General features: G+C 40.8%; 9 protein-coding genes across 12 annotated transcripts; 8 read left to right on the top strand and 1 right to left on the bottom strand.

Annotated features, from left to right (window-relative positions):
* The first annotated feature begins 6,087 nt into the window (after positions 1 to 6,087).
* Positions 6,088 to 8,960, top strand: LOC115828919 (protocadherin gamma-C5-like). Its single transcript, XM_030793018.1, has 2 exons — positions 6,088 to 8,520; positions 8,946 to 8,960. Exons 1-2 carry the CDS (start codon positions 6,088 to 6,090, stop codon positions 8,958 to 8,960), a joined length of 2,448 nt encoding a protein of 815 aa, XP_030648878.1.
* Positions 8,961 to 9,987: 1,027 nt separating this feature from the next.
* LOC115828918 (protocadherin gamma-C5-like) lies at positions 9,988 to 12,556 on the top strand. The gene is made up of 2 exons (XM_030793017.1): positions 9,988 to 12,436; positions 12,537 to 12,556. Exons 1-2 carry the CDS (start codon positions 9,988 to 9,990, stop codon positions 12,554 to 12,556), a joined length of 2,469 nt encoding a protein of 822 aa, XP_030648877.1.
* A 999-nt stretch (positions 12,557 to 13,555) lies between these two features.
* On the top strand, positions 13,556 to 16,947 carry LOC115828917 (protocadherin gamma-C5-like). Its single transcript, XM_030793015.1, has 2 exons — positions 13,556 to 16,000; positions 16,885 to 16,947. Exons 1-2 carry the CDS (start codon positions 13,556 to 13,558, stop codon positions 16,945 to 16,947), a joined length of 2,508 nt encoding a protein of 835 aa, XP_030648875.1.
* Positions 16,948 to 17,122: 175 nt separating this feature from the next.
* On the top strand, positions 17,123 to 19,576 carry LOC115828916 (protocadherin gamma-C5-like). Its single transcript, XM_030793014.1, has one exon. It carries the CDS (start codon positions 17,123 to 17,125, stop codon positions 19,574 to 19,576), a length of 2,454 nt encoding a protein of 817 aa, XP_030648874.1.
* Positions 19,577 to 20,704: 1,128 nt separating this feature from the next.
* On the top strand, positions 20,705 to 26,737 carry LOC115828915 (uncharacterized). Its single transcript, XM_030793013.1, has 2 exons — positions 20,705 to 23,170; positions 24,266 to 26,737. The coding sequence occupies exons 1-2, from the start codon at positions 20,705 to 20,707 to the stop codon at positions 26,735 to 26,737; spliced, it is 4,938 nt and encodes a 1,645-aa protein (XP_030648873.1).
* Positions 26,738 to 27,734: 997 nt separating this feature from the next.
* Positions 27,735 to 34,334, top strand: LOC115828914 (uncharacterized). Its single transcript, XM_030793012.1, is given in 2 exon segments — positions 27,735 to 30,207; positions 31,846 to 34,334. Coding segments are annotated over 2 exon segments (4,962 nt in total).
* A 1,108-nt stretch (positions 34,335 to 35,442) lies between these two features.
* LOC115828912 (protocadherin gamma-C5-like) lies at positions 35,443 to 37,893 on the top strand. The gene has a single exon (XM_030793010.1). It carries the CDS (start codon positions 35,443 to 35,445, stop codon positions 37,891 to 37,893), a length of 2,451 nt encoding a protein of 816 aa, XP_030648870.1.
* A 983-nt stretch (positions 37,894 to 38,876) lies between these two features.
* LOC115828164 (protocadherin gamma-C5-like) lies at positions 38,877 to 51,092 on the top strand. 3 transcript variants are annotated; one of them, XM_030792094.1, is made up of 5 exons: positions 38,877 to 41,485; positions 46,008 to 46,066; positions 46,799 to 46,852; positions 48,103 to 48,209; positions 49,341 to 51,092. In XM_030792094.1, the coding sequence occupies exons 1-5, from the start codon at positions 39,041 to 39,043 to the stop codon at positions 49,568 to 49,570; spliced, it is 2,895 nt and encodes a 964-aa protein (XP_030647954.1). In that variant the 5' UTR covers positions 38,877 to 39,040; the 3' UTR covers positions 49,571 to 51,092. The 3 variants fall into 3 exon arrangements, with proteins under 3 accessions (XP_030647954.1, XP_030647956.1, XP_030647955.1); XM_030792096.1 differs by lacking the exon at positions 46,799 to 46,852; XM_030792095.1 differs by lacking the exon at positions 46,799 to 46,852 and having other exon boundaries at positions 49,338 to 51,092.
* A 6,680-nt stretch (positions 51,093 to 57,772) lies between these two features.
* cbln17 (cerebellin 17) lies at positions 57,773 to 59,486 on the bottom strand. 2 transcript variants are annotated; one of them, XM_030792131.1, is made up of 5 exons: positions 59,240 to 59,486; positions 59,078 to 59,149; positions 58,883 to 58,951; positions 58,553 to 58,687; positions 57,773 to 58,443 (listed from the first exon to the last, which is right to left on the bottom strand). In XM_030792131.1, the coding sequence occupies exons 1-5, from the start codon at positions 59,460 to 59,462 to the stop codon at positions 58,163 to 58,165; spliced, it is 780 nt and encodes a 259-aa protein (XP_030647991.1). In that variant the 5' UTR covers positions 59,463 to 59,486; the 3' UTR covers positions 57,773 to 58,162. The 2 variants fall into 2 exon arrangements, with proteins under 2 accessions (XP_030647991.1, XP_030647992.1); XM_030792132.1 differs by having other exon boundaries at positions 58,553 to 58,681.
* Positions 59,487 to 65,231: the final 5,745 nt, after the last annotated feature.

Below are 65,231 nucleotides of genomic sequence, written 5' to 3'. Positions count from 1 at the left end.
CTGAAGCATAGTTGTCTTTTTGTTGTTGTTGTTGTTTTTCTTTTGAATTTTAATAGCAAGAAATACATATACAACTGTATACAAACATAATGAAATCTGTGACACATGCAATTGTATGAATGAGTAGAGGACGAGCATATATCTTTACACACTAATCACCTCTCTCATTCTAATGTCGAATGAATCAACTACTGATTAGTCATGAGGGAGGAAATGCTGTATTACAGACACTCACATTTATCACTTGTTAGTCTGCCGAAAATGACCACATTCTTCAACCTAAGTCCGTTTTCACACTGTTGATTTATATTCAAACCAATACTCTGTGGTAACCAAAGATCCACTACACTTTACTCAGTGTTCAGTGTTAAACACTGCAGCTTGGTGTGCCATTTCTGAAATGACCTGACAACTTTCAGAAATCTGTGCATAATGGTATCTCATTTTCAGACCGCTAAATCAAGTTTCTGAACTCTACTGTGTCCTTAAACCACCAAATGACTTTATAAGAACATCACACAGCAATTGTCTTTTCCCCCTGAAAAACGATGGGGCATCACAGGATTTGGTTCTCTGGTTGTCTATGGAATCCTGATGTGTGTTGGCTTTTCAGTTCTCAAAGCAGCAGACACAGAGCTGCAAAAATGGCTAGCTACTGTGAACTCTTCTTTGTAACTGATTATGACAAGGGGTAATAATGTAGATTTGTGGTTTATGAGTTTTGCTGTGTGTCAAACTGTTTTAATTTGTTATAAACACCCGTAAGTTATATGCTGACAGTATGTCGATGCACAATGTGAAGCAAGAATTTAGCCATTTTCTGTTTGTACTGGATTTGCTTCATCCCATAGTATATTATGGACATTTTCAAAATACTTTGAGGTTTGACCTCAACTCTTTGTGTTTGTTATTTGTGTGTTTGTGTTTGTGTGTGTGTGTGTGAGTGTGTGTGTGTGTGTGTGAGTGAGAGAGAGAGCGAGAGAGAGAGTGGGTATGTATGGATACTACTGTAGCATGAAGACTACAGGTTGTGGGAGGTAGCACAGTGTTCTCACACTCACTATGTTGGTTGCTGTCCATGGTCCTGAAATCATTTAATAAGTCCATGGTGCTGAATCTTCACTCACAGTGCTGTGGCTGTGACTGCCCTGAGGAATTCTGTGCTTTGCAATTAGTTAAAAGCCAAGAGAGAATATTTACACAAGATTCTGTAAAAATATATAGAGGCAAAGGGGGCCAGTTCATACTGTTACTGCCTACATGTGTTACATTTCTTTTGTTATGGATGGGCCCTCACACCAGATATGGGTTATAGATCTTACAACTATTCACAGACTGTTCTACAGACTACTACAAAACTCAGCAAAGTTTGATGAATATTCTTGTTTAACTCTTACCATGATGCTTATGTTTTTCTTTACTTTATTTACTTCTTTACTTTATTTTAAATATATGCTCTTTGTCGTTTGTTTGTTTATTCATTGCCTAAACTTGGAGTTGATGGAGAAATATACTATGAGGCTAGAACACATAAGATCCTAACCAATGTCAGTTATTGTTGCCTGGCTGAAAGATAAATATGAATTATTAACATTGCAAGCCACAGATTTTTTTCTTGTTTTTTTGAGGGAGTGGGTAAGTTCCATGTTTGGAGTATTATTATTGAATATGTTTATTATGTTAATATATTAATCATGCTAATATGTTTATATTGTTATAAGATTTACAAGTTCAGTTGTAAGAAAACTATGTGTCTGTTTAAAAGGTTTCATCTACATGACGTTTGTGCTTCTTTCTGAGATGCACTTGCAGTAAATAGAACATTATGTCTCTTCTAAAGCTCAGCACTACATATAATATGGAATCTGTGCATGTGTGGACTTGTATATTGTCATGTCTCACACACTGACGTGCTGGAAACATTTCATCAGAGATGCTTTTCTGAGTGTGTCTGTCCCTCTCCTATGCAGTATCTCTCTCTTCTTCCCTCTCATACATGAAATCGAATATTAAATTCTCCAATATTCAGTGACCTAATCAGTAGCCCCTGCATCGACATGAATTCATCACGGTCTCATCGACAGGAAGAGTCAAATGTTAGAGATGGATGGGCGTGTTGGGGAAGGTGGTGGCTCTTTGTAAGCTGCAGTACACAGAGGGAGGGGCAAGCGCTCTCTGCAGTGGAAGCCTTTGTTTCTGATTCTTAATCAGAAAAGCTGTTTGTATCAGAGGCCGCATGTACATTAGAAAATGATGTATTATCAGTCGCTCTCTAGAGGCTTGATTATAAATATTTGAATTTGGTTGTGATCAGTTATGTGCATGCTTCTTCACACACACAAAAAGAATCTTTCTTCTAAACAGTCCATGCAGATTGCATCACATCTTCTCTTATATGTACTGTTCAATATCTGACAAGATCCATGAAAAAAACCTAGTTCATAAATGTTGTAGACATTACATGCCTAAAACAGGATGTGCTCAGTGATTTCTATTGAATAAGGTTTTATATTATTAGCACTATTATTATTATACTTCTCTATATTGGCAACACTGTGCGTGTGCTCTCCTTGTTTTGTTCTCAGCAAGGTTTTCAGGCAGCTTGGATACCACCCCCACCTCCCACTGACACATGAACACACACACACACACACACACACACACACTCCTAGGACAGTCAGTGGGTTGTGTTGCCATGACAACAGGCTGAGTCAGGATGCAGACTTTTCCATTCTGTGAAAAAAGAGGGGGGAGTCCATAATACAAGGAACACATCTAATGGACCAACTCTATGCTGTACAACACAAACAAATCCTTCTTTCTCTGTTTCTTATACTGATTGTAACTGATTTTTTTTCACTCTAGCGTGACCTCTATGCCCAGAGATCAAATATAAATCACTGCACCTTCTCTAATCAAAATCTTTTCTTCTTTTTCATGTTTCTCCTCCTGTTCTGATATTCCTGCACTTCACCAATCAAGGTAAGGACAAGTTTTTGTAATTAAAACACATCAGAAATTCATCCAAAAACCACAGCATGCTCCCTAAAAAGTAGTAATAGCATCTGGATGCACTGTGGTTGTAGTTAGATCTGAGTAAAATTCTTATCTAAATTACATGAATAGTATTCTCTGCCCAGAAACTAGTAAATGCTTCCCTTTATTTGAGTCTTTGCTCCTCTGACCGCTGGTTCAAACTGACCGGTGCTCAGAGGAGCAAAGACTCTAATAAACTGACAAATAATTTTGGACATTTGATACTTGAACTTTTATTTTATAGAAGCCCTGTTTCATCTGGGAATTGTTTACTATTTTCAGCCGGCTATAAACTATGTTCAGATAGCCAAACACATTTGATGTCTATTTCTGCTTCTGTTTGCTTTTGATAATGTTGTATTTATCCTTGTCAGAATCGTGATTTAACATCTATTTGAAAAACTAATCTTTAAACCATACCGCAAACAACTTCAGACTTTGCCAACAATCTCACTGCCACTTTATAACACAGCTGATAGGCCAGCCGCATTTCAGTTGTGATAATGTCAGTTACCATTTCTGTGGACTTCTACACCCTACTGTCTCAAAACTTTACAGGAAATGTAATCATTGTTATTAAGAGAAACAAAAGCTGCTACAATCACAGTTTGGTTCCTTTAGTTGACGCTCTCGTCCAGAGTAACCTATAATTACTCCTGCATGGGTTAGATGCCAAACACCTCTGATGAAACCTTGTGGTAAAGTGCCTTGCTGAAGAAGCCATTGCTTATGAGCTGTGATGCTCACAGTTTGAATGCACAGTCCCTTGGTTACCAGGCTTTTGCCAACTACTACATTATTTCCTCTGCAGTAATGCTCCCTTTGCTTATCCATTAATGCCCAGTCAGAAAGAAAAATAAGTCTACATGAATGAACATTGTAAAGAGAGCGGTTGAGCATGCCAGTGTAAAGCAGGCCTCATTGTCATCATCAGTATATATGTCTCATTACACCATAGACCATAGTCACATATATTTTGGAAGTAAAGTCTCTTTGCCACTTGCATTCAAAAAAAGAATAGGACTGAGCAGGTCTAAAACAGATTCATCAGCAGTGTCCAACAATATGATTATGATCATTTGGACAAGTTTAACCATACAAACACTTATAATTTGTATTTCACGCTTGTATTTCACCATTTGACAACATAGTGTAGAGTGTAACTTGCATGTAGTTGTTGATAAAGTTCAATGAAGTAGAGCTTAACGCAGCATACCGACAAGAAACATAATATTACTAGAGTCACATAAAACATTGCATAAAAAGATATCAGCCTATTCGATAGAGGCTATCAGATCGAATTACACACCGTCCAAAGAACACAGTCCAAAGCTCTTGAATTAGAGTGAATAACAGTTAGGGTTGTCAGCCCAGTTGCAATACCAGCCCCCTCTCTTTATACCCTCCCCTTTTTTTTCTCTTAGGAATATGACATCCTCTGGTTCAAAATGTCTCCTTAAACATGTTTCCTTCAAACATGTAAAAACATTAGCAGTCAGTGTAACATTCACACTTTTTTTTTTTTAAATTCAGCTCCATTTCATTAAAGGGGCATAGAAACTGCACTGTGTGGTGGTGGACGTGGTGATTCAACATTTTAACTAACGCCCTCTTGGTTTTCTCCTGCTCAAATGGCGCACTGTAAACAGCTTACATCCTGAATCCTGTACTGCTGCGCATGACTTTTTGTGTCACTCTGTTCGGCGTTTTATGTTATTGCTGAATCAAATATCGTTGACAACCTGGTGAAACGAGATCTGCTCTTGGTGTGACCGTAAATTAAATCTACAAAGAAAATTCACTGCATTCTAGGTCGCAGGCGTAAACTCGTTTGACATATTTGACGTGATGAGACCGAGCGCTTGCAGCATCCTCTGCTCACCGCCTGTGTGGCGCTGTTCACCAACGTGGTGCTGAAATCAGCTCCGTCGGCAAAGAGTCGTGCTTGCGCTGCGCTTTGTTATTTTTATCTCTCCTGGTTGGTTGGCTGTTGCTAGGGAGAACTTGTCTCCGAGGACGAGCATCGTACATCATGTGAATAATATGAGAACGATAATAGTTTTATTCGTCCCTTTCACTTTTACGGTGAAAGATAAGTACGATCACGAAATACACATTGCATATATATATTTCGTTGTATTCATTCTTCAGTTATGTATGTTTTATTACTTGTGGTTTATTTATTTATTTGTTTGTTTATTTATTTATTTAGAGGCACAAACATGCGTACACAAAGTGAATTTAGTTTAGGTATCGCAACCCATTCCTCTCTCTCTCTCTCTCTCTCTCTCTCTCTCTCTCTCTCTCTCTCTCTCTTTGTGTGTGTGTGTGTGTGTGTGTGTGTGTGTGTGTGTGTGTGTGTGCGTGTCTTTGCCTCTCGCCATCTCCCTCCCTCCTCCTCTCTCTTTCTCATATTCGAAGCAGAAATACCACATGCTTGCGCTTCCTTCTAATGGCCACAGGTTGGCAGATATAGAGCGGGGACAGTTAGAGTGAATGTATTCACCCTCTAAGATTTCTTCCTCTTCTTCTTCACATTATTATTATTATTGTTATTATTGTTATTATTATTATTCTTCTTATTATTATTGTTATTATTATTATTATTATTAACACTTTTGTTAAACAATTCAGATTTACAATTCAGATCATAAATCATGAGGGTCGGTGAAGTATATTTGAAACTTACAGTCACTTAAGACAATATTTTGATGTAAGCAATTACATGTATCTTTGCAGCAGAACATATGACAGCTGTATAAAGCAACTACGCAGGTATTAAAAGGCTACTGTGTGTCTTTAAAAGAGAGCAATATTTTGATTGGTTGCGCTCCTAGTGCTCAGTCCACCAATGGCTTGTGAAGCTGCACAGAGAGATCTACTCTTTGCAGCCTTACAGTGTTATTATACTGGAGAGATGGTGCTTTGTGATTTCTGCTTGGAAAGAAAGGACACATGTCTTCAAGATATCGCTTTGCATTTCTTGGAGTAGGATTTTTCTTTACACTACAGAAATTCGGATGAACGGTTGGTTTTGTGGATCAAATGACAATGGGGATTATTTACAGTCAAAGGAGGAGGTTGCTGTTTTACTGTTATTTTGTATTTCTTTGGAACACATTGGATGCACGCATTCGGTACACTATACCAGAGGAGTTAAAAGAGGGCTTTGTTGTTGGAAACATCGCCAAAGACCTTGGCTTGGAGATCTCTGACATAAAAGGTCGCAGATTACGAATAAATTCTGAGTCTGGTAAAACGTATTTTGGTGTGGATATGACAAAAGGTGAGATTATTGTAAATGAAAGAATCGACAGAGAGAATCTATGTGGGCAAAATGTTCCATGTTTATTACCACTGGAGCTTGTTTTAGAAAATCCTTTGCAGCTGCATCATATTGAGATTGAAATACAGGATATCAATGACAACACACCTCAGTTCCTCTCTAATGAAGGTGTTTTGAATATTCCGGAGTCTGTTAATCCCGGTGCTAAATTTCATCTTGAAAGTGCACGGGACCCTGACGTTGCATCAAATTCTTTACGATCGTATACTTTGAGCAATAACAACAATTTCGTATTAAATGTAAAAAATGAGGATGGAACGAAAATTCCAGAATTAGTGGTAGAAAAACCTCTTGACAGAGAAAAACAGGCCGTTTACAGACTTACTCTGACAGCTGTGGATGGTGGCAATCCTATGCGATCCGGAACGACTACAATTACGATTATAGTTTTGGATAATAACGATAACGCTCCTCAGTTTGAAAAATCGTCGTATGAAGCTAATATTTATGAAAACGCGCCAACTGGCACTGAAGTTTTGACTGTTCGAGCCACAGATTTAGACGAGGGACTAAATGGGGAGGTGGAGTATTTCCTCGGCGGCACAACTGAAAATAAAGATACTGCATTTGATATTGATCCTCAGACTGGTGTCATTAAAGTTAGCGGACAACTGGACCATGAACAGAGAAATTTACATAAACTGGAGGTAATAGCTAAAGACCGTGGGAATCCACAGTTAGAGGGACATTGTACTGTTAAAATAATAGTGACTGATGTAAATGATAATGCCCCAGATATAATTTTAACCTCATTGACGAGTCCAGTTCCGGAGAACGCCGCTCTTAATACTGTTGTTGCACTCATTAGTACAAAAGATGCTGATTCTAAAGATAACGGAAAAGTTAAACTAACTGTGGTACCTGGCTCGCCATTCCGACTCAATTCCTCTGTCTCCAACCATTACGCACTGGTTACGAATGGTGTACTAGATCGAGAGACGCACGCAGAATATAACATTGAATTAAAAGCAGTTGATTCAGGTTCGCCAGCGATGTCATCTAATAAAATCCTAAAAATCGGTATCTCAGACATCAATGACAATGCTCCAGTTTTCTCCCAGCCTTCGTATTCAGTTTATGTAAAGGAAAACGTTGCTCCAGGATCGCTCTTATGTTCTGTGGCTGCTTCTGACCCAGATGAAGGAGAAAATTCGAAAATCTCATATTCTATTCGTGTTACAAACATACAAGATGTACCTGTATCCTCGTATTTATACATAAATTCAGACAACGGAAGTATCTTTAGTATGCATTCCTTTGATTATGAAAAAATTAAAGTGTTTCAAATCCAGGTGCAGGCCAAAGACCGTGGTTCTCCATCACTTAGTAGCAACGTCACTGTTCAGATTTTTATTCTGGATCAAAATGACAATGCCCCTGCTGTCATTTACCCCTCTGGAGTCCTGGGCTCTGTTTCTCATCAGAGGATGCCCCGGTCTGCTAAAGCGGGACACCTCGTTACTAAGGTAACGGCAGTGGACGCTGACTCAGGTCACAACGCCTGGATGTTCTATAGACTTGTAGAGGCTACAGACATGTCCCTGTTCGGTGTAAATCTACATACAGGAGAGGTGAGGACTAAACGCTCAGTTTCTGAGCAGGATGACACCTCTCAGAGACTGATAATAGAGATAAAGGACAATGGAGAGCCAGTCCAGTCCAGCACAGTCACTGTGGATATACTGTTAGAAGAGAGGCTTCCTGAGCCAATCTCTAACATTCAGGAAAGAAATACAGACACCAACAGAAAAGGCACTAAAATCACATTCTACTTGATCATCGCTTTGGCATCTGTGTCTGTGCTGTCACTGATGACATTTATCATTTTGATTGTGAAATGTGCAAGACATAACAGGGGTAGCACAACGTGTTGCATCAGAAGGGGCGATTCTGATGGATACAAAAGCCCGAACAGAAATCTGCAGATCCAACTCAACACTGACGGGCCTATAAAATATGTGGAGGTCTTAGGAGGTGACATGCTGTCTCACAGTCAGTCCTTCGGGTCCTGTCTCTCTCCATTGTCAGAATTCAGTGATTTCACCCTCGTTAAACCCAGCAGCACCATTGACTTTAAGGAAATTAATGTGCTTGATGCATCTCTGCCCGACAGCGCCTGGACATTTGAGAGTCAACAGGTGAGATTAAACTTTTTTTGGAATCCAGTGTAATATAATATACTAAAGAACAGCAAATTTAGAGGAGGCTGTATTTCCCTTCCATTAGCCTGTCCTCGGTTTAGAATTGTGTAATTTGATCGTAGGAGTGATACACTGTGTGAGGGCAAATAGAAATCCTGTAGTTTTAAACACTTTGTAAGTTTGTACTATTTTGACTGGAAATACAATTTTCCTTCCCAAGTTATATTAGTGTCACTTCAGCTTATAAATCTAAAATCAGTATTCTTCTCATCATATCACCTTTTGGTGAATACTACTTTATTGTTGACATCAGCTGTTTTATGAGGGGAGGGGAGTTCCTGGCGTAAAAACAAAAACAACAACAACTACAAAAAAAATCAGCAAGTGTAACACAATTTTACTCAGCTGTTTATATCCTTAAGACCAATGTTCTATAAGGCACATTTTACTAAAACTTCACATCACTGTTAGTGTTTGCTATCATGAGTGTTTCAAAGTTAATACAGTTGACCAGAAAAGAAAACAAGATCTCAGGTTTGTAAGTATTGTAAGCAATTCTTGAATATGATTATTATGCAGTTCTAAAGAATTTCTCTTTAACTTAGAAAGTGACATTTATACTTAAATTGTGAAAAACATAGTGTGTTTGTGTGTGTGCGCGCGTGTGTGTGTGTGTGTGTGTGTGTGTGTTTGCGTGTGTGTGTGTGTTTGCGTGTGTGTGTGTGTGTTTGCGTGTGTGTGTGTGTGTTTGCGTGTGTGTGTGTGTGTGTGTGGAAAATTAGTTATCTTTACTGATTTGTGTAGGTTCTTTTTTTCATTTTCATATTATAATCGTATCAGTGATATTGCTGATCATGAATATCTGAATTCAGCATTGCAAACAAGATTTAAAAGCAGAAATCTAATAAACTGGCTACCTATGTGTGGCTTTGTCCGAGGCGATTGATTACAGAGCTGCAAGAAGGAACACTAATGCAAAGTTGTGATATTTTAGATCGATAGATAGATAGATAGATAGATAGATAGATAGATAGATAGATAGATAGATAGATATTACTCTTTCATAATTATAATAATACTTTTTAAAAATTTACTCTTTAAGAACCAACCCTGCCTTGTCACTTCAGCTGGACCTCATAGTACATGAAATGCTATTGATACCTGTGTATGCAACCCTGTCTCTTTAAGATACCAGACTCCCTCATAATCTATTGGAAGCCATTGCACCAATAGGGTGTCTAACTGTACAAAGAGATCTAGTCCTCCCCCCAGCCGCTGCTCCATTAACCGTGCAATGCGCACAGACGACGTATGGAGCTGCTCCCATAATGGACAAGAAAATGGAAGCGCCGTTTTGCAATGCGCCCTAAGAAACCTCGTGGATAGTAAAATGTTTCGTCCGATTAAAATGTGTCCCAAACTACTTCCATTTTCGATACCGAGCGTCTGGTTTTACTGGAAAAGATGACTCGAATAAAAAGGGAGATTCTCTTTTGGCAAGCGCAATGGTTGTTTTATCTCGTACTCTTTTGGTGTAGGACAGAGGCTCAGCTTCGTTACGCCATTCCAGAGGAGTTAAAAGAGGGTTCCGTTGTTGGAAATATAGCTGAAGATATTGGTTTGGGAATATCTGATATTTCTATTCGAAAATTGCGGATAGCATCTGAGTCCGGTAAGCAGTATTTCAGTCTACATCAGCGAAACGGTGAGCTTCTTGTTAGTGAAATAATAGACAGGGAGAGACTCTGCGGAAAAAGCACTAGTTGTGTTTTGCCATTACAAGTCATTATCGAAGACCCACTAGAGTTTTATCGTGTGGATGTCGATATCCAAGATATCAATGATAATTCTCCACATTTCCATTCGGACACAAATATCATAGAAGTACCAGAATCGACTGTTACGGGTGCTAAGTTTCGTTTAGAGACCGCTGAGGATCCAGATGTTGGACTGAATTCCTTACGCAATTATAGTCTGAGCAAAAGTGAATATTTTGTCTTGAACGTTAAAAGTAGCAAAGACGGAACCAAAGTCCCTGAACTTGTTATACAAAAGCCCGTAGACAGAGAAAAACAGTCAGTACACCATCTCATTTTAACGGCTATTGATGGTGGAAATCCAGTTAGATCAGGTACTACGCACATCAACGTGCGGATTTTGGACTCGAATGACAATGCACCTGCATTTGAGCGGGATTTACACGAGGTCCAAGTGATGGAGAATACAGCTCCAGGTACACTGGTACTGACTGTCAAAGCAAATGACGTTGATGATGGCGTTAACGGTGATATTGTGTATTCATTTGGGGCGCATACGCCAGAGGCTGTTCAAACTCTATTTACCATTAACTCAGAGACTGGCGATATTATTCTATCCGGGATTCTCGACTATGAGACAAGTACTTCATACAAATTCGACATACGGGCTCGCGATAAAGGAACACTAGCACTGGAGAGTCATTGTGAAATCCGGGTAGAGGTTTTGGACGTGAACGATAACGTACCTGAGATCACTATCGCCTCTTTACCACAACCGGTCAAAGAGGATGCGTCCGTCGGCACTACGGTAGCGTTGATAGCCCTTAAGGATTGGGATTCTGGCGATAACGGGAAAGTACAGCTACACATGTCGCCGGATTATCCGTTCAAATTAAAGCCATCGTTTTCGAATCATTTTGCTTTAGTCACAGATGGAATTCTGGATCGGGAAAAGTTTCCTGAATATCGTATTGAGCTCAAAGCGTCCGATTCTGGATCACCCGCTCTATCTTCTTTCAATACCATCACCGTAAAAGTACTAGATGTCAATGATAATGCACCCATTTTTTCTCACCCATTATACACCGTTTATGCAAGAGAAAACTGCCCTCCTGGTTCACTGCTGTCATCAGTGTCCGCCTCAGATATGGACATTGGAGAAAATGCTAAAATTTCCTACGCCATCATTGACTCTAAAACGCACACCGTATCCATACCTTCTTATTTTTACATAAATTCGGAGAACGGCACAATCTTTAGCATGCATTCCTTCGACTATGAGAAAATAAAAATGTTTCAAGTGCTAGTACAGGCGAAAGACCATGGGTCTCCATCGCTCAGTAGCAACGCAACTGTCCATGTTTTTATTCTGGATCAGAACGACAATGCCCCTGCTATCATTTACCCCTCTGCAATTATGGGCTCTGTCTCTCATCAGAGGATGTCCCGGACTGCTAAAGCAGGACACCTCGTTACTAAGGTAACGGCAGTGGACGCTGACTCGGGTCACAACGCCTGGATGTTCTATAGACTTGTGGAGGCTACGGACATGTCCCTGTTCAGTGTAAATCTACATACAGGAGAGGTGAGGACTAAACGCTCAGTTTCTGAGCAGGATGACACCTCTCAGAGACTGATAATAGAGATAAAGGACAATGGAGAGCCAGTCCAGTCCAGCACTGTCACTGTGGATATACTATTAGAGGAGGGGCTTCCCGAACCCGTTTCGGACATTCAGCAGAAAAATACAAATTATGGAAAAAACAACAAAATCACATTCTACTTGATCCTCGCTTTGGCCTCTGTGTCTGTATTATCATTGATGACATTTTTTGTCTTAGTTGTGAAATGTGCAAGACAAGGCAGGGGTGGCACAATGTGTTGCATCAGACGGTCCGATTCCGATGGATACAAAAATCCCAACAGAAACCTTCAGATTCAGCTCAACACTGACGGGCCTATAAAATATGTGGAGGTCTTAGGAGGGGATGTGTTGTCTCAAAGTCAGTCCTTTGGGTCCTGTCTCTCTCCACTGTCAGAATTCAGTGACTTCACTCTCGTTAAACCCAGCAGCACCATTGACTTCAAGGAAATCAATGTGCTTGATGCTTCTTTACCAGACACTGCGTGGACATTTGAGAGCCAGCAGGTGAGCAGTGAGCAAATTCTTCTTAACCAAAAAAAAAAAAGTACAAATCTGGGAAAACTGAGGAATATGAGCTGGTCGTGTTGTTTCTTTATGTTGTTACTGTGTAGATTTCCTCTTTTTCGATTAAGGTGCTATTTCTCCTTTGGCAAACATTTAACAAATAACAAATCTTTTGACTATCATGTAGAGTAGTCCCTAGGGATTATATAAATTATATCAGAAACAGTCAAATCTTATAATTTGATATATCATTTCATTTGCATTTCTTTTTTGCATTTCGGATTGTTTGTTTATGCTGGGATTTCTAATGTGTTTCTTGAAGACCAGGTGTTTGTTTAACATGCAATGCATATTTATTGGACCAGAAAATACCTTTTCTTAGTCACCTTTCTGAATTTTCTTCTTCTACTTCTTCAGTTCTAGATGACTTAATATGTGAAAAATATTTATCTATTAAAACGCTTTGAGGGAACAGCTTATCGAATTACAAGTACACCTCACACCAGTTTTATATTCCAGCGGCAAATATAGTGGGTCTTCACCAAGTTATCAACCATTAGACTCTAAAAGAAAAAATGAATACAAAAATAGTGCAATCCACATTTACTCTTGTTGTGTATAAATGCATAATTTACCGCTTATCATTCCCAGCCACCTCTAATCATTTCCAGTCACACTATGAGAATGCTCTAATGCAATTGTCATTCATACGTAAATTAGAAAAAACTAACATATATGATTGGTATTTTGACGCTCAATATGTGCATATGCATTAAACATTTTTTTTTAGATTGTCTGACTCTAGAAAATAGATTATATTCCTGCTCCAAGTAACGCACTGTTTCTTTAAGAAGCAGAGTATCTGCTTACCCGAAATCTATTGGAGCAACGTGTGCCAATAGCGTGCAGGACTGTACAGAGATCTACTCCCTCCCCCCATTTCACAGGGTTATTACACTCAGAACACGAAAGGAAAGGAAAAGCTACGGTCACATGCATTTACTGGATTGCGACTTACCCTCTACAGTCAAACAATCGCTTAGAAAAGGCATCGCGAAACGAAAATCTGGAAACCTTGCAATGAATTACAAGACAAAGATAAAACATCGAATGATTACTCCAGGAAATGGGGGCTGTGATTAGAATTTTGAGCTGGAAATGGTTGGTGATATGTCTCTTACATGTGCTTCTTTTGTGGAATACGATACTAGCGCAGATTCGCTACACTATTCCAGAGGAATTAAAAGAGGGCTCAGTTGTTGGAAATATCGCCAAAGACCTTGGTTTGGGAATTTCTGAAATAGCACGTCGTAAATTACGGATTGCTTCCGAGACTGGTAAGGAGTATTTTAGTGTGGATTTGGGAAAGGGCGAGTTACTCGTAAATGAGAGAATTGACAGAGAGATTTTGTGCGCACAAAGCGTCACTTGCATCCTTCCTTTGGAAGCAATTATAGAAAACCCGTTACAGTTGTATCGTGTTGAAATCCAAATACTTGACATAAATGACAATGCCCCAGTTTTCCAGAAAAATGAAAATATTTTGAATGTGGCTGAATCCACTGCTCCTGGTGCGAGATTTCGTCTGGAGTCTGCAAAGGATTCCGATGTTGGCTCAAATTCCCTGCGCACCTACATGCTAAGCAAGAATGAACATTTTGCATTAGACATAAAAACTGTTTCAGATGGCACTAAAGTTCCAGAATTGGTCCTAGAAAAATCATTTGACCGAGAGAAACAGCCAAATCACCGTCTCGTTCTGACAGCCATAGATGGAGGAAATCCTGCAAGATCTGGAACAGCAGAAATCGACGTCAGAGTGCTTGATATAAATGACAATGCACCGGTTTGTGAAAAGCCACTGTATACAGTAGAAATTGCAGAAAACACACCACCTGGCGCGGTAATTGTCACTGTAAAAGCTGCAGACCGAGATGCAGGAGCTAACAGTGAAATACGCTATTCTGTTGCGCCCCATACATCAGAGATACCACATGATCTTATTTCTGTTGATTCGGTCACAGGCGAGCTAAAGATAACAAAAGAAATAGATTATGAGGCTGCTAGTTCCATTAGATTTGATGTTGTTGCCACCGACACGGGTATACCACCAATGGAGGGAATATGCAGTATTCACTTAGATATTTTGGATATTAATGACAATAAACCGGAAATTATATTAAAATCGTTAAATAGTCCTGTGCTTGAAGACGCTCCTGTTGGAACTGTCGTGGCTTTAATAAGTGCCAAAGACTTAGACGCCGGAGACAATGGAAAAGTTGAGCTGGCCTTAAAATCAGATTTACCTTTTACTTTAAAGCCAGCAATTTCCAATCATTACGCTCTGGTCACAGACAAAACATTGGACAGAGAGCAACACTCCGTCTATACGATACAGATAGTGGCAGCTGACTCTGGTTCGCCACGTCTAACGTCTGAAAAGCAGATTACTGTAGATATTTTAGATGTCAATGACAACCCCCCTCGCTTCACTCAACAGTTTTATACAGTTTATGTGAAAGAAAACCGCGTCCCTGGATCCATACTCTGTTCAGTATCCGCCACTGATCTAGATACGGGAGAAAATGCAAAAATCTCCTATTCTATTATAGAGTCCAAATTTCAAGGCATATCGGTATCTTCTTATGTGTACATAAACTCGGACAATGGGAGCATATTCAGTATGCATTCGTTTGACTATGAAAAAAAGAAGATTTTTCAGTTCCAAGTGGAGGCAAAAGACCATGGTTCTCCATCTCTCAGCAACAATGCTACAGTTCATGTTTTTATTCTGGATCAGAACGACAATGCCCCTGCTATCATTTACCCATCTGCAGTCATGGGCTCTGTCTCTCATCAAAGGATGTCCCGGACTGCTAAAGCAGGACACCTCGTTACTAAGGTAACGGCAGTGGACGCTGACTCAGGTCACAACGCCTGGATGTTCTATAGGCTTGTGGAGGCTACGGACATGTCTCTGTTCAGTATAAATTTGCATACCGGAGAGGTGAGGACTAAAAGAGCTGTTTACGAGCAGGATGAGTCTTCTCAGAGACTAGTAGTAGAGATAAAAGACAATGGAGAGCCAGTCCAGTCCAGCACAGTCACTGTGGACATACTGCTAGAAGACGGGATTCAAGAGCCCGTTGCAGACATTCGACAGAAAAATTCAGATATCACAAAAGGCAGTAAAATCACATTCTATCTGATCATCTCCCTGGCCTCAGTATCTGTGTTATCTTTGTTGACATTTGTCATTTTACTAGTTAAATGTGCTAGAAATAGCAGGGGACGCACAAGTTGTTGTATAAAACGATCTGACTCCGATGATTACAAAAATCCCAACAGAAATCTTCAGATCCAGCTCAACACTGACGGGCCTATAAAATATGTGGAGGTCTTAGGAGGTGACATGTTGTCTCAAAGTCAGTCCTTCGGGTCCTGTCTCTCTCCATTGTCAGAATTCAGTGACTTCACCCTCGTTAAACCCAGCAGCACGATTGATTTTAAGGAGCTAAACGTGCTTGATGCTTCCTTACCAGACAGCGCATGGACGTTCGAAAGTCAACAGGTGAGCGCTCTGTAGTAAATGAGAAATAAGTAACAATCTGTGTGTGTGTGTGTGTGTGTGTGTGTGTGTGTGTGTGTGTGTGTGTGTGTGTGTGTGTGCGCGCCCGCGCGCGTATGTGTGTGCATGTGTGCGTGTGTGGGCGTGCACAAAATAGTGTATTCATTCGACATAACGTGCCATCATCACGTTCCATTAATATGGCATCTATTCATCAACATAAACTTTTTCGTTCAGAGTTAGTTTCTAGTGCAATGTGTTACTGTTGTAAATAGCCTATAATCGTTCTAAGGGCATCTGTAGTTATTTGAGTTCAGTACAGTAAATATGACTTTCTAAAGCATGGCGATGTTATCTGGCACCACTTATTAATGTTTTATCATTGGAAAAGTGTTGTAACTTCATTATGTGTGAAATCTATTGTTGATATCTATTGTTGATACAGAGCTTTCCGATCCCTTCCTTCGGGTTTAGTTGATGCCGATTTTAAACGCGATGCAATTGTATGACTTGATTTATCTGACCGTTAATTGTGCACCAAGCAATCGTTTCTTGTGTTGTGACTGGCTTCATTCTGAAGTTGCTCCACGTCTAATTTTGTTTTGAATTTGCGCATTAGCAAAACCTTATAATCAGCAATACTTCACATTTGCACTGGACTTGATTTTCCTAATGAATGTACCTTAACAATGGCATTCTTACAAATTTGTAAGGCTTAACTGAGTGGTATTTGACATATGTGATGTCACGTACTTGGTATTCAGGATATTGTAGCGATGTGTCTCAATGGAATCTAAAGCCAGCCGTCGGTTGCAGAATGCAAGTGTCTCTTTAAAAAGCAGTTCATCTGTGTCCTCGAATTCTATTGGCTCGCTGTTCACCAATAGCTTGTAGAACTGTACAAAGAGATCTACTCCCTCCCCCTCTCCATAGAGGCATTGCTCCGATAGCACTCAAGCACAGGAGAGGTTCCAGTCGCACACATTTACTGGACTACACTTCACCTCTCACGCAAACGGTCATCAGGAAGGCTAAAAAAACACCAAGCTGGAAACGTCTCCGTTATATACTGCCTGCAATGCATTACAAATCAAACTACAGAACATCAAATGACCGTTTTTGGAAATGGAAGCAGTCATAACAATAGGCCGTCGCAAACGGATAGTGTTGCTCTATCTACTGTTTTTATGGCATATAACCGAGGCGCAAATTCGCTACACCATTCCAGAGGAATTAAAAGAGGGCTCAGTTGTTGGAAATATCGCCAAAGACCTTGGTGTCGGAGTCTCTGAAATATCACATCGTAAATTGCGGATTGCCTCGGAGTCTGGTAAGGAGTATTTCAGTGTGGATTTGGGAAAAGGCGAGTTACTTGTAAACGAAAGAATAGACAGAGAGGTTTTGTGCGCACAAAGCGTTAGTTGCATTCTTCCATTAGAGGCAATTATAGAAAACCCGTTGCAGCTGTATCGTGTCGAAATTCAAGTACTGGACATAAATGACAATGCTCCAAATTTCCAGAACCATAAAAATATTTTGAATGTAGCTGAATCCACCGCGCTTGGCGCAAGGTTTCGTTTGGAATCTGCACAGGACTCTGATGTCGGCTCAAATTCCTTGCGCACGTATACACTAAGCAAAAATGACAATTTTATTCTTGATATAAAAACTGGAAAGGACGGAAGTAGAGTTCCAGAACTTGTATTAGAGAAGTCTTTAGATAGAGAAAAACAGTCACAACACCATCTCGTTCTGACTGCAATCGATGGTGGAAATCCTGCAAGATCAGGGACAGCAGAGATCGATGTCAACGTGCTTGACAATAATGACAATGCACCGGTTTGTGAAAAGGCGTCCTATGACATACAACTAGAAGAAAACACAACGAGAGGACTGGTGGTTGTTACTATTAGGGCTGTAGACCCAGATGAAGGCGCTAACAGCGAAGTACGGTATTCCTTTGGACCTCACACGCCAGAAATACTACAAAGTCTATTTTCTATCGACGCAACCACAGGCGAAATAAAAGTAACTGATGAAATAGATTATGAAGCAGGTACCTCATTTGAGTTTGATATTGTTGCTACTGATACAGGTGCACCTCCAATGCAAGGAATATGTAGTGTCCACATAGACATTTTAGATATAAACGACAATAAACCAGAAATTATATTAAAATCTTTATCCAGTCCAGTGCGCGAAGACGCTCCTGTTGGAACTGTCGTGGCATTAATAAGTGCCAAAGATATAGACACCGGAGATAACGGAAAAGTTCATCTGACTCTGCAATCAGATTTACCTTTTGCGTTAAAACCGTCTATTTCTAATCATTATGCTCTGGTCACAGACAAAGCATTGGATCGAGAGCAACACGCTGTGTATACGATACAGATAGTGGCAGTTGATTCTGGGTCGCCACGTCTAACGTCTGAAAAAGAAATTACTGTTGATATTTTAGATGTCAATGACAACCCCCCTCGCTTCGCTCAACAGTTATATACAGTTTATGTGAAAGAAAACCGTGTGCCTGGATCCATACTCTGTTCAGTATCCGCCTCTGATCCAGACACGGGAGACAATGCAAAAATCTCCTATTCGATTTTAGAATCCAGACACCAAGGCGTATCTATATCTTCCTATATTTACATAAACTCTGATAATGGAAGCGTTTTCAGCATGCATTCATTTGACTACGAAAAAATGAAGACTTTTCGGTTCCATGTGGAAGCAAAAGACCATGGTTCTTCATCACTTAGCAGCAACGCAACTGTTCATGTTTTTATTCTGGATCAGAACGACAATGCCCCTGCTGTCATTTATCCCTCTGCAGTCATGGGCTCTGTTTCTCATCAGAGGATGCCCAGGTCTGCTAAAGCAGGACACCTCGTTACTAAGGTAACGGCAGTGGACGCTGACTCGGGTCACAACGCTTGGATGTTCTATAGACTTGTGGAGGCTACGGACATGTCTCTGTTCAGTATAAATTTGCACACCGGAGAGGTGAGGACTAAACGAGCTGTTTATGAGCACGATGACTCTTCTCAGAGACTAGTCGTAGAGATAAAAGACAATGGAGAGACAGCTCAGTCAAGTACAGTGACTGTGGATATCCTTTTGGAAGACGGAATTCAAGAGCCCGTTTCGGACATTCGACAGAAAAATTCAGATATCACAAAAGGCAGTAAAATCACATTCTATCTGATCATCTCCCTGGCCTCCGTATCTGTGTTATCTGTGTTGACATTTGTCATTTTATTAGTTAAATGTGCTAGAAATAGCAGGGGACGTACAAGTTGTTGTGTAAGACGATCTGATTCCGATGATTACAAAAATCCCAACAGAAATCTTCAGATCCAGCTCAACACTGACGGGCCTATAAAATATGTGGAGGTCTTAGGAGGTGACATGTTGTCTCAAAGTCAGTCCTTCGGTTCCTGTCTCTCTCCATTGTCAGAATTCAGTGACTTCACTCTCGTTAAACCCAGCAGCACCATTGATTTTAAGGAGCTAAACGTCCTTGATGCTTCTTTACCAGACAGCGCATGGACGTTCGAAAGTCAGCAGGTGAGCGCTCAGTAATAAATGAGAAATAAGTTATAACTTCTGTGTGTGTGTGTGTGTGTGTGTGTGTGTGTGTGTGTGTGTGTGTGCGTGTGTGTGTGTGTGTGTGTGTGTGTACGCGCGCGTGCGCGCGTGTCTGTTTGTGTGCGCGGCCCAAAATTGTGTACTCACTCGACAAATCGAGTAATCATCACATTTCATTAATATGGCATGTGCCTCTACTCGTCAACATAAACCTTTCTCTGTTCACGATCGTTCAGAGTTCCTTTCCAGTGTAGTTTGTTACTTTTGTAAATATAAACGGTTAAAGCTGTCGTGAGATATAGTGGTTGTTCCTTTCGGGCATCTGTAGTTATCTGAGTTCAGTACAGTAAACATGACTCTCTTAAGCGTGTTGGTGTTACTTGGCAACGCGTATTAATGTTTTATCATGCCAAAAATTTTGTAACTTCTTTATGTTCGAAATACCTTGCTGACACAGACCCTTCCGCTCCATTTCTTCGGGTTTAGGATATGCTGATTCTAAATGTTATGAAAATGTATGACTTGGTTTATTTGACCGTTAAATCTGCACCAAGTAATATTTCGATGTATCTTCATTCTCGAGTCCCTCCGCATGTAATTTTAATTTGAATTAACGCATCAGCAAAACCTTATAATCAGCAATACTTCACATTTGCACTGGACTTGATTTCCCTAATGACATGTATCTTAACAATGGAACTGTTACAGATTTGTAAGGCTTTACTGAGTGGTATTTGACATGTGTCGTCACATACTTGGTATTCAGGATATTGTAGCGAAGTGTCTCAATGGAATCTAAAGTCAGCCGTTGGTTGCAGAATGCAAGTGTCTCTTTAAATAACAGTTAATCTGTGCCCTCGAAGTCTATTGGCTCGCTGTACACCAATAGCTTGTAGAACTGTACAAAGAGATCTACTCCCTCCTCCTTTCCATAGAGGCATTGCTCTGATAGCAGTCAAACACAGTAGAGGTTCCAGTCGCACACATTTACTGGACTGCAGTTCGCCCCACACACAAACCTCGTCGGAAAAAAAACAAAACTCACTGGAAACGTCTTGGTTGTCGGCTGCCTGCAATGCATTACAAATCAAACTACAGAACATCAAATGACCATTTTTGGAAATGGAAGCAGTCATAACAATAGGCCGTCGCAAACGGATAGTGCTGCTCTATCTACTGTTTTTATGGCATATAACCGAGGCGCAAATTCGCTACACCATTCCAGAGGAATTAAAAGAGGGCTCAGTTGTTGGAAATATCGCCAAAGACCTTGGTGTCGGAGTCTCTGAAATTTCACATCGTAAACTGCGCATAGCCTCGGAGTCTGGTAAGGAGTATTTCAGTGTGGATTTGGGAAAAGGCGAGTTACTTGTAAACGAAAGAATTGACAGAGAGATCTTGTGTGCACAGAGCGTCAGCTGCATTATTCCTTTGGAAGCAATCATAGAAAACCCTTTACAATTGCATCGAATTGAAATACAAATACTAGATATAAATGACAATGCTCCATTTTTTCCAAACAAAGAAATTGTTTTAAATGTGGCTGAATCCACTGCGCCAGGTGCAAGATTCCGTTTGGAAGCTGCACAAGACTCAGATGTCGGCTCAAATTCCTTGCGCACTTATATACTGAGCAAAAATGATCATTTCGCGCTTGACATAAAAGCAATATCAGATGGCGTAAAAGTTCCAGAATTAGTCCTTGAAAAATCGTTCGATCGAGAGAAACAGCCAAATCATCGTCTCCTTTTAACAGCCATTGATGGCGGAAATCCTGCAAGATCAGGCACAGCAGAAATCGACGTAAGAGTACTTGACAACAATGACAATGCGCCGGTTTTCGACAAATCATTATATAAAATAGCAGTGGAGGAAAACACGCCACCGGGAGAGGTAGTTGTTACGGTAAGGGCTGTGGACCTAGATGCAGGGTCTAACAGTGAAATACGCTACTCTGTTTCACCACGCACATCAGAGATTCTGCAAAACCTGATCTCCGTTGATTCGGTCACAGGCGAGGTTACATTATCAAAGAAAATCGATTATGAAGCTGCTAGTTCCTTTAGATTTGATATTGTTGCTACGGACACAGGCACACCACCGATGGAGGGAATATGCACTGTCCACATAGACATTTTAGATATAAATGACAATAAACCAGAAATTATATTAAAATCTTTATCCAGTCCAGTGCGCGAAGACGCTCCTGTTGAAACTGTCGTGGCATTAATAAGTGCCAAAGACTTAGACACCGGAGATAACGGAAAAGTTCATCTGACTCTGCAGTCAGATTTACCTTTTGCGTTAAAACCGTCTATTTCTAATCATTATGCTCTGGTCACAGACAAAGCATTGGATCGAGAGCAACACGCTGTGTATACGATACAGATAGTGGCAGTTGACTCTGGGTCGCCACGTCTAACGTCTGAAAAAGAAATTACTGTTGATATTTTAGATGTCAATGACAACCCCCCTCGCTTCACTCAACAGTTATATACAGTTTATGTGAAAGAAAACCGCGTCCCTGGATCCATACTCTGTTCAGTATCCGCCACTGACCCAGACACAGGAGACAATGCAAAAATATCCTATTCTGTTTTAGGAACCAAGTTTCAAGATGTATCTGTGTCTTCATATGTTTACATAAACTCTGATAATGGAAGCGTTTTCAGCATGCATTCATTTGACTACGAAAAAATGAAGACTTTTCGGTTCCATGTGGAGGCAAAAGACCACGGCTCTCCATCACTTAGCAGCAACGCAACTGTTGATGTTTTTATTCTGGATCAGAACGACAATGCCCCTGCTATCATTTACCCATCTGCAGTCATGGGCTCTGTCTCTCATCAGAGGATGTCCCGGACTGCTAAAGCAGGACACCTCGTTACTAAGGTAACGGCAGTGGACGCTGACTCGGGTCACAATGCCTGGATGTTCTATAGACTTGTGGAGGCTACGGACATGTCCCTGTTCATAGTGAATGTACATACAGGGGAAGTGAGGACTAAACGCTCTGTCTCCGAACAGGATGACACCTCTCAGAGACTGATAATAGAGATAAAGGACAATGGAGAGCCAGTCCAGTCCAGCACTGTCACTGTGGATATACTGTTAGAGGAGGGGCTTCACGAATCTATTCAAGACGTACGGCAAAAAAATACAGGCACCACAGAAAGCACTAAAATTACATTCTACTTGATCATCTCTCTAGCATCCGTATCTGTCTTATCTGTGTTGACCTTTATCATTTTATTAGTTAAATGTGCTAGAAGCAGCAAGGGAAGGACAAGTTGTTGTGTAAAACGATCTGACTCCGATGATTACAAAAATCCCAACAGAAATCTACAGATCCAACTCAACACTGACGGGCCTATAAAATATGTGGAGGTCTTAGGAGGTGACATGTTGTCTCAAAGTCAATCCTTCGGATCCTGTCTCTCTCCATTGTCAGAATTCAGTGACTTCACTCTCGTGAAACCCAGTAGTACTCTTGACTTCAAGGAGATAAATGTTCTCGATGCGTCTTTACCAGACAGCGCCTGGACATTCGAGAGTCAGCAGGTGAGCACCCGTTCAAAACTAAGAGATGTAAAAGAGCATTTTATACAATACTTTCTTTACGCCTGTTAATGCCCCTAACTTTTTGTTGATTACCTGCACTTGTCAACATAAAAGTCTCACTGTGACTGTCAGAAAAGAGTTCTTTCCCGGTCCATTTTATTTGGAGATACAGAAACGACAAAAGTAACGTTATTTCTTTATATCCTCGTGCTTGTACCTCACTCACAGCTATCCACATAACATTTTATGACTTACTCTGAATAGAAATCTTGTATTCAACATGCCAAATCACTGCAGGACCTGTAAACAGTACTTATGAACTAACGATCATTTTTTTCCTTTTAAAACTTCGTGGTTCATCTGCTAAAGTGCGATTACAAGTCCATTTCAAATCGAGTTTTCCTCTTTTTCTTCTTTTATTATTCTTCTTCCATATGCTTTCCATATTTCAGCAAATATAAACTTCGCGTTTTATTCACAGATTTTCCCAGTTCTATTTAAAAAAAAAAAAAGAACTCGGTGAACGAATAGATGCGTAAATTTGCTGCTCATATTTTTCAGTTGGGAATGCTTCTGATCTCTGTACATTACATGTGTGCTTTGGTTTTATCTTGGCGCGTCAGCCTCCGATGTATCACCATTCAGTAACAGTGACTATTTTCATTTAGTTATTTCCATGAAAGAATACACTCACAATATCCGTAGGGAGTTGTTTGGTGTGACTTAATATAGTCTCCCCATCTCCGATACGAGGTATAGATATTGGAGTTTATTTATCAGTGTTTCAATTTAAAGTCAGCCATCGGTGCCGGCATGACAGTGTTTCTTTAAATGCATCTGTGAGCAGTGCGTCCGCATTCTCGAAATCTATTGGAGCGCTGTGCACCAATAGCTTGCTGAACTGCACAAAGAGATCTACTGACCAGCCCCCTTCTACAGAGTCATTACCCTCACAACACTCGGGCACAGGAGAGCTTCCAGTCGTGTGCGTTTCTTGGACTGTACAATTCACGCCGTACTCAATCACCGGAAAAGACATCCTAAGCCATACGCCTTTCTGCTGCTTGCAATGAATTACAAATCAGAATACATTACATCAAATGATCGTTCTTGGAAATGGAGACAATCGGAAGAATAGTCCGTCGCAAACGGATTGCGCTTCTCCATTTACTGTTTCTCTGTCATATAACCGAAGCGCAAATTCGTTACACCATTCCAGAGGAATTAAAAGAGGGCTCAATTGTTGGAAATATCGCCAAAGACCTTGGTTTTGGAGTCTCTGAAATATCACATCGTAAATTGCGAATTGCTTCCGAGACTGGTAAGGAGTATTTCAGAGTAGATTTGGGAAAGGGCGAGCTACTTGTGAATAAAAGAATTGACAGAGAGGTTCTGTGCGCACAAAGCGTCAGCTGCATTATTCCAATAGAGGCAATTATAGAAAATCCTTTGCAGCTGTATCGTGTCGAAATTCAAGTACTGGACATAAATGACAATGCTCCAAATTTCCAGAACCATAAAAATATTTTGAATGTAGCTGAATCCACCGCGCATGGCGCAAGGTTTCGTCTGGAATCTGCACAGGACTCTGATGTCGGCTCAAATTCCTTGCGCACGTATACACTAAGCAAAAATGAACATTTTATTCTTGATATAAAAACTGGAAAGGACGGAAGTAGAGTTCCAGAACTTGTATTAGAAAAGTCTTTAGATAGAGAAAAACAGTCACAACACCATCTCGTTCTGACTGCAATCGATGGCGGAAATCCTGCAAGATCAGGGACAGCAGAGATCGATGTCAACGTGCTTGACATAAATGACAATGCACCGGTTTGTGAAAAGGCGTCCTATGACATACAACTAGAAGAAAACACAACGAGAGGACTGGTGGTTGTTACTATTAGGGCTGTAGACCCAGATGAAGGCGCTAACAGCGAAGTACGGTATTCCTTTGGACCTCATACACCGGACGTACTACAAAATCTATTTTCTATTGATGCAATCACAGGCGAAATAAAAGTAACTGATGAAATAGATTATGAAGCAGGTACCTCATTTGAGTTTGATATTGTTGCCACTGATACAGGGACACCTCCAATGCAAGGAATATGTAGTGTCCATATAGACATTTTAGATATAAACGACAATAAACCAGAAATCATTTTAATTTCTGTACCAAGCCCGGTGCGCGAAGACGCTCCTGTTGGAACTGTCGTGGCTTTAATAAGTGCCAAAGATTTAGACACCGGAGACCATGGGAAAGTTGAGCTGAGTTTACAGTCAAACGTACCATTTGCATTAAAACCGTCTATTTCCAATCATTATGCTCTGGTCACAGATAAAACACTTGATCGAGAGCAGCACTCTGTGTATACGATACAGATAGTGGCAGTTGATTCTGGGTCGCCACGTCTAACGTCTGAAAAGCAGATTACTGTAGATATTGTAGATGTCAATGACAACCCCCCTCGATTCACTCAACAGTTATATACAGTTTATGTGAAAGAAAACCGCGTCCCTGGATCAATACTATGTTCAGTATCCGCCTCTGATCCAGACACAGGAGACAATGCAAAAATATCCTATTCTGTTTTAGAATCCAAATTTCAAGACGTATCTGTATCTTCATATATTTACATAAATTCAGACAATGGAAGCGTTTTCGGCATGCATTCATTTGACTATGAAAAAACGAAGATTTTCCGGTTTCAAGTGCAGGCGAAAGACCATGGTTCTCCATCACTTAGCAGCAACGCAACTGTTCATGTTTTTATTCTGGATCAGAACGACAATGCCCCTGCTGTCATTTATCCCTCTGCAGTCATGGGCTCTGTTTCTCATCAGAGGATGTCCCGGTCTGCTAAAGCGGGACACCTCGTTACTAAGGTAACGGCAGTGGACGCTGACTCGGGTCACAATGCCTGGATGTTCTATAGGCTTGTGGAGGCTACGGACTTGTCTCTGTTCAGTATAAATTTGCACACCGGAGAGGTGAGGACTAAACGAGCTGTTTATGAGCAAGATGACTCTTCTCAGAGACTAGTAGTAGAGATAAAGGATAATGGAGAGACAGCTCAGTCAAGTACAGTCACTGTGGACATATTGTTAGAAGACGGGATTCACGAGCCCATTGCAGACATTCAGCAAAGAACTAAGGCCATAACAAAAGGAAGTAACGTAACATTCTATCTGATCATCTCTCTGGCATCCGTGTCCGTGTTATCTGTGTTGACTTTTATCATTTTACTAGCTAAATGTGCTAGAAATAGCAGGGGAAGGACAAGTTGTTGTATAAGACGATCTGACCGCGATGATTACAAAAATCCCAACAGAAATCTACAGATCCAACTCAACACTGACGGACCTATAAAATACGTGGAGGTCTTAGGAGGTGACATGTTGTCTCAAAGTCAGTCCTTCGGGTCCTGTCTCTCTCCATTGTCAGAATTCAGTGACTTCACTCTCGTTAAACCCAGCAGCACCATTGACTTTAAGGAGATAAATGTCCTTGATGCGTCTTTGCCAGACAGCGCATGGACGTTCGAGAGTCAGCAGGTGAGCACCTGGTATAAAGTGAGAAACGATCAAAAATGAGTTTGGGTAACACTCTCTTAATTTTGAATGTTTTTGGTGTAATCATCACTTTTTATTAATTTTTCAGCTGTCTACGTGAAAATTATTTCTTTTCTGACACAGCCTACAGTAGTCTTTGCCTTGCGTAGTTATTTCGTTTTCAAATAGAAAGTGGTACAGTGTTAAACTTTTTCTGTCTGCAGTCGATATTGCTGACAAATAATCTTCCGACATTTTCTTCAGGTTTGGAGACGCGAATTTCAAATGCCCTACAGCATTGCCCTTTGATTTATTATGAATGTGTTTACAAACTGCTCACAACATTTTAATAGTATTTATTTCATATACACGCTTTACTTGTTGAAGGAAATCAAACCCTCGTTTTTATTCATAAAGTTCTGTAAAACTCCGCTTTCAAAGTGACGGTTAAATATGCAGCTGATGGTTTTTTTGTTTTTTGTTTTTTGTTTTGTTTTGTTTTTTTTAAGTGAGGGGTTTCTTCATTCTGAGGTTCATTTCAAATTCACTTTTGTTTTGAACTGATGCATAAGCAAAACGTTATAGGCTAACTGCTCAGTAACAATCAATGTTTAGTTCGGATTTGCTTTTTCTCAATGAGATCTACCTGAAAGACAACAATATTCAGAAAGACTTCTGTGGCATCACCCAGTTAGTTTTGACACGTGCTGACACATACTTGGTATGCATTAGCTTGGAATGCATTAATGCCAAGCCATTGGTGCTCCAGTACAAGAGCCTCTTTAGTGTCCTCGACATCTATTGGAGCGCTGTGCACCAATAGCCTGCAGAACTGTGCAAAGAGATCTACTCCCTCCTCCCTACTAAAGCGTCATTACCCTCACAGCACTCGGGCATGGGACAGGTTCTAGCTCCATGCGTTTAATGAATTGCAATTTCAAACAGTCGCCGGGAAAAGACACTGGAAACGTACGGAATTGTATATACTTGCAATGTATCACAGATCAGAATATATTGCACCAAGTGATCGTTCGTGGAAATGGAAACATTCGCGAGAATAGTGCGTTGCAGACGGATGATGCTCCTTTATCTACTGCTTCTATGGCACACAACCGAGGCGCAGATTCGTTACACCATTCCAGAGGAATTAAAAGCGCATTCAGTCGTTGGAAATATCGCCAAAGATCTTGGTTTGGGAGTCTCTGAAATTTCACATCGTATGTTGCGGATTGCTTCCGAGTCTGGTAAGGAGTATTTCAGTGTGGATTTGGAAAAGGGCGAGCTACTCGTAAAAGAAAGAATTGACAGAGAAATTTTGTGTGCGCAGAGCGTCAGCTGCATTCTTCCTTTGGAAGCAATTACAGAAAATCCCTTACAACTGCATCGTGTCGAAATCCAAATACTTGACATAAATGACAATGCTCCAGTGTTCCAAAACAATGAAAATATTTTAAACGTGGCTGAATCCACTGCACCTGGGGCGAGATTTCGTTTGGAATCTGCACAAGACTCAGACGTCGGCTCAAATTCTTTGCGCACGTATACACTAAGCAAAAATGAACATTTTGTGCTGGATGTAAAAACAGAAAAGGATGGGAATAAAATTCCAGAGCTAGTGTTAGAGAAGTCCCTGGACAGGGAGAGACAGCCACAACACCGCCTCCTTTTAACGGCAATAGATGGTGGAAATCCTGCAAGATCAGGGACAACAGAGATCAATGTTAAAGTGCTTGACAATAATGACAATGCACCGGTTTGTGAAAAGGCGTCCTATGACATACAACTAGAAGAAAACACAACGAGAGGACTAGTTGTTGTTACCATCAGGGCTGTAGACCCAGATGAAGGCGCTAACCGTGAAATACGGTATTCCTTTGGACCTCACACACAAGAAATATTACAGAATCTATTTTCTATTGACGCTGTCACAGGCGAAATAAAAGTAACTGATGAAATAGATTATGAAGCGAGTAGTTCGTTTAAATTCGATGTTCTTGCTACAGACACAGGTACGCCTCCAATGCAAGGCATATGTAGTGTCCATTTAGATATTTTAGATGTAAATGACAATAAACCAGAAATCGTATTAAAATCTTTACCCAGGCCAGTGCGCGAAGACGCTCCTGTTGGAACTGTCGTGGCTTTAATAAGTGCCAAAGACTTAGACACCGGAGACAACGGGAACGTTGAGCTGAGTTTACAATCAGATTTACCTTTTACTTTAAAGCAAACAGTTTCAAATCATTACGCTCTGGTCACAGACAAAACACTTGATCGAGAGCAACACTCTGCATATACTGTACAGATAATGGCGGCTGACTCCGGCTCCCCGCGTCTAACGTCTGAAAAGCAGATTATTGTTGATATTTTAGATGTCAATGACAACCCCCCTCGCTTCACTCAACAGTTATATACAGTTTATGTCAAAGAAAACCGTGTCCCTGGATCAATACTATGTTCAGTATCCGCCTCTGATCCAGACACAGGAGACAATGCAAAAATATCCTATTCTATTTTGGAATCCAAATTTCAAGATGTATCTGTATCTTCATATATTTACATAAACTCGGATAACGGAAGCGTTTTCAGTATGCACTCATTTGACTATGAAAAATCGAAGATTTTTCGGTTCCAAGTGGAGGCAAAAGACCACGGCTCTCCATCACTTAGCAGCAACGCAACTGTTCATGTTTTTATTCTGGATCAGAACGACAATGCCCCTGCTGTCATTTACCCATCTGCAGTCATGGGCTCTGTCTCTCATCAGAGGATGTCCCGGACTGCTAAAGCAGGACACCTCGTTACTAAGGTTACGGCAGTGGACGCTGACTCGGGTCACAACGCTTGGATGTTCTATAGACTTGTGGAGGCTACAGACATGTCTCTGTTCAGTATAAATTTGCATACCGGAGAGGTGAGGACTAAAAGAGCTGTTTACGAGCAGGATGAGTCTTCTCAGAGAATAGTAGTAGAGATAAAAGACAATGGAGATACAGCTCAGTCAAGTACAGTCACTGTGGACATATTGCTGGAAGACGGGATTCACGAGCCCATTGCAGACATTCGGCAGAAAGCTGCAGAAACCACAAAAGACACTGCAATCACTTTCTACTTGATCATTGCTTTAGCGTCTGTGTCGGTCTTATCTTTGTTTACATTTGTTATTTTACTAGTGAAGTGTGCTAAGAGCAGCAGGGGGAGGACGAGTTGTTGTATCAGACGATCTGATTCCGATGATTACAAAAATCCCAACAGAAACCTTCAGATACAGCTTAACACCGACGGACCTATAAAATACGTGGAGGTCTTAGGAGGTGACATGTTGTCTCAGAGTCAGTCCTTCGGGTCCTGTCTCTCTCCATTGTCAGAATTCAGTGACTTCACCCTAGTTAAACCCAGTAGTACTCTTGACTTTAAGGAGATAAACGTGCTTGATGCGTCGTTACCAGACAGCGCTTGGACGTTTGAGAGCCAGCAGGTGAGAAGTTGAAAAAGATTTCTTTTTCTAAATTGTAGTCATCAGAGGTCTTGTTTCCGAACTATTCGTATGTTTCCACATATTATCAGGGCTATATTGCCTTTTGTGATTACCGTGGTTATTTTGTCTTTGCGTTTTTTCCCAAGCAAAGAGATGCGTCTGACCTAGACATGCGTATTTTGTCACTTGCAACGACATAGAAATATGCTTATTAGTTGAATTCAGGATCTCAAACCCATACAATGAGAAGCCATACTGACAATTCGCCATGCACACTCTCACAATTAACACACACCAATTTTAATTTTTGACAGCTATTCTTTTTAGACCAGTGAAACTTCACTTTGGAAAAGAAAAAGTTAACCTAGACATGCGCCTTCGCCTCAGGTTCCACTCTTAGGTACCCCTTAGAGACTTAACATTGCGTCACTCATTCATGTTGTATCCACGAATAGCCGCAAATTAGCCTAAGACCAACTTTACAATTAAACCCGTTGATAATTACACAAGTATACAAATTAATCGCCAAGAATTTCATTCAGTCACATTCAGTCACCCCATCAGCACAAATCAGTTTACAGCCACAAAAAATCGCATTCCATGAAATGTAATAACGACAAATCGCTTACCTACCTGTGACTTTTGGCATGTGACAGGAGAGGAGGGAACAACCCATTAATCAATGCAAGGCCAGTGAACGGTGTGTTCACAACTCCACGACTTGGTTTAGGATATTGGGGTAGCTTCTGGCTTCTGAATTGCTAATACTTCCGCTCAGTGATGCCGTTGATGTCAAAGGAAGAAATGATAGCACCATCTCCCCTCCTAGAGGCCAAAGGCTATTTTTGCTATCTTCATTCGAACGAAATCTGTGACCAGTCAATGACTATGTGAAATGTTCTACAAATGAAGGCTGTAGCTCTTCAGTGTACCCTTTAAGTGGAAGTATCTGCCCCTGTGCATTTCAGTTACGGGTAATATCTGCTCAGTGCACATTCTCTGCGTTTAAGAAAAGTAGTTTAAATCTTTACAGTGGTAATATTAAATAAGTATGGAAGTAGGCCGCATCTGATACTCAGATCGTGTCTGTCTGTGTTGAAAGTGCTTCTGCACGTCTGACCAAAATACCAAGAAGGAAACTAGTATGCAGGTATTTGACAAACATTTGCACACTTGTTAAGTAAGTTATGTACATATCAAATAAATTAATAACAACAACAGCAACAACAACAATATTAATAATAATAACAATAATAATAATAATAATATCCGCGCAATATATTCGTGCCATTCCTTGACTGAGGCACTGGGGACCTTTTCATTATCGAAAACGTATTTCATCAAAATACTGTATTTTAACGCTTCAGGCAGAGGCTATTCTCCATGAAATGTGTGGAAATTTGTTTCACTTTGAAATGTTGAATTACTGGCTCTTTAAAATCTTTGACTCACACATTTGGTGTTCTGTGTCTTTAAGACGCTGCTCCTCTTCCACTAATAATCTAGTACGGAAGCGTAATGCACCAATGCCGTGTAGAACTGTGCAAAGAGATCTACTCCCTCCCCTCGACAAAGTCATCACAGTGGCATTACTAACCATCGACGGTGCTTCGTTCACACCAGCTATCCTGTAAGAAACACAGCCTCCTGCTATTTTGCGATGAATTTAAAGACAAAGTTTTGTCTAAGTGCACATTTGTGGAAATGGAAACACTAATTCCGAAAAGACGATTTCAATGGAAAGCGCTGGGATTTCTGTGTCTCCTTTGGAATACAATAGATGCGCAGATTCGTTACTCCATATCCGAGGAACTAAAAGTGGGTTCCGTGGTTGGGAATATTGCAAAAGATCTGGGTTTGGGACTGGCTGACATTTCTGATCGTAAATTGCAAATAGCTACAGACTATGGTAAGCAGTATTTCGGCGTTGATTTAAGAAGGGGAGATCTTATGATCGCTGAGAGAATAGACAGGGAACATATATGCGGATCAAGTACAAGCTGTATTCTAACTTTGGAGACCATCATTGAAAATCCATTACAGATGCATCGTGTTGAAATTGACATACAGGATATTAATGATAACGCTCCAGTCTTTCCGAATAATCATATAGTACTTAATGTGGAGGAGTCGAAAATACCAGGAGCAAGACTACGTTTAGAATCTGCAAAAGATCTTGACATAGCGTCCAACTCTTTGCATTCTTATTTACTTAGTAAAAACGAATATTTTGTTTTGAACGTAAAAACTAGTAAAGATGGAACCAAAGTCCCTGAGCTAGTTCTAGAAAAAGCATTAGATCGAGAGAAACAGTCATCTCACAGTTTATTATTGACCGCGGTAGATGGTGGAAATCCTGCAAAATCTGGCACGACAGAGATCACGATTCAGGTCCAAGATAGTAACGATAATATACCTGTATTTGAAACGTCTTCTTACGATGTGAAACTGGCAGAAAACACTCCGCATGGAACAGTGGTTTTGACTGTGAGAGCTGTAGATGCTGACGATGCTGAAAATGGCCAGGTAGTGTATTCCTTTGATACAAACACCCCCGAAATTATTAAAAATGTGTTCTCTATTGATTCAGAGAGGGGCGCAATTACGGTCAAAGGTGATTTAGATTTTGAATCGAACAAATTGTTCAGATTTGATGTTCTTGCTTCAGACAAAGGCACTCCGTCTTTAGATGGTCTATGCAGTGTAGAGGTCGAACTAGTGGATGTGAATGACAATGTCCCAGAAATTCTTTTGAAATCTCTCCCAAAACCGGTGAGGGAAGACGCAGCGCTTGGCACTGTTGTTGCTTTAATTGGCGCGAAAGACAGTGATTCTGGAGACAATGGAAAAGTTCACTTAAGCATACCGTCAGATTTACCATTCATACTGAAGCCTTCATTTTCCAATTATTTTGAATTGGTCACCGACTCATATTTAGATCGCGAGACATTTCCAACATATGACATTGAGATTACGGCAAAGGATTCTGGATCCACACCGCTTGAGTCGAAAATTGTAATAACGGTAGATGTCATGGATGTTAATGACAATCCTCCTATATTTTCACAATATCTGTACACGATGTACATCAAAGAAAACAACGTCCCCGGGTCAATATTATGCTCGGTGACAGCAACTGACCCAGATCTGGGGGAAAACGCAAAACTCTCCTACTCTCTTTTGGGCTCAAAGATTCAAGATGGCTTCACATCGTCTTCTGTTTACATCAACTCAGAGAATGGAACCGTTTTCAGCATGCATTCGTTTGACTACGAGAAAATAAAGATGTTTAAGTTTCAGGTGCAGGCGAAAGACCATGGGTCTCCGTCACTTAGCAGCAACGCAACTGTTCATGTTTTTATTCTGGATCAGAACGACAATGCCCCTGCTGTCATTTATCCATCTGCAGTCATGGGCTCTGTCTCTCATCAGAGAATGCCCAGGTCCGCTAAAGCAGGACACCTCGTTACTAAGGTAACGGCAGTGGACGCTGACTCAGGTCACAACGCCTGGATGTTCTATAGACTTGTGGAGGCTACGGACATGTCTTTGTTTAGTGTAAATCTACATACAGGTCAAATAAGGACTAAACGGTCGTTTTCCGAGGAGGATGACTCCTCTCAAAGATTGTTAATAGAGATAAAGGACAACGGACAGCCAGTCCAGTCCAGCACAGCCACTGTTGATATACTCTTAGAAGAAGGGCTTCACGAACCCATTGCAGACGTTCAGCAGAGAAATGCAGACACCAAAAAAGGCACTAAAATCACACTCTACTTGATTATCTCTCTGACGTCCGTATCCGTGTTGTCTGTGTTGACATTTGTCATTTTGCTAATTAAATGTGCTAAAAGTAGCAAGGGAAGGACAAGTTGTTGTATCAGAAGATCTGATTCAGATGAATACAAAAACCCCAACAGAAATCTCCAGATCCAACTCAACACGGACGGGCCTATAAAGTACGTGGAGGTCTTAGGAGGTGACATGTTGTCTCAAAGTCAATCCTTCGGATCTTGTCTCTCTCCACTGTCAGAATTCAGTGACTTTACCCTCGTTAAACCCAGCAGCACAATAGATTTTAAAGAGTTAAACGTTCTTGATGCGTCTTTACCAGACAACGCCTGGACATTCGAGAGTCAGCAGGTGAGACAAACGATTTAAACCTTTAAAACAGGCAGTTTTGCAAAGTATGTCACTGGATCAGTGTTACCCTACACGATTTCACAATCGAAAGTCAGATCCTCAGAATTCACAAAATTAGTTAGATTAAGCTGTCTTTAGGACATATGATCGTATGATGCTGAATTTTCAGTGTATAGTTTGTAGAATGCCTACTAGTAGACTGCACATTATCCAGTGGAACTTGATTTTTGTTGTTGTGTTGTGTGTGTGTGTGTGTGTGTGTGTGTGTGTGTGTGTGTGTGTGTGTGTGTGCGTGTGTGTGTGTGTGTGTGTGAATCTGCATGTATTTGTGTGTGTGTGTGTGTGTGTGTGTGTGTGTGTGTGTGTGTGTGTGTGAATGAGAGAGAGCGCGCGCGGTAAAGACAGAGCCATTTCAGCACCACCTTTGTGGACAGCGACATTCCTTCCCATGTACTGTTAGTTGCCAGTATGAGTCAAAAAAATAATCTTACTTCAGAAATTCTCTCATTCTTTTCACATACGCTGTTCTCAAATGTGCGCCGTATTTTTTGGATAGACATAGCGAAACTGATAACTGTATGAAATGTTCAGAGCGTGTTTTGTTAAGTGTATTTATTGCGATGTAACGAACTTGTTTTGCAATTTGTGGTCTCCGAGATTTGAGTCTTTTTTGATATTGAGTAGTTAATGTAAGTGTTGGGGGTGGGACAGGGGGAGTGCATGTGTAACCAGAGCTCTGTTTGGAACAAAGATGTACACGTATCAACTTATATAGCTAACCACAAATAGTTATTCTATGAGTTGTACATGGTAGCTTTGTACTCAAAAAGTGGGCTTTGTACGCCTTTAAGAGATATCTTGCCATCCATTGGACAAGGGGGAGATGTGCTTTGCACCAATGATGAGCAGGCCTCTAGGAAGGGATCTACTCCCTCTTTATTCCACCGCAGCGGGATAATGATAAAGGCTGCCAAAACAGAGGATGCACACGACGAAAATGGCTATAATGTTTTTGACCGCTACACATTTTTTGAGCTGTTTTTGTAATTTCACGTGAAGACTAATATTTTAACCAGTTAATGCAAACTGAACTCAAATTAATGGAGAACGCAAACGCACCAGTGAAATGAGAAACAACAAGAGGCACCGGGAATGGAAATGGGCAGCGCTTTGGCTGCTAAGAAATACATTTCTGTGGAATATAGTTGGAGCTCAAATTCGTTACACTATACCAGAAGAACTGACGGAAGGCTCTGTTGTCGGAAATATCGCGAAAGACCTTGGTTTGGAAATTTCTGATATCGCAGGTCGTAATTTGAGGATTGCTTCGGAGTCTGGCGGACAGTACTTCAGTGTCGAATCGGGAAAGGGTGAGCTGGTCGTGAAAGGCAGAATTGATAGAGAGAGCCTGTGCGGTCAAATCGCGAGCTGTGTCTTGCCATTACAGGTCGTTATAGAGAATCCGTTAGAGCTGCATCGTGTGGAGATAGAAATACAAGACATAAATGACAATTCACCAGTATTTCACACTAAGGATGGAATATTAAGAATAGCAGAATCCATAGCCCCCGGAGCTCGTTTTCCACTGGAGAGTGCCGAAGATTTTGATGTTGGTAGAAATAGCTTAAGGTCATATACCTTAAGCAATAGTGAATATTTTCGATTAAATGTTAAAACGCTCAAAGATGGAAGAAAAGTGCCAGAGCTGATTTTGAATAAAACCTTAGACAGGGAAAAGCAGTCCGTTCATAAAATTGTTTTGACCGCACTAGACGGTGGAGATCCTGTAAAATCTGGAACAGCTTTAATAGAGATAATTGTTCAAGATAACAATGACAATGAGCCAAAATTTGAAATGACGACATATAAAGTATCTGTGCACGAAAATGCCGAGGTTGGGTTAAGTGTGGTGACCATAAAAGCCAACGACCTTGATGAGGGACCCAATGGTGAGATACTGTATTTTTTCGGTGCGCACACGTCGGATTCTGTTAGAAATTCTTTTCAAATTAACGCTGAGACGGGAGAAATATCGGTATTAGGGAAATTAGATTATGAAAACATGAAATTGTACACTTTTGATGTTTGTGCTAAGGACAAAGGTAATCCACAACTGGAGGGTCATTCTTCGGTTCAGATAGACATTCTTGATGAAAATGACAACGAACCCGAGATTATTTTAACGTCCTTACACAGTCCTGTGGCAGAAAATGCAGTTGTTGGAACCGTTGTAGCTTTGATAAACGTTAAGGATTTAGACTCAGGCAGTAATGGTAAAGTTGATCTCAGTCTATCACCGGGCGTTCCATTTAAACTGAAGGCATCTTTTGACAATCATTACTCATTGGTGACAGAGTACATCTTAGACCGAGAAATTACTCCAGAATTTAAGATAGAGATAATAGCCGCTGATTTTGGCTCTCCATCTCTGAAAAGTATAAAACATATTAATATCAAAATATTAGACGTGAACGACAACGCTCCAGTTTTCTCGCAGCCTTCGTATGACGTTTACATTAAGGAAAATGTCCCCGCTGGTGCCTCACTTTTTTCTGTATCTGCCACTGACGTTGACCAAGATAAAAATGCTGTGGTCTCCTATTCGATTGTGGACATGAAACTCCAACAAGCTCCAGCAACATCGTACTTTTATATCAACTTTGAAAATGGAACTATTTATAGCATGAGCTCGTTTGATTATGAAAAATGGAAAAGGTACCAAATCATTGTACAAGCAAAAGACCACGGCTCACCGTCACTTAGTAGCAATGCAACTGTTAATGTTTTTATCCTGGACGAAAACGATAATTCACCCGCTGTCATTTACCCCTCTGCAGTCATGGGCTCTGTCTCTCATCAGAGGATGCCCCGGTCCGCAAAGGTAGGACACCTCGTTACTAAGGTAACGGCAGTGGACGCTGACTCAGGTCACAACGCCTGGATGTTCTATAGACTTGTGGAAGCTACGGACATGTCTCTGTTCATTGTCAATCTACATACAGGGGAGGTGAGGACTAAACGCTCAGTTTCCGAGCAGGATGACACCTCTCAGAGATTACTTATAGAAATAAGAGACAATGGAGAACCAGTCCAGTCAAGCACAGTCACCGTGGATATACTGTTAGAGGAGGGACTTCATGAGCCAATGTTAGACAACTCTCAGACAGCACCAGTTTCTAATAACAAAAGTGGAAAGATAACTCTCTATTTGATCATCTCTTTAGCTTTGGTGTCTGTTTTGTCATTATTGACATTTGTCGTCTTGCTGATAAAATGTGCTAAGAGGAGTAGAGGTGTCTGTTGTATTAGACGGACAGATTGTGATGGATACAAAAATCCCAACAGAAACCTGCAGATACAGCTGAATACTGATGGGCCTATAAAATATGTGGAGGTCTTGGGAGGTGACATGTTGTCTCAAAGTCAGTCTTTTGGGTCCTGTCTCTCTCCACTGTCAGAATTCAGTGACTTCACCCTCGTTAAGCCCAGTAGCACTCTTGACTTTAAGGAGATAAATGTGCTTGATGCATCTTTACCAGACAGCGCGTGGACATTTGAGAGTCAGCAGGTGAGCTAAGATTCAAAACCCTTGTCCCCAATGTTTTTAATGAGTAACAAGTGAGCCTCTCTTTTTCTCACTCTTTGGGTTATTGTTGTCAGTGTGTAGTATGGTAGTCACTCTGACTAGCAATTTGCACAAATATACCATGGTTTGTCCTGTCATCAGAAAACTTGTTTGCTAAGACTGGCCTCCTCAAAGAGAAATGTGAAAGTCTTGAAAAAGCAGTGCAGGGAATGGTTCATATTCCCACAACAAGACCAAGGCAGATTGTCTGCACCCAAAATAACAAAAACTAGATCTGTGAAAGCAGTTAAACTCAAATCCATTACAATGCACCCAAGTCCTTTAAAATATTTCTATTTAAAGCATTTATGAGGATTACAATGAACATATGCACTCAAGTATTCTTCGGGATAATGTGGGATGCAGAATAATATAATTTGTGGGTTAAGTCATGCCTTTAAGTTCTTATTTTTGAAAGTGATCAGAAATTTTAGTCTTTAGGGATGCCAGCATTTGTTATATGGGTGCCCAGTGGGGATGAGATGAATGATGGGGAATAATATGGCAAGCTTATTTGAAATCAGATAAAACTCATTTTTATGACCGTTGCTATGAAAAGTTTTCTATGAAAAATGTTATTTGCCCTATATTACTGTATTACTCATTTAATTGCACCACACATACCATTTCCTGTTCTTTGTCTGTTTGGGTGAGTATTAGCAGCATGGCGTAACCATAGAGAGGCTATTTAGGTTGTGGTTGCATCAGCTTGCAAATCAGTATGACTAAATTGTGTGATGTCACTCATCTGTCTCAGTCCGTGTTTTCAGTATTATTCACTGGCGTTTTACTTGGTAACATAGAGTGCGTCTTTAAGTGACACCTCCTTTTCTATTGGACGATGAACATTCTCTCGGTGCACCAATAACATGCGGGATTTTAAAGAGAGATCTACTGCCTCCTCGTTCGTTCCGTTAGCAGTACAAAGCTCACGACCAGGGGGACGGGGATGCGCTACCGTCGCAAAGACATAATGGATATTAATATGAATCTAGGGCCAAAGGCTTTATCGAAACTCTTTATTTGGAAACATCTATAATGTTCGGTTATATTCAACTGCGCAGTGTACCGTACATTTCAAATAAACAGAAATAAAATCATGAAGAGGACGGGATTTGGAGGTTGGAAATGGCACTTACTCTGGCTCATGCGCTTCTTCCTTTTGTGGAATAACACAGAAGCGCAGACACGGTATACAATTCCAGAGGAGCTTAATGTGGGTTCTGTTGTTGGAAATATCGTTAAAGATTTGGGCTTGAAAATGTCAGAGATTTATGATCGTAAATTGCGAATAGTCTCCGAAGCAGGTAAGCAGTATTTCAGTGTGGATTTGAGAAAGGGCGAAATGGTGGTAAACGACAGAATCGACAGGGAGAAGCTTTGTGGACAAAATACAAATTGTTTGCTGCAACTAGAAGTTGTAATCGAGAACCCTCTTCAGCTTTATAGAGTGGATGTAGAAATTCAGGATATCAATGACAATTTCCCACATTTTCAGTCAAAGGATCGCGTTTTGAAAATAGCAGAGTCTACTGTTCCCGGTGTCCGTTTCCCTTTAGAGAGCGCACAAGACCCCGACGTTGGCAGTAACTCATTAAAATCATACTCATTAAGTAGCGACGAATGTTTCAGTTTGAAAATAAAGGATCTTGGAGACGGTAGAAAAATACCAGAACTTGTTCTAGAGAAAGCCCTTGACCGCGAGAAGAAGGCTGTGCACCGTCTATTATTGACTGCCCTGGACGGTGGAAATCCAGTTCGGTCTGGAACTTCACAGATAAACATTACGGTGCTCGACAACAATGATAATAATCCAGTATTTAAAAAATCAGTATACAAGGTTGCTGTTCCAGAGAATACTCCAAAGGGTACGTCTTTTCTCAAGGTTGATGCAATGGATTTGGACGAGGGCCTAAATGGCGAAATACAGTATTCCTTTGGGGAACATACCCCTAATGCTGTTCGTACATTGTTTCACATTGATCCAGACTCCGGAGAAATTACTCTAGTTGGGGAGCTGGATTATGAAAATATCCCCAGTTACAATATAGAGATCAGTGCGAAGGACAAGGGTGTGCCTGAGATGGAGGGCCACTGCACAGTTCAAATAGAAGTATCTGATGTGAATGACAATCCTCCTCAAATAGTATTGACTTCTCAGCCAAATCCTGTACGTGAGGACGCACCAAGTGGCACCGTGGTAGCTTTGATTAGCGCACGAGACATTGATTCCGGTGCCAACGGACAGATCGTGTTGCAAATTCATCCGGAATATCCTTTCATACTGAAGCCGTCTTTTTCTAATAGCTATTCTTTGGTAACCAATGGGGTTTTAGACCGGGAAGTGTTCCCTGAGTATAACATAGAAGTCATTGCATTTGACTCTGGTTCCCCTCCTCTGAGCAGCAAAACTATTGTACCTGTTCGTATTCTTGATGTTAATGATAACCCACCAGTGTTTTCTGATACTTCCTATAATGTATACTTAACAGAAAATAACATCCCAGGTACTCTAATATGCTCGGTTTCAGCCTCAGACTTGGATTTCGGACAAAATGCCAAAATAACCTACTCTATCCTGGACTCTAAGATTCAGGGCGCTTCCATATCGTCTTACGTTTATATTAACTCAGAGAACGGAAGTATTTTCAGTATGCATTCATTTGACTACGAGAAAATGAAGATGTTTTCAATTCTGGTGCAGGCAAAAGATCAAGGCTCTCCATCTCTAAGTAGTAATGCTACTGTTCATGTTTTTATTCTGGATAAGAATGACAATGCTCCAGTTGTCATTTATCCCTCTGCAGTCATGGGCTCTGTCTCTCATCAGAGAATGCCCCGGTACGCAAAGGTAGCACACCTCGTTACTAAGGTAACGGCAGTGGACGCTGACTCAGGTCACAATGCTTGGATGTTCTATAGGCTTTTGGAAGCTACGGACATGTCTCTGTTCATTGTCAATCTACATACAGGGGAGGTGAGGACTAAACGCTCAGTTTCCGAGCAGGATGACACCTCTCAGAGATTACTTATAGAAATAAGAGACAATGGAGAACCAGTCCAGTCAAGCACAGTCACTGTGGACATACTGTTAGAGGAGGGACTTCATGAGCCCGTTTCAGACATAGATCAAAGAAGGACTGATGGCACCAAAAAAAGCTCTAAAATCACGTTTTACTTGATCATTTCTCTGGCTGCAGTGTCGGTGTTATGTTGTCTAACATTTGTCATTTTACTCGTGAAATGCGCTAGAAATGGCAACGGACGGACGAGTTGTTGCATCAGACGATCAGATACTGATGGATACAAAAATCCCAATAGAAACCTCCAGATCCAACTCAACACTGATGGGCCTATAAAATATGTGGAGGTCTTAGGAGGTGACATGTTGTCTCAGAGTCAGTCCTTCGGGTCCTGTCTCTCTCCATTGTCAGAATTCAGTGACTTTACTCTCGTTAAACCCAGCAGCACCATTGATTTTAAGGATCTAAACGTGCTTGATGCGTCTTTGCCAGACAGCACGTGGACGTTCGAGAGTCAACAGGTGAGCAAACAGGAAGAAAATAATTTTTCCTCAGCTGAGTTAACTGTTTTATTTTTATTTATTTATTTATTTGTGTGTGTGCGTGTGTGTGTGTGTGTGTGTGTGCGCGCGCGTGTGCAGAGCGAGAGAGAGAGCGCAGTTGTGCCTCTTCTCAAAGAAGCTGCCTGTCTTTGTTTCTTATTGGAGTGTAATCGGAGCAGAACTTCGCCTCCCAATAGATGAACCCTCTCTTTGTTGTACCTCTCTCCCACCTCCTCTTGGTAAAAAAGGTTGAGTCATTTCAGTGCAGGGTATGAACAAGAGTGGAAGTAGGCTATGCCTGAACTTCAAGCTTTTCGCTCAACTTCAGAACTAATGACGAAATCAGAATAGCCAACATGTATTAGTTTTGTTAGATAAGTTAGGAGTTGTTGCACTAAATGGGATGTTCCCTCTCCCAAGAATCTATAAAGTTGACAATGGAAAGTGCACAGCAAAAGAAAAGGTCCTCTGGATGGCTGATGATACCGCTTATACTACATTCTTTGTTCTTTGCAACAAGTGGTGCTGATTTAACTTATTCTGTTTGGGAAGAGCTCACACCGGGAACTGTTGTTGGATACATAACTAAAGATCTGGATATGGACCCTCGAAAGACAATTTACCGGAACCTTCGTATCGTCTCCGATTCCCATGCCAAATACTTTAACGTGGACCTAGCCAGCGGAGCATTAGTAATAACACAAACACTGGACAGAGAAAGTATATGTGGGGCAAGTTTGACGTGTTATCTACGCCTTCAGATCTTGCTACAGAATCCATTAGAAATGTATAGTGTAGTCATAGAAATTTTGGATGTCAACGACAACGAGCCGCTGTTCCAGACTAAGAATACCTCTCTGGAGGTTTCTGAAGCGGCTGCTCCGGGAACTACGTTCCGTTTGGAGAGTGCACAGGATTATGACGTGGGTACAAACTCACTACGCACTTACGCACTTAGTTCAAACGACTGTTTCATTTTGAAAGTCGAAACTAAAAGTGACGGTCGCAAATTTCCTGTTTTAGTATTGGATAAACCTATCGACAGAGAAAAGCAGAACGAATTCCGGTTAGTCCTAACAGCAATAGATGGTGGTAAACCCGAGAAATCTGGAACGACTCTCATTCTGATAAACGTTCTGGATGTTAACGACAATGCTCCCGAGTTTGAACAAACAGCACAGAGGGTGAAATTGTTAGAAAACTCACCCCCGGGAACATTAGTAACAGTACTAAATGCCTCTGATGCTGATCATGGTTTGAATGGGGAAATATCCTACTCTTTTGATAAGTACACCTCTGAGCATGTCCTGAACCTTTTCAGTGTGGATTCCAGGACAGGTGAATTGCGAGTGACAGGCATGGTGGATCATGAATTGATAAGCGTTCATGACATCACAATTCAAGCAAAGGATAGGGGAACCCCTGCAATGGAGAGTTCCTGCAACATAAAGGTGGAGATCATTGATATAAATGACAACACACCAGTCATTACTATCAATTCCTTGACGCAGGTGCTGAATGAGGATGTGGAACCGGGTAGTGTGATTGCAATAATTAGTGTAAAAGATGAGGATTTAGGGGAAAATGGGCATATCAATGTGAGCATACCGCATGGGCTGCCTTTTAGGCTGAGCTACCCATTTGAGGAACACTACACCCTGATGACAGATGGCATTCTGGACAGGGAGTCTGTAGCTGAATACACCATCACTGTGATAGCCACTGACTCAGGCTCCCCTCCCCGTTCCTCGCAAGAGTCCTTTGTCGTTCGTCTTTCAGATGTAAATGACAACGCCCCAGTCTTTTCACAGCCCTCCTACTCAGTGGATATATCAGAGAACAATGCTCCCAACACTCCCCTTCTGACTGTGTCTGCTTTTGACCCAGATATGGGTGAAAACTCCAGTCTCTCCTTTTCCATCTTGGACAGTGAGATTCACGGTTCTCACGTGTCATCGTACGTGTACATAAATGCTAAGAAAGGTGATATATATGCCTTGCGAACCCTCGACCATGAGCGGATGAATGCGTTTCAGGTCCTGGTGCAGGTTCGTGACGCAGGAACTCCGGCACGGAGCTCCAACACCACTGTGCATGTGTTCGTAAAAGATGAAAATGACCACACTCCTGCCCTCATATATCCTGCACTTCCCCCAGATGGGACTCTGCAGTTCATTGTGCCCAGCTCTGCTGGCACAGGGCACCTGATCAATCGGATAACGTGTATAGATAGTGACAGCGGGCACAACGCTTGGCTATTCTACAGTCTGTCTGGTCAGGACGCAGGACTATTCCACATTGGAGCTCATACAGGAGAGCTGCGCTTGGCCCGTAGGTTGGAACAGGAGGATAACAGATCTGTGTTCAGTCTTATCATTGCAGTGCAGGACAATGGCAACCCTTCACTCTCTACAAATGTGGCTGTCAACGTCACAGTGGCTGAGAAACACTCAGATATTTCTGCTGAACGTCGAAGCTCCTCCCCAAAACAGGGAGCTGGCTCTGACCTGACTCTCTACCTGATAGTTTCTGTGTCCTGTATTACGGTCGTGTCCCTCTTAACCTTCACAGCTCTGTTGATGCACTGGCTGGGCCGGCGTGGTCACCTGACCTGTCTTTCTCGCTACCTCTGCTTCAAGCATGCTGTCCATCAGCACCAACACCAAGACCTTCATTTGCAGCTGAACACAGATGGTCCTATAAGATACATGGAGGTTGTAGGGGAGTCCCGGGATCCTGGCAAACGTACATATAGACCTTGCTTCTCCACCATCTCCAGCAGGAGTGACTTTGTGTTTGTTAAGACACCCCATAATGGCTTGAGCTTAACACTTTCCAAGAAACTGTTCACAAATTCTGTCATCGAGGTGAGCATTCCCAAAAGACGGAGCTTCAGTGTAATGCTCTACTGTTGGTAGGCTGCAAAAGCACATTTGATGATGAAACAGTTGTGATGATTTTCTGTCAGGATGACCAATGACAAATTAAAAAGGTAACTTATGACTTTTGGCTTGTTCTTGGCACATAATGTAGTGTTGTAATGCGGTGTACCTGGGAGGTGGGTGAATATTTAGTCTAGCTGCACGGTGACTCACTCTAGGAGGCTTCCTGTGATATAACAGATGGTGATTCAAAGGAAAACCCAACATGTGTTTCCGCAAAGAGAGATGTGGAGATGAAAAGAAAGAAGCTCTGTGTGTGTGTGTGTGTGTGTGCGTGCGCACGTGTGTGTGTGTGTGTGTGTGCGCGCGCGCGCGCGTGCATGTGTGTGTGTGTGTGTGTGTGTGTACATGCATGTGCTACACATTATATGTACAGAAGACACACTAACCAAAATGAAATACTCCAGATCCAGTTGTTCAGATCCATAAGGCTGTTGTTTTGTATAATGAAGTTTCTTGGTTTGTTATCATTTTTCAAAGACCTACAGTGACCTTTCCATATGACCCTTTGCTGCAGTCTCAGTGAGTCATGCCATGTTTTACATTCACTGGCCCAATCTCTTCTTTGTTCAGTCATTCAGATACAAACAGACATAATAATGGATTCTTACTTGCAGGCTAATAACACCATATGTGTGTGTGTCTGTTTGAATAATTGAACAAAAAGGATTTGAGAAAATACACTGCAGGGAGTTTTTTTCCCACATCTGACTGATGGAGTAAAGTTGTTTTCAGGCTACCACATCAGGACCACATGTGAGCAATCCCGGCCTCTCGAGATCTGACCTACTGCTGTGTAATTTTGCCTGGGATTTTAGAAGTTCAGTAATGTGGGATGTTAAAGTTACATGTGTTTTTCTTCAGTTGGGACTGAGATAAATGAGCAGATGGATGCTCACGGCAAAGACTGTGGTGTTGTAATGAAGGATGTTTCGCATAGTGCTGGACTAAGAAATCAACAGAAACAGAAGCTGCAAAGGCAGCGTAAAAACAGCATGAATGAACAAGATTCTTTCACCTGCACCAGTTGTTGTAAGACAAGGGAAAATGGCTATTACCCACTGTTTTGACTTTGTTTTAGTTACCGCAAATGCTCAGTACATTTCTTTTTAGATTTGACTCGGGCTTTTGTGTTGATGTGAACTGGAATATTGGTTTGTGTGGATGTCTATGTGTCCCATTGTTAGGATGCACTCATGTGTGTTCGCGACATAATGGATTTTTCAATTATTAATACTCTATTCCTCCTTCAACTTCTGACTCCAAATCAGATTTGGTCTATTTTTTTACTACCTTACTTAATCTTCTCTCTCTCTCTCTCTCTCTCTCTCTCTCTCTCTGCTACTCTGTAATATTTTTCTATGACTGTTTAATGAACACACTGAAGAGCATTTGAAGCATCGTGTGAGACTACATTGTGACTGCTCCTTAATAAAATGCTCCTTAGGATTCTAAATCTGTATGGCATCACAGATGGAGTCCCAGACTGAAGTCCGTTCCTTCCCTGCAAATAAACTGTAATGCATTTTCTGACCATTATCATTCTCTTCTTTCCTCAGCAAAAGCCCCCTAACAATGACTGGCGTTTACCCCCGAACCAGAGACCTGGACCAAGTGGGTGAGTGTCTGAAGTTACTTATGTACACAGTCACATTTAATCGAATATTCTAATTAGAATTTAAAGGCAACCATACCTCACATTTAGCATATAAATACTTCTGTGGAGGAGCCTATAAGAGCAGTGGGTTGTTTTTCTTTGGTTGGACATTACATATGGGTGAAAATACTCATTTGCGGTGGATGATGTTAAACGTAAAGTTGGCTTAGTGAACTAAGGATTGGGTAATTCAGTTTCCTGGGATAACTTTAAGTATAGTCATCTTTCTTTATTTATATTGATCAATCTTTTTAATGAAATATAATATTATAAAGAAATGGATACTCTTCTTCTTATGCCTCTAACATACTGCACGAGTAGAATGACTTAAGATTTTCTTTGCTGAACACCTAAAATATCCAATTGAAATGTTCGAGTCAAGGCAAGGGCGCAACAGTTTCTTGATTGGGGTTGAGTTTCCTACTATCATGAGACCACGCTCTACATATGATCATTTCAGTCTGGGGGTAGATAGCTATAAAGCTAATCTGTCCTCAGAACAAGAGACATGGCAACAACGTTGGCTTTGCCACAGAACTCCTGGAAATTTCACCCCAATAACCTATCAAACGCTATCATTGTGTTATGAGACTCCGAGGCCTGGCCCCCTGCCTTTACACTGATATCAGTCTCGTACTGATTGGGCGGCAGGTGAGTGAGTGATGGCTGCGTGCTCCTATCCCTGTGTTTCAGCCAGCACAGGTACCACACCATGCAGCAGAGATGGACTCCATACGAGAGGGCCAGGTAGAGTGGACTAGGAGGCTTGGATGTGTATGATTAAGCTTGGCCCCAGGCTTGGAGCCCTGTAGTGGAAGTAGATGTCTAGGTTTGATAGAGCTGCGTGTACTCCAGCTTGGTTGCACACTGTCCAGTCTGTACCCAAACCACATGTCAATGTGCATTTTAGCTGTGAAAACATCGTTTTAAGTTGGCTGTGTGAAGTTGGTGTTGAGGCTTTTTTTTTTTTTTTAGGCATGTATGTAGTCGGTGGAATGCATATTCTGTCAGTACTTTCAGCTGGTTCTGTAGGCATTGTTTAACTGTGTTTAACTGTGCTTATGGAAATATCCTTTTACCTGTGTATTTAAATAGAAATACAGGTTATCTGATTGATATATTTGTAGTCTGTGCCCTTAGATGAGAGCACATTTTACTGTAGTGCTTTCTTTCCTTCTTTTGTTCTTGTTTGTGTATGTGTGTGTGTGTGTGTGTGTGTGTGCATGCGCAGGTGAGTAGCAGATATAGATGAGGGCAAACTATTTGTCCATCAGTTATTTTTTATATGTCCCCTTAGTTCTGTAAATGAGTACAAAGCTTTGTAATATTTCTTTGTAGTTTGTAATTTTATGTGAAGCATCTCAGCACACCAGTTGAATTTTTATTATGGCAATAAAGCAGAATTCTACAACCAGTAAAGTGATACGCTTCTGTTAAATAATCCTTTTAAGCAAATTGTCATTTTACACTGTATGTGGCTTATCAGAATGTAACTGAAGGCAGAGAACTAAGGAATAGAACAGATATAATGTTTGGAGCGTAAAAGTGTGTGTGTGTGTGTGTGTGTGTGTGTGTGTGTGTGTGTGTGTGTGTGTGTGTGTGTGTGTGTGTGTGTGTGAACTAGCCTATCTGTCTGTCTGCGTTACTAGACTACGCTACATTGCCACTTCTGCTCTGTCTGGTTCAAACCTCCATTTTCTGCCTGCACTATAATGCTTCTGATTCTCCTACAAAATGGTTGTCTCAGCTAGAAGCACAGCGACTCTATTCTCATAAACTGCATGTGTGTGTGTGTGCGTGTGTGTGTGCGTGTGTGCGTGCGTGTGTGCGTGTGTGTGTGTGTGTGAGTGAGTGAGTGAGAGAGAGGGAGAGAAAGAGAGAGAGAGAGAGAGTGAAAGAAAGAGAAGCAGAGCTAAAGAAACAGAGAGAAAGAGAAAGAGATTAAAAACGTGTATAAATGTGTTCATGTAGACTAAAACGCCTTCTCTGTTGTGCAGAGCTGGAGCGCGTCCTGAGGAGGCAGGTGTTGTCTCAGGCACTGGACCCTGGCCCAACCCCCCTACTGAAGCTGAACAGCTCCAGGCTCTGATGGCTGCTGCCAACGGTGAGTCTGACATCAATCTCTCCCTCCTCCTCCCTCGCCCTCTATCCATGTACCATTGCATTCTCTCTTCATGCATTGCCAGAGAGAGAAAGAGAGAGAGAAACAGAGAGGAAGAGAAGCAGAGAGACTGAGCTGTTATTCATAAAGTCTTACAGAGATAACTGTAAGGATGTGTGTCTATATATATATATATATGAATGGACGTGAGTCTGTTCAAGTGGTGTCCTTCCATCAGTAATTGCACAGACAGAGAGAGAGAGAGACAAAAAAGGTCTTTCCACTGATCCACAGTGCATAGCTTATGTATACCAGAGCATGCACAAAGCCTTAAGTGACTAACATGGAGTGCTTGACAGATAGAAGGTTCTTTATTCCACCGTTTCACAGCTGCAGTCAGTAACTGAACGCTACACTCTCTCAGTAAACACTATCAGCTAAATAGATTAACTGTTACACAGAACTATACCGCAATGATACAGACAGTTCTGCGTTTGGCCGCAAAAATGGGTCATGAATATGAGCACACATATTAAAATGAATGTGTTGTGCGTATGCAATATAATGGTTTATAATAATCTGTATTGTCCATGAATGTTTCTCTTTCTATTTCGATATTGAATGTTCTCTGTTCCTAATGTTGCATAGAGCATTGATGCCCAAGGAAAAAGATTCCTCTCATTTTAGAGCAGTTTGCAGAACTGAGACAGGATCAGTTGTTACCTCTGCATTTTTGCACAACTCTTTGATACGCTGTATTAGAATGTGTCTATTGTATGAAGTCAGCTCTGTGCATCCACCGTGTGTTTTACAGTGTCAAAGTGACGTGTGTGAATGAGTGAATGTTCTGGCATATGTAATGCATGGGGGAGGGGAGAGGCTTACTCCTTTACTGCAAAAACAGGCCACTGCAATGCAGCAGTCAAGTGACTGGGTGTGAATTATAGCTACTGTGCGGAACCAAACGTGCTATAACCCCTTTTTATTTCTCCTTCCTTCCCCCCTTGCTTCCTCTCTCCCTCCTTCCCTCCCTCCTTCTCTCTCTCTCTCTCTCTCTCTCTCTCTCTCTCTCTCTCTTTCTTTCTTTGTCTCTCTCTTTCTCTCCAATTCTGTCTGTACCCGTCCCCTCAGAAGTGAGTGAAGCTACCGCAACTCTGGGTCCTCGCTATAACGCCCAGTACGTCCCCGACTACAGACAGAACGTCTACATCCCGGGCAGCACCGCCACACTGACGGCCAATCCGCAGCAGCAGATGCCCCAGCAGGCCCTGCCCCCGCCCCAGGCCATGCCCCCAGCCGAGCCCCCAAAGGCTGCCCAGACCCCTGCCAGCAAGAAGAAGCCAACCAAGAAGGACAAGAAGTAAGGCGGGCGTAATCATTAATGTCGCTATCGGAGGCCGTGTTCCTGGATCTGAGCTGTTCTCCTTTGATGATCTGTCAGAGTTTCCCTTGTTAGATTATTAGATCCTTTAAGTTGTGAATTAGTGATGACACGCATCATTTTAACAGAAGAGGTTTTGTTTTAAAGTTCTAATCTTTGTGTTTAGTAAGCAATGTATAAGTAGTGTATATTGCTACTAATCTAACTTGTTCGCTATGGTAGAGGTTTTTGTTTTTATAGAGCTTTTTGTTTCCTTTGTTAAAGTAGGACTTTAATAGGCATAATAGACAACTAAAAGGAGATGTGTTCAGATTCCAGGTGTAATTCCAAAACGAGTTAAAAATGGGTTTAAAGGCCTAGTGCTGTAAAATAGTGCGACCAGAAAAAAGGAAAAGAAAAAACGTATAAAAAAACAAACAAACAAACAAACAAACAGACAAAAAAAAAATCTGTCCATCTTTTTTTCATGTTAAAGCTTTTTTGTGATCCGTTTAAAGTAGATGCTTCATGTGATTACAAGAATGATGCTGTTAGATTATTTAAGAGGAAGTGCCATAGCTCCTAAACCATTTTGCATGATCCACTTTTACCAGAAAATTAAGATGAAGAACTATGCAGTCAAACAAAGGAGAAAAAGATATGACGGAAAATGATCTGGTTAAGTCTAAAGCTGATGTCGTTTGTAGAATAAGAGAACCACTGGTAGGATTTACATTGTAAAACCCCACCATTCTTTTGAAATGTAATCATTCGAATAGTACATATTAGTACAGATTGAATTGTTATCAGGTTCTCTCATTACATCATGATAAGCCACTAAGTGTGTATCTACAGAGAGCAGAGTTTAATATTAGGTTTATGATTTTACAACATTTGTCCCTGTTACATGAACTTTACTCTGTAATGGATGCTTTAGACCTGTTTTAAAACATGAAAAGCATTTTCCAAACATTGAATCAGTGTTGGTTTAGTATAAAATGGATGTTGTACAACAGTTTGAGTCAATCTGACAGGGTCTGTGTAGTCTTAGTGGATGGGACACGTGACAGAACCTTGGAAAAGTGCTTAGGGAGGCGGTTTGTGGGTTGGTGGGTGTTAAACTCCCTGCCTAGTATTTGGGGATGATAAAAAAAAAAGGATAGGAGGTGATTGGATAAACAGTGTATGCTAAATTGTGTTGAATGAACAATCGTAGAATTTAATCTAACCAATAGCACCAACATGATTCTGCACAGTAGTCCAAAAATGCCACTGAGCTCACTAAATGAAATGCACTGTTTTTAGTTGATGATTAGTCTTTTATGTGGAAGTTCCCAAACTAACCTCTGCAAGAAGACAGATTGGAATGTTATGAACACTCTCCTTGTTTCAGTATAACCCCAAATGCACCAACCCTCCACTCCAGTGTATATAAGAGATGTAACCAGTCTGTATAAACTTTAGAGGCACACAAAGCCAGCTACTACTGGAATGTTTCCCTGTTTTAATTAAAAAAGAAAAACAAAACGAGAAAAAAAAAAATATGAAAAATATTAAAAAAAAAAAAAAAAAGATTCAGTGTACTAGTCTAGGTACCAATGCTTCGATCTTACAGACTAACCAAACTGTAAATAAAAAAAAAAAAAGTATATCTAAGGACACGCAGTCGTAGCTATATGCTTGTGAAACTTGTGCATATTTTTGTGTTTTTTTCCTTTTCTTCACTTTCTTTCTTTTAGCTTGTCGCAAACATTTGAATGATAACAAACAACACTTGATGTCTTTGAGGTGTTTCTTCATATATCTGTAACCTTTTCTGTGTTTGTAATTTCAGTTAGTTGTTAATGCTACTGGGATGCCATGGCTCTCTAATTGATATAAATATATAAATGTTTGTCTGCTGCTGGAGTACCTTTCTATATTCTATTGTAGTACCTTTCTTATTTACTGCTTAGTGCTTCATGTTACGCTTTTCTTTTATATGCTAATATTTATATTGCTGTTTAACATTTGTTTATGTTTATGTTCATTATTGAAACACTTACATTTCAAAATAAAGAGTTTGTCAGAACTCATGTACACAACTAAGCTTGGCTTTATTGTTTTTTAATGGTCTTTGCTTTGTTTTGTTTATTATTCATTAGCCAGTTGAAATAAAACAGTCATACTTACCGTTTGTATGTCAGCCACATTGTGTGTAATCTTGTGTAATCTTGGTGACAACTGTTAACTGCTCAGTGGAGAAAAATAATGATCCTCCCCTAAAACTCACCCAAGTACCCCTTCTTCAAGTAAGGAAAAGTAATGATCAGCTGTCTCTTTTTTCAAACAGTGCTCTTGGGTTTTCAGGCTCGCAACTTTAAAACAAAGGTGACCTATTTATCATACAGTTTTATACAACTCAGTCACAGCAAACGAAAAAAAAAAAAAAAAAAAAAAATTTAAGAAAAAAGTTGAGAGTTACTCTGTAGAGATTTGAGAAATAGGGCATCAGCTTGCTGCAGTTTCTTTGCCGAAAGAGGCCCCACATGCCGATTTCCACATTTCTACATTCTGCATCCTAAAATGAGTTTATCCGTACCGCGCCGAACCACTGAGACAAAGATCTTTCAAGCCACGTACAACAAAAAACAAAACAGCCTTGTGTTCTTTCTTTAGTCTGTTTAAACATACTTACATACAAGCATGAGAAGGAGCTCGCTATGGATCTTGAATGGAGAATCAAACTTGAGGGGGAAAAAACACACCCAGAGAAAACAGAGACACTGATTGAAAATCATGGCATTTCATTAAAAATATGAGTCACTTGTTTGCACCGTATAACACGTACCCATATAAAACTGCCTTTGTCCTCCTCGTTCTGTAGCGTCAGCTCATCTATATATAGAAGTAAGACTGCCACAATGGCAGAGTGGCAGTCACACACGCTGATTCATCTGGCATGATACAACAGAGTGGGTACAAAGCGATAATTACATAAATGTTGATGATAAAGGCATTCCCTCGTAAAACAGTCTGCAGCAAGGAGTTAATCGTAATTTTTCATTTCATTTCAGTAAAACTGTATTTTCCTTTGTCTTAATCACTGTCCATTCATGACAATTCATTACATTTCAACTTGTCTTTTCCACTTGTTCCTGGTGATTGAGGCAAATATCGTTTCTTGTAAAATAGATGGACTAATTGGTAAACAGGACGTTGGAAATAGATACATTAATCTAATCGATACATTAATTTAATTGAACCTAAACATTCACTTTCAGGTATAATACATGGATTTGTGTGAGCTGATATAAATATATTTTACTATTTCCTCCCGCTGAAGAATAAACCTCCATTTTATTGAAACAGATCATCAGATCTGCACACAGTGAGCCTGTCTCTCCTCTGCAACAAAATGGCCGATGTTTCACACCACTGCAGCGGTTGCCAAGGTGATAAGAGAGGGACTCCAGTATTCTCTGAAGCAGCAGTCTCCAATTTTCCAAATGAGTCAGGAGCAAGCATAGCAGAATGCTACAGCATTTACCAATGCAGCTTATGCCAGATTCAAGACTACTGCACATAAGTATTTTATGCTAGTATTGGGAAATAGCTGGTCTTTTTTCAATGGTTATGCCATAACCTTGGCACGTTAATGCTCAGAGCAATCTCACATGACTGTCTATATTACAGTTTCAGTCAGAATTTTACCTCGTTCTGTAAGTAGATTAAATATGAGAGAAAGAAGAAGAGTCATACTCAGGCCTGAGTCAGTAAAGCACCATGAGAGTTTCAGCTTCTCTCTCTCTCTCTCTCTCTCTCTCTCTCTCTCTCTTTCTCTCTCTCTCTCACCCCTAAGCGCCTTACCCATGTCAGTGAAGCTCTGCTTGCATTAAAGGATCAGATCAGCAAGACAAACTGTTACAGTTGGCAGCTGCTCCACTTTTAAACTCTACATTTTCTCTCTTCCAGAATTATTATTACCTCTAAAATTACACAAAGCTATAAAAAGAAAATACAAAAACAAACAAACAAACAAAACCCTCTTATGTCTGGCAAATTCAGTTCAACGTACAGCGGACCGATCTGTGTTCAGGTTTGAATTCCTTTATGTTTTCTACTCACTGCAGACTGTTGCCAGGCAGACCTTTTTTTTTGGCAAGGGTGAACAATACCTTAAAATCTCTTTGGTCACTGTCAGTGTTCAGTCCCTCATGACTTATCAGTAATGGCCCATACTTACACACACAGGACAGATGGTCTTTTCAGATGCCACTCCTGTGTACTGCTGCTCATTTCATCAGTAAAGGTCATTTCCTCTTCAGCCACTGGTTATATTCACTTGGAAAGGTCAGCAAACTAATAGCTATCAAGAATACCCTAAATCAGCTCTCCATCTGTCAAGACCCACTTAATTTCATGCATTAACTCTTTGTGAACTAAAAGTGTGAGGCAGTTGTGACAAGCTTTCTTCTAAAATGTACCTCCCCAATATAAAAGCCTAGGGTTTACTAACTGGCATAGGAAACTGCCAGAATGGTGGCGTGTGTGTTTGTGGACACTGTTGTTTGTTGCCACGTTTTGTTCTGTTGAGGGGTGCTGAAGTCATGCGCAGTGAATGAGGTCCAGGGAGAGAGTTATTCTGATGGAATAAAAGACTCCATCTGGTGAGCGAACGTGTTTCCCTACCCCCCTCACACTGACTCCACTCCGTCATGCCCACCCTCCCCCTCCTGAGTTTCTACAACGCTGTGAACAGAGTCACCAGCTTCTCTTTAAGGGGTAGGGAGAAAAAAAAAATCCACTGCAGCTGCTGTTGTCATGGAAACTGGGCTGTCAACCTAGCCCTCCCACCAGCAGAAGGAAAAAAATATGGGATTCTGATCATCCAAGGGTAATTTTTTTAAAACACACAGAGATACCGTAATAAGGGGGGAAAAAAGAGACAATTTTTGCGCCTTACATTGCTCTTTCATTCAAGAATCAGAGCTCTTCATATTCACTCGAATTCTCTGTCTTTTTCTTGTCTTGTCTACATCCACATTTACAAACACGACTTACACCTTTGATTTACCGCCACACAAGCACAGAGACATCTGGCAGAAACTGGGCCATAGTGGTCAAGTCTGGGTCCCTCCGTCCTGACTAATAAATCCATGACACAAATCACGCACATATTCTCTGGTCTTTGTTTGGGTGGAGCTTAGCGCATAAGAACTGCTCTGCTCTTTGTGTAGACAAAGCAAAGTGTGTCAGATCAGACATGTTTCACGCAAGCATTCCTAAAGACGGTGACGGTGGAAAGGGGAAAGTAATGATAAGGTTTTCTGCAAAAAAAAAATATTACCTTTTGAACACACACACACACACACACACACACATGCGCATGCACAGACTCCTCTGTCCCATTTAATGCTTTTCAGAATAAATCATCATAACGTCAGCCTCCCTGCCTTCATTATCATAAAACCCACTCTGCTCTCCTCTTCCCACATCTTACCCTGTATCCCTCTATTTTTGTCTTTCTTTTTTGGTTCATCTCTCTGCAGTGCCTCTCTCCTCCTTTGTAATATTTATGGACCATAGACATTCTGCAGAGCGAGAGTTCATCAAACATGTCCGTCGCCCGTTTCTCCCTCTTGCTCTGCCGTTGCCATGACAACGCAGCATCCCCCCCCCCCCCCCACCTCCCTTACCCTCCCCACTCCACCCTATCCAGCCAACATTTGAGTTTGCTATTGACAAGCCACACACAGGTTTCTTTACTACGTGAGACCACATCACAAAAAGGACCGTCTTACACACCTGTAAATGCAGCACGCACAGCACTGACATGTTGCACTTGCACACTGTTACTCACATGAACTACATCTGAGGGGACTCATACAAATGTTACACTAATGGGGAGTAAAGCTTGTCCTTCTTTGTCTGTTCCTCTCTCGCATGCACTCACACAGCAGTGTCTCATGCCCTCACTTCTTTGCCAGCCAAATCACACCAAAGCACTGGGAAGACATTGCACTCCCCCCCCCCCCCCATTTCTCTCTCTCTCTCTCTCTCTCTCTCTACACTCCTCGCTTTTCATGATCTTTGGTTCTCTTCAGGTTTATTTCAAGACTTCTTTCATCAGAAACTCTCCATACAACGGTGCATAGCACAAAAATCACACGCACGTACACTTGCGTGAATACATAGACAAAATTTAAGCTAAAAGATCTGTACGCACACACACATCCCCACACACAAAGACTAAGCGAGAGGAACCTCGTCGTGAACAAGGAGCCTGGTTACTATGGCAACCGACACAGAGGAGATGACATGCTTTCTGACTGCCTAATTCAGTGTTTGTAGGTCGAAGGGATGGGTAGGGTTCTTTACATTGTCGTATAGAAACGGACCCTCATTCAGATGCTCTCTTACTTTCTGCAATCGAAGCAAACATCCAGTCCTCTTTTTTTAATCATTTCCCCTTTTTCATCTTTTTCGTTATCGGGCAGCTTTGCATTATTCGTGTTTCCCTGGCCCATTTTAAGGAGTGCACATTTAAGAGGGCTGCGCTACATATTTAATAATCATTTGAAATGAATCAAATATGAAATTTGCTACCATTACCAAAATAAGGTAGGTAAAGTCCACACAACACTTGTCTCAAAGTAAAGGAAATAAATAATTAATTATGCTTGTCGTGTCTACATTACGTGTGACACGTGTGAGACGTTTCAGTTTATTGTTTCAGTTGAACTGTTTGAAAAAAAAAGAAAGTGTCATGCGCTTTCCCACTCTTTCCCGAAAATGTTGCCGCGTGTTTCGCGATGTGTATGTTTGTGTTTGTTTGTCTGTCATTGCGAATGCAGTATGTGCTCTCATCTAAGCAGCTGCAGGTGGGGCTGGGTGGGCGGGGTCTGGTAAGAGGATAAAGAGAACAGTAACTCAGAGGATAATCACTCGGTCGCAAGAGAAATGTGCTGTTGTTTGTGTTGGCTTCCCCGTCTCTCCCTAACCCAGACATATCTCGTTAACTTTGGCTTGGGTAATGTGGGTTGGCGGATAGCTTGGTAGTATGGCTAGGCATGACGTGTCCTGGCAGGGAGATAAGTGCAGGAAGAGGCTGGGCTGTCAGTCAGACTGACACAGGATCAGTGCATTAGGACGACTTACTGCCTGCAGGCATAGAGAGGTACTCTCCCCACTCTGTGACCCAACCCCAACATCCAATCAATAACGGCAGTCCTGACCAAAGGCATGACAATTGCCCCAGATACACTCACACACACACACACACACACACATACACACACACACACTTACTTCATGCTAATCATGCAGATTTTCCTTGAAAGTCCACAGCAGCATATAGAGCACACTAGGTCAAACACATCTCCAAACCTGGGAAAGGTGCTCACTGTTACAAAGTTATACTAGGAATGAACAACATCTCACATGTTTTTAAAACAAAATCATTCAAGCACTATCACTTACAATAAAACAAAGCTCATGAAAGGCTATCATTTTCTAAGGAAAGGAGCATGTGTTTCACACAAGAGCATGTAATCTGTGACATATTTGAAATAATTAAGATAAAGCAATTGCTCAAACAAAGGTTAGTGAGTGAAATATCAATAACAAAGTAGAAGATATGCTCAAGGGTCCAAGAATGTGTCCTTAATATTTCCACAGAAGTCTCTGTAGCTTCAATAGTGGTGTAATAAATGATAAGAAAGATAAATGTGATTGGCATGACTGGTAGTCCAAATCAGCCACTCCCTGGTCATTTAACTCTGGGCCATCATCACAATCTACTGTATTCTTTTTAATGGTGTGTATGTTAAAGCACATGATGGCTGGGAGGTTGTTTTTCTCTCAGGAGTTATTTGTTCTACCTGGAGACTCTCACACTAGCTGACCAATGACAAACCAGAAACATGGAGTTCTTCAAGATGATTGGTCATCTGTGCCCTGAGACAGGGGCATCACGTTAAGGGAAGCTGATATCATAGTAAACATTTCTCTACTATCAGTTTAAATCATGAATTTGGATATTTTGGGAGTTTTCCAGGGTTGTTTCCGTATATGTATTCAGTTGAAATGTCAACTGTTTTTGTTGTTGTTGTTGTTGTTGTTGTTGAAAAAAAAGAAGACAAAACAGTCTGTAATCGAATGAGGTCTCCACTGATTTGTGAGACTTATGTGGATGAGTACTTTGACAAAACACCAAAACAAGTACTTTCATTTCAAACAATTATTTATCATGTTTATTCAGTACAACAAAATCTGAGGTGACACAAAATCTTGGTGAAGGAACAATGACAAGATTATGCCAAAACATCCACACAAATAGTACACATATTAGACATTACAATGATACACATGTCGATTACACAGATGCACACATTAGTAGCATGTGTGGTGCTGCGTGCCAGCAAAAATGTCCAAAAATGTCCATTCTTCCATTATTCATTATTACATTATTGCATCCTTCCCTCGGTTCATTCCTTTGTTAAAAATTGGGGGAGGGTGTGTACATCATTACATTATTTTAGGCTTGTAGGGTAATTCTCATGTAATGCATGAAATCTGACATTTGTCTTCTCTGAATCACTGTGTCATCAACACATCAAATGGCGAAAAGTAAGAAGCCACTGAAAGTGGTGTGGTTCAAAGGGTCATCATAAATCTCATGATTCTTAACTAGCCTCATATAAACCACATCACCTTTCTCCAGCTGCAGAATGGCAACGTTTGATGCATACTCATGGTTTCCATTTGAAGTATCATAGAGAGTAAAAACGCTATTACGATTCTTATAAAAAGCAACACCCATCCACCTTTCGCTGAAGTAACCAAATATATTGGCGTAGAAATAGTACACACCTTTAACCGGGGCTGTGAACACACCTGCATGAAATAAAGAGGGAGTGAGAACAAAGAAAACATGAGCATAATGTATATGTCACAGATAGCGAGATAGAATCTTTATGAAATACATGTGTGTGTAAAATGGCACCTGTGATTGGGTTGTAGGCATCTCCAAAATTTGTGATGACTTTACTGAAGACCAGTGTAGTGTCGGCATTAAAAGGACCAACTCTTCCTGAGTTAGTCAGTGCAACTGTGAATGCTACATTTGGTCTGTCTGTGATTGTGAAAAAACATGATAGATGACATATATATGTGTAATAGCACAACTTCCACATGCTATGTCCCTACCAAAATAAACATTGGTATTGGTATACATTTGCCAGTAAAACATTGAAACTTTTTAAGAAATTTGAACTGTAACCCATACAAATCATATAAAGAGATAAATAGACAGTGACAATTCTGGGGAGGTCACCTGTCTGGGGGTATCTGACGGGGAGGTCACCTGTCAGTTTTTCCTCAACTGACAACTTTGCAGCTAAACCTGTAATTTTTTAAAAAGGAAATGTTGGGTTATGTATGCATTTTGGTTGTGGTGACTGTTTTAGGTCATTGTATAGGTCTAAAATGCATTTCTTGAAGACGGTAAACTGTGGCTTTTGCACGCTACCTGGACCTTTGCTCTTCAGTTCCTGGAGTTCACTTTCAGTCAGATCCTCAGGCTTCAGTCTGGCTTCAACGGCTGAAAGAAGGGGGGGGGGGGCGGAGTTGGAGAGAAACCATTTAAAAACTGATTTCTCTCTTTTGCTCTACAGTTTGATAAGACACTTACGTTCACTCTCTGTCCCCCGCTCCCCTGTCTTGGTTTTATATTTCTCCAGCTCCACTCTCTGCTGTTCCACCATCTCTTTCAGGGCTTTAAGCTCAGCCCGGACATCAGGGTCGACATTCTCCTGTTTGTTATCCTTCTCCTCAGCAGGGTCCCCTTCAACTCTGCTGTTTGTCTGAAGACAAGAAATGAGCAAAGCCAAGGCAACAACAGTAAGGGCCCTCATTGTGCAGAACTACTACAAACTCAAAACAACCTCTGTATATATAACTCACTCAATTAAACATTACATTAAACAAACATTACACAAAGCTGTCCTGGTCTAAAGGTTAGAGCAGTGGGCCTGTGACCGAGAGGTCACCGGTTCAATCCTCTGGACTGGCAGGACAAATCTGGATGTGGGTGAAAGGGGGATGGAAGTCTAGGGTTCAGGAAAGTCTAGGATCCATGGCACAGGCCATTCTACCTCCTCTGTGTAGTCACCCACTCATACCCCAATCTAATGCTGTGATTTCCAAATGGTTTCATGAGAAATGCAGCCTACTTTCAGCATCAATGGGCAGCTGTTGTCGTGTTAGAGAAGCAGGCTTATGACTGAAGGGTTGCTGGTTCGATTCCCAGGACCGACATCCATGGATGTACACCTGCCTTACCCAAGTGTGTGTGTGCGATCATGGAGATTTACACTTCTTTACATTTAAACCCATGACAAATATTTTAATACTCTCTCACCCGTGACTTCTTTTGATTTCAGTAAATGCCAGGGTGTCTATACCCTGTCCCTAACAGGTTAATAACTACAGGATGGCACATTCTCAAATTTTTAAAGACGTTACCGGTGGAATGGGAGCTGGTGACTCAACTGATTTCAACAAAACACAACATTCTCCTGGCTGCATGAGGTTTTACCGCTTCATCCATCATGATACTACCTTGTGCTCAGAGTTTAGAATTTGGGAGTGTTTCTGACCCCCTTTTTCGTGCTCCTCTCCTGTCTCCCAGAACTCCAGCCTCCCCCTCTAACACCTACTCTCTCCTTCTCTTTCTGCACCTCCCCAGAAGCTGTCTAAAATTTCCTCAAAGCATGGGCAGACACAAGTGGCTTTGTTGCCACTGTTTTTTTTTTTTGTTTTTGTTTTTTTTTAAGGCTTCTCTCCCAATCCACCGTGAAAACTAAATACAGAGTATTGACCAGAAAATACAGACTATGATAAACGGCTTGACATAAAATAGTAGTGTGCACAGCACATGAAATAACATTTATCAAAGTACAATACAAACAACAAAAAGAAAACACCTTCTTGGCTGCACGCTACAAAGGGGGAACGTTCTTCGAGTCTTCCTTTAACTGGTGAATCTACGATGTGTGTGCTTGCTGTTCGCTTGCCAATCCTTTTCTGATAGTCTTACCCATGCAAGAGCAGCCCAACAGGATTTGCGCTTAACTGTGAGCTGAGCCTTCAAAATAATAGTTCTATTATTTGTACTCAATGAAGTAATATATAAAAAGCACTTTAATTAGTTCTCAATTATGAAATTGGTCTTGGAAAAACTAAACAAATTATATTAATTATATAAGTAATATAATGGCAACAGTTACACTGTCATTGTTTCGGTTACATTGGGGACTTTTGTGTTATTTAAAGACACATGCTAACTCACCAAGAGGCACTGACAGACAAGTGTATGAACACTTTATAAATCATTAATAAGCTGTTATAACCAGCTTTGGGGTAGTCACTCAAAAAAAGTAATTAGTTAAAAGTTACCAATTACTTCTATAAATTGCAATGGGATTACTTTACTCATTACTCCTTTTGAAAAGTAATTACACTACTCATTACTTTACTTTTGAGTTACTTTCTAAAACTACAAATTCCCCAATGTGCCACATAAAAAACAAGGACAAACATGATAGTCCTTTCATTACTTTATTTTCAATGCACTAGTTTCACGTCGTGCTTAAGAACATCCCTTAGCTGCTCAAAAATAACTGTAAAATGTTGCCTCATTCATGAGTTCACATTTTTGGCCAATGACAAAAAATAGAAACACGTGAGCTTAGCCATCTAACGACAACTATAATGTGGCCACATTAATCGGGATGTCGTCATTTACCTTCAGTTGTGAACTACCAGTAGTTTCTGAGCTAGCTAGTTATACATTTTAGTATCACCATCAGCCAACAGCTGTGTTATCTGTATTTCGTGATTAAAAGTAACATTAAAGCTCTCCATATTATTGTCCTGGTTGGCTACAACCTATTTTTGGGTTTTCTCAAATGTAGCAGACCTTGTAAGCTGGTTAACTAACCGGTTATCAGTCTTGTCTCATTTCATGGGAGCTACTGTCAAGGACCCAATCTCTGCTTAGTGACAGTGGGTAGCCATATTACAGATACACAGTTAAGGTAAACAGATGTGTGTCGCACCATAGCAGCTTACATAATCATGTATTATATGTATGTAAGTATGTAATATGTATGTAATATGTATGTATGTAATAGTCTGCATGAAAAACGTTCTTTTGAAAAGGCATGTATAATCCAGCAAAGGACATTTTAATAACCCAATAACTGTGATGTGATATCTGAAACTTGAACTGTAATGCTTCACTTTACTACATTATGGAGGAAAATAATTACATCAACACGTTACTTTGTAACTTGGTACCCCTCAACACTGGTTACACATACGATATAAAGGGCAACCATGACCTGTTGCTTGGCAAATAGTGAGCTCACATTTATCTGAACTGTTAAGCTTCGGATCTCGACGGTTACTTAGCTTACTTTGTCTTCTCCATCAGCCAGCATTATACCTGTCAGCTTCTTCAGATATGTGCTAGGAAGTTACTAGCACTTAACCACCGTCAGCATATCTTAATAGTCAAAAAGTTTCAACTGGTATATCAGATTGTGGCATACGTTACGTATGTACCGTAAATGTAATTGTCTGCGTGAATGATGTAGTTCCCTCTTACCGTATCAGCAAGTTAGATGTGTTACTTTCTGGTTCGCATTGTTGCAAAACAGAAGGCGTGTTGCTAAAAGAGCAAAGACAGTGTCATCACTCTAGAGAAAATCCAATAACCCATTAATAATTGGTGATGTGTTCTACACTTTACAGTAAGGTTCCCTTTTGACAGTTATGAATGGTGGTAACTCATAAATAAATGGTAATGTGTTTTACACTTTACAGTAAGGCTCCCTTTTGCCAAGCCACAGGTCACTGTTGCCCTGTTTATCTGATGTGTTATAACAGCTTATTAATGATTCATACAGTGTTCACAAACTAATTAATGAACTAATTATTATGCCTGTTGTATTTCTGAAGACAAGAAATGAGCAAAGCCAAGGCAACAACAGTAAAGGCCCTCAATGTGCAGAAAGAATAAGAACTTAAAACAACCTCTATACATAAAACTCACTCAATTAAACATTACGTTAAACAAACATTACACAAAGCAGTCCTGGTCTAAAGGTTAGAGCAGTGGGCTTGCGACCAAGAAGTCATTGGTCCAATCCCCTGGACTGGCAGGACGAATGTGGATGTGGTCGTGGGTGTGGGTGTGGGGGTGGGGGTGGAAGTCTATGGTTCAGGAAAGTCCAGAAGAACAGTAATGATTGACCTCAATATTAGCCAATAAAATGTAAGCTATAACAAAACATCTGTAACCCCTGTAATATTTGTAGCCTATTTAAAAAAAATGCTAGGCCTGTATGGCATCAAATGTAGCCTATAGGCTACCAGGTGACATTTTATTTTCTCCTTTTTTCATAGCCGGCAAGTCCTCCGTTGCCAACTTGAAATCAAACCTGTCCAATGTCTTTGCAGCTTGCACTGTGCATAAACCACGTCACTCTCTGCTTCTCCAGACCACTTCTGGAGGCTGTTAATAGGCTGTTTCGCTGTCAAAACAAAAATGTCTTATTTAGGGATGGCCTTCATTAAAGCTACGTTTTGTGTGAGCATTATTACCGGACATTCTGACCAGCAAATTTTTAATCTGTCATTTTTTTATAAATTTTACTAGGCAAAAACTGGTAATTACTGGTTTTACCTGAAACCCTGAAACCCTGATATACATATATACATATATATATATATATATATATATATATATATATATATATATATATATATATGTGTGTGTGTGTGTGTGTGTGTGTGTGTGTGTGTTTGTGTGTGTGTTTGTGTGTGTGTGTATGTAAATTCATCACACTTCATACATGTACACATGTACATGTGAAAAAATTCACACTATTTCCTGATAGTTTATAGTGCACAGTTAGAAAATCAAAATAGATGTTTCAAAGAGAGTAGAAGATGTTTAGCGCTATAGATTTTAACACTAGAGTCGTGATTAGGTTTGATGCTGGTGAGATTTTATACGGGTGCTTGTTTTTTTTTTTTTTTTTTTTTGTAGTGGTAGCTCGTCCCATTCTTGATTGAGCTGTAACACTGACAGGTGAATGTCAGTGTGTTAAAATAAGATGACACTCTTGCTCTGGTACAAATCACCATAGCCATGTGATTCCACACTGCATGTGTTTTACACGAGAGCATGTAATCTGTGACGTATGTTTGAAATTGCTCTCATAAAGATTAATGAGTGTGACGGCAATGATAAAGTAGAGGTTATGCTCATTCTGCTGGTTATGTGCGCTTCAAAAAACCACACAAATCTCTGTAGATTTATTAATGGTCAACACACAGAAACAAGACACATTCTGTGTCTAAGACAATTACAACAATCTTTTTATTAAATACAGTAAAACACTGGTGTGCTCACAAATAAATCAGACAGCCACTACTTCATTAAAGTCATTTGGCTTGGAGCCATCATCACAATCTATTGTGTTCTCTCTAGTGGTGCATTCGATAACAGACATGGTGGAATGGAGGTTGTTTTTCTCTTCGAGGTTATTTGTTCTACCTGGAGACTCCCACCCTAGCTGACCAATGAGAGATCAGAAGCATGGAGTTCTTCAAGGTGATTGGTCGTCTGCGCCCTCAGGCTCAGTGTGGTTCTGCGTGAAGGCTGAGACAGTGGGAACAGAGGAGAGGGGTGTGTTTGGGGCAAGGGGGTGAGTAGACTGTCTGATCCAGCTTTGACCCCTAGGCTTATGATGAGCAACCTTTTTTCTTTCTATCTTTCTTTCTTTCTTCGTTTCTTAAGCGACTGGCTCAACAAAGACATTCTTCTTACAATATAGCATCTCAAATTGATGATAAAACCTTGCATTTACCAAGCACATAAACATCTAGAGGTAAAGATTATCATTCTGGAAATGAATGAATAGCATTGGTTAAGTGATGCTGTATTCAGTCCAGTGACAGTCGTATATGTGGCCCTGGCACACAAGAAAATATGCTTTTTGAGTAAGGTGAATTTGGCTATACATGTTATTTGACCATATTTATATCTCTATGGGTTATTTTAGAAATCCATAATAGTCCCCCAAGATAAAACCACCCATACAGAACATAATAAAGTCAGCGATGGCTCCAGTTTCTGTTCTCATCTGTTTGTCTGTGTTTCAATCATCTATGTGCCTGGCAGACAAGTCTGTGAAGTGTGTTATCCAATTGACCTGTTTGTGAAGTGTGACAGTTTCAAATGGGATCACATTCATCTGACACCTGAGACCCACACACACTCTCCTATTCCCTCCCAGTGCTGCAGTGAAAACGCAGTGTTAGATGCAGAGAAATGTCTATGAGTAGATTTTGACGCTTAAACTTAATGGTGAGACAGCATTCCTGATTCAGTGATATTATTTCATCCCAGATTGGATCAGAAATGATATCTTTTCATTCCCCAATAAAATTCTGGCAAACTAAATGTTCATACGCTATGCATTCTAATTTATTTGGTTTGCATTGGAGCGATTACACCGATAACTGTGATTCCTTACAGTGACAAGGTTCATTTTTTTTGCATTTAAACTGATATTTCAGACACATTTAGGCAAAATGAAGAAAAACATGTG

Source organism: Chanos chanos, chromosome 15 (genome assembly GCF_902362185.1).
Source record: "Chanos chanos chromosome 15, fChaCha1.1, whole genome shotgun sequence".
Lineage (NCBI taxonomy): Eukaryota > Metazoa > Chordata > Actinopteri > Gonorynchiformes > Chanidae > Chanos > Chanos chanos.
This window is presented reverse-complemented; position numbering and strand designations above follow the sequence as displayed.

What these genes read in the sequence shown, in the direction of transcription:
- LOC115828919 (XM_030793018.1), top strand. Translation starts at nt 6,088, where the DNA reads ATGGGGATTATTTACAGTCAAAGGAGGAGGTTGCTGTTTTACTGTTAT.
- LOC115828917 (XM_030793015.1), top strand. Translation starts at nt 13,556, where the DNA reads ATGGGGGCTGTGATTAGAATTTTGAGCTGGAAATGGTTGGTGATATGT. An exon ending in GGACGTTCGAAAGTCAACAG is followed by an intron (nt 16,001 to 16,884) that starts GTGAGCGCTCTG and finishes GTTCACCAATAG; the next exon opens with CTTGTAGAACTGTACAAAGA.
- cbln17 (XM_030792131.1), bottom strand. Translation starts at nt 59,462, where the DNA reads ATGAGGGCCCTTACTGTTGTTGCCTTGGCTTTGCTCATTTCTTGTCTT. An exon ending in GCGGGGGACAGAGAGTGAAC is followed by an intron (nt 59,150 to 59,239) that starts GTAAGTGTCTTA and finishes CCCTTCTTTCAG; the next exon opens with CCGTTGAAGCCAGACTGAAG. An exon ending in CGTCAGATACCCCCAGACAG is followed by an intron (nt 58,688 to 58,882) that starts GTGACCTCCCCA and finishes GTTTTTTCACAA; the next exon opens with TCACAGACAGACCAAATGTA.
- LOC115828164 (XM_030792094.1), top strand. Translation starts at nt 39,041, where the DNA reads ATGAAGAGGACGGGATTTGGAGGTTGGAAATGGCACTTACTCTGGCTC. An exon ending in ACTCCATACGAGAGGGCCAG is followed by an intron (nt 46,853 to 48,102) that starts GTAGAGTGGACT and finishes TCTGTTGTGCAG; the next exon opens with AGCTGGAGCGCGTCCTGAGG. An exon ending in TCTGATGGCTGCTGCCAACG is followed by an intron (nt 48,210 to 49,340) that starts GTGAGTCTGACA and finishes TCCCCTCAGAAG; the next exon opens with TGAGTGAAGCTACCGCAACT.
- LOC115828912 (XM_030793010.1), top strand. Translation starts at nt 35,443, where the DNA reads ATGAGAAACAACAAGAGGCACCGGGAATGGAAATGGGCAGCGCTTTGG.
- LOC115828915 (XM_030793013.1), top strand. Translation starts at nt 20,705, where the DNA reads ATGGAAGCAGTCATAACAATAGGCCGTCGCAAACGGATAGTGCTGCTC. An exon ending in CCCGTTCAAAACTAAGAGAT is followed by an intron (nt 23,171 to 24,265) that starts GTAAAAGAGCAT and finishes TTGGAAATGGAG; the next exon opens with ACAATCGGAAGAATAGTCCG.
- LOC115828916 (XM_030793014.1), top strand. Translation starts at nt 17,123, where the DNA reads ATGGAAGCAGTCATAACAATAGGCCGTCGCAAACGGATAGTGTTGCTC.
- LOC115828918 (XM_030793017.1), top strand. Translation starts at nt 9,988, where the DNA reads ATGACTCGAATAAAAAGGGAGATTCTCTTTTGGCAAGCGCAATGGTTG. An exon ending in TGAGAGCCAGCAGGTGAGCA is followed by an intron (nt 12,437 to 12,536) that starts GTGAGCAAATTC and finishes GTTACTGTGTAG; the next exon opens with ATTTCCTCTTTTTCGATTAA.